This window comes from Capsicum annuum, chromosome 9 (genome assembly GCF_002878395.1).
Source record: "Capsicum annuum cultivar UCD-10X-F1 chromosome 9, UCD10Xv1.1, whole genome shotgun sequence".
Classification (NCBI taxonomy): Eukaryota; Viridiplantae; Streptophyta; class Magnoliopsida; order Solanales; family Solanaceae; genus Capsicum; species Capsicum annuum.
Window position 1 is genome coordinate 18,045,333 of NC_061119.1, and position 72,089 is coordinate 18,117,421.

General features: G+C 35.2%; 1 pseudogene; it reads right to left on the reverse strand.

Annotated features, from left to right (window-relative positions):
* Nucleotides 1–18,472: 18,472 nt before the first annotated feature.
* Nucleotides 18,473–36,987, reverse strand: LOC124887037 (annotated as a pseudogene).
* Between the last annotated feature and the right edge of the window lie 35,102 nt (nt 36,988–72,089).

Consider the following 72,089-nt stretch of genomic DNA (forward strand, 5'->3'; position numbering starts at 1 on the left):
GTGAAACAGACCACCTCCCGAGATTGCTAAATCGAAGAGAAGAAGGAACGGCATCAGAGAGGAGCAAATTCCCTTATTTGACTAGAGTAAAAGATTAGCTGTTAAATGTGAGACCAAGAAAGGATTTAGTGACCTGGAGATGGCTTTAATGGTATCTAGAAATGTTACTATTGCACTGAAGATTCATGATACTGATGACCACTCTGTTCGACATGTTGATAATGATACAGGGCAACTGTCTCAGTGTAGAATAAGTGATGCTTTTCAAATAATTCTTAAAAGGGAAACTGTTGATGATCCTTCATACCATTCATGATCCTTACTTCATGTCATGGAACATAAGAGGGATGAACTAGCTCTTTAAACAAAGGAAGATGAGATCCTTTTCCGGAAATAAAGCTTGGCCTGATTGGAATGGAATAGTTGGAACTAGAGTGAAAAAGCCAAAAACATAAAAAAAAATACAAAAACAGTTTGGAGGGAATCATGCTTTTGCTGATAACGATGACCATGCCCCAAATGAAAGACTGTGGATTTACTATAAACACACTCAAGTGAAGATAACGGTGAGGTTTACATCACAAGTGATGCGCTGTTATATGGAGGACAAGAATTCAACTTTTAGCTGCTGGACCACTTTTGTTTATGAACTTACACTATTCCAGCCAGACATGACTTATGGAGGAAGCTAAGTGATATTGTACTAAATGTAAACTTTCACTAATTGATTCCCGGAGATTTTAACTCCATGCTTCATGTGGAAGATAGAATCAAATAGAACACCTGTTCATACATATGCCATTTAAGATTTTCAACAATGTGTTGAGGACCTGGGACTTGGTTTGCTTAAAGGGAGGGGTAACACTTATTCATGGTGTAACAATAGAGAATCTGGAAGCAAAATATACAATACTATTGATTGGGAACTTAGAAATTTAGTGTGGTTCATAGTTAATGGATATATTAAGACTGACTTTATATTGCCCGACTGTAGTGACTATTCCCCTATGTTGCTTACTACGCCAGAACAAAGATTTTTTAAACTGTTAAATGCTCTTCTACATCAACACTCTTTTAGAAATGTTGTACATGAAGTGTGGAGGCAGTAGATACATGGCTTTTATATATATGTGGTTTGGAGCAATCTAAAAAAACTCAAGAATAGGACTAGAGGTTTGAATAAGGAGTTCAACTCACACGAAACAAATGTAACAGGACTCAGAGCTGAGTTGGTACAAGTGCAAGAGAGCTTGAAAGCTGATTTGTTCAACTTACAGCTGTAAAATTAATAAAATGGTGCTTAGCCAAAAATGAAGGGTAACACGAATTACTGTCGGAGATTCTAACTCTAAATTTTTCCATGTTCATATAAAGCTAGTCAAGAAAGAAATAGAGTCTCTAGCATATATACTGACAAGTAATGAAGTTCACTGATTCGGGTCAGCTCGAAATGAATTTATTTCTTTTTTAAAAAGCTTCAAAGAGATGCAACAACTACACTTCAATGTATTGATTTGAGTATTGCAAGGAATGGCTCATGTCTTAATATGCACTAACAACAACAACAACCTATGAGGCCAGTGACTAAGAAAGATGTTCTCAAGGCCTTAATGGACATGCCTAATAATAAAGCCCTTGGTTTTTATGGTTTTCCAATAGAGTTCTTCAAGGAGTTATGGACATTTGTAGGGGATGATGTTGGTTCTGCTACATATATTGCAATTTCTCAATACTGATAAGTTTCTTAGAGCAGTGAATCATACCACTGTAACCTTGGTGTCAAAGGTAACTATTGCTAACTTATGAGAAGGAATTTAGGCCCATAGCTTGTTGTACCACTTTATACAAGTTAATTGTAAAAGCTCTCACTACAACAACAACAACAAACCCAGTGTATTCCCACCTAGTGGGGTCTGGGGGGGGTAAGATGTATACAGTCCATACCTCTACCTCTGATGAAGTAGAAAGGCTGTTTCCGATAGACCCCCGGCTCAAGGCACGAGATACCACACAAACACATAGTCAAGCACAGAAGCAGATTACATAACATAAATACAGCACCCATAAGTAATATAAAACAGAGGAAAGTAATATAAAAGCTCTCACTACTAAGTTAAAATCAGTGATAGATTACTTAGTAGGTCCATCACCATATGTCTTTATTATAGGGAAAATATCTTGGATAATGTCACTGTTGCTCCTGAACTTGTTAAAGGTTATAACTTGCAAGGTGTTTCTCGTAGACGCGGTATAAAAGTGGAACACGAAAGCATGTGATTCTTCAAAGTGGCAAATTTTTAAAATGCTATTATTGGAATTTGGGATACCCAACAGAATGATGGAGTTGAGTATGCATCGTACCACTATAGTGAGCTATATACTCTAAAAAGGGGTTCTGACTAAGAATTTTCAGGCTAAAAAGGGACTGAGACAAGGAGATTCTATGTCTCATTATCTCCTTGTTCTGGACCTGGAATATCTTAACCGATCTCTAAAGAGTTTGATAGCATAAACTGAGTTCAATTTCCATTCCAGATGTGAGACGATGAAGTTTATGCATATTTGCTTTGTCGTTGACTTATTATTATGTTGCACGGGATACAAGGTGTCCATACAATTGTTGCTGAATTATTTGAATATTATTTAAAGTTTTAGGGCTTGAGCAAGCATGAAAAAAATTGTATTTACATTGCTGAAGTATCACATGCACTGCAATCAAAACTTGCGGAACATTTCAAGTTCACAGTGGGAACTTTACCTTTCAGATAACTGGGTGTCCCTTTGTCCTCCAAGAAACTGACCATCAGTCAGTATATGTCTTTAGTGGACAAGATTGCTGCAAGAGTGAAGTATTGGACTTCAAAATTTCTTTCATATGGTGGCAAACTTCAACTCATTAGGAGCATATTATTTATTACCAAAGAAAATCCATTCTACGATCATTAGTATTTGTAGAAATTTTATGTGGAATAGGACCAAGGAGAATTCTAGGAGAGAAGTGATAGCATGGAATACATTATGCAAGCCTAAGTCGGCAAAGGGACTAAACATCTTGGACTTTAGTACATCGAACAAGACAACTTTGAGTAAATTATCTGGGTATTAGCTTTGAAAAGGATAGACTATGAGTTCTTGGGGTGCATAGCTACTATATTAAAGATCAATCTATAGAAGACATTATTATCTCTAAGAGATCCAACTAGATAGTCAGAAAGACTATAGATGCTAGAGCTTGGATAATCATACAAGAAGCATTTTTGCAGTTTTACAAGATTGTAGCAAATTGGGCTAGCATAGTATAAAACAACCTATTAAGACATGATGCCTCAACATTCAAAGGCTGGATGGAAGATACTGGTGTTGTTCCCTGATATGATCCCCAGACAATAATTTAATTTATGGCTAGCCTACACAAGCGACTGTTTACTCAGATAAAGTGCTTAAATGGGGTATCCAAATATCTATTGATTGTGTCTTGGAGACAATATTTGAAACACATGATCACTTGTTTTTTGAATGTGACTACTCTAAACTCATCTAGCAAGGATTGTTGTCATGACTGGACTAGTAAGGCAAAATTCTAGCTGGGATATGGAAGTTCAGTGATTGTCCAGTAGAGGTGCCAAGACAAAGACTGTTATCCTAAATTTTCTATTTACATCTTTTATCTATCATATAAGGAGAGAGAGAGGAATAATTTCAATTCAACGTGTTAAAGAAGGCATCTAATACTCTCATCATAGATATCATACTATAATTGCATATTAGAGAACAAGATAATCGTAAATGGGCAACATGTCGGACTAGTCTTAATTAGTTCCCTGACTGACTAAGCATGCAGGATAGTTTTCTATATTTTGTTTGCTTATGATTTTGATATGTGTCTGTTTTTTTTGTTCTTGTAGAGGTCTTTGTAGATAAAAACTAGTTGAGTTCAATACTAGTTGTACATATTTGTTACTGGTTGACCCCAAAAAATAATACAGTAATACTTTAGTAGCATTGTAAGTGCAATGACAATAGTTGAGTGACTTGTTTTTGGTTACAAACAAAATTGCGTGACTTTTTATGAAATAATTACTATCATTTGAGTAATTTTTTGAAATAAAACTATTAGCTTATACACCATAGGAGAATATAACTGTCACTAGGGTTCATATTTGCTTGAAGATCATCAAATAAGAAGCTTTCCTTAATATTACGAGTCCTACAACAATAATTCATCAGTCCACTTAGCATAGAAAAGAAGATGAATTTTTATATGAGCAGTTATTAATTTGAACGGAAGTTAATTATCATCGCAATATATTACTCCTACTAATAAGGTGATTAATCAATATATTGATTAATTAATGAAATCTGCTCTTATATCTCTCTAATTTTTGTCTATGATAAAAGTGTCTGTCATATGGAAACAATTTTCAATTTTTTTTTGGAAATAAACTGTGAAATATTATCATAACAAACAAAACAAACAAAGGGAGCCGCTAGTGTTCATGACCACCTACTAGAAAGGGCGACTCAAAAAACTAGACCTCATTAAAGGAAAAATCAATCTAGTTACAAGTATGTTGTATTAGTCTTGGACATTTCAGTGCTCTCTTTGAGCCTTTCATCATCTCAGTCCTCATCCGCACCTCCTTTTGAATATGTAAACTTACAAACTCTATATTTATATTTATATTTATATTTAAAGGGTTCAGGGTGAGCAGAAGCAAAACAGAGTATGTGGAATGCAAGTTTAATGACGTGAGGCGGGAGAATGAGGTAGTAGTGAAGCTGGAATCACAGGAGGTAGGTAAGAGGGAGAGTTTCAAGTATCTCGGGTCCGTGATCCAGAGTAACGGTGAGATTGATGAGGATGTCTCGCACCGTATTGGGGCGGGATGGATGAAGTGGAAGCTCGCGTCGGGGGTGCTGTGTGATAAGAAGGTGCCGCCTAAGCTTAAAGGCAAATTCTACAGGGCGGTAGTCCGGCCGGCCATGTTGTATGGAGCGGAGTGTTGGCCAGTTAAGAACTCCCACATCCAAAAGATGAGGGTGGCAGAAATGCGGATGTTGCGCTGGATGTGTGGGCTGACTAGAGGGGATAGAGTTCGGAATGAGAACATCCGGGAGAAGGTTGATGTGACTTCAGTGGAGTGCAAGATGCGGGAAGCCCGATTGAGATGGTTCGGACACGTGAAGAGGAGGGGCGTGGATGCCCCGGTCCGTAGGTGTGAGAGGCTAGCGTTGGATGGTTTTAAGCGGGGTAGGGGTAGGCCGAAGAAGTACTGGGGTGAGGTGATTAGGCGAGACATGGAGCAGTTACAGCTCACCGAGGACATGACCCTAGATAGGAAGGTCTGGAGGACGCGAATCAGGGCAGTGGACTAGGGCCAGTCTGAGTCGCTAGTATAGGGAACTACTTGGTGGGGGTTTAGTCCTGTTAGGAGTCCGTGTCCCATGTTTTATTATGAAGCTGTGTGCTTTCCTCTGTTTTATATTACTTATGGGTGCCGTATTTATGTTATGTAATCTTGTAACCTTGTGCTGTGCTTTACTATGTGTTTGTGTGGTACCGCGTGTCTTGAGCCGGGGGTCTATCGGAAACAGCCTTTCTACTTCTTCAGAGGGAGAGGTATGGACTGCGTACATCCTACCCCCCCAGACCCCACCAGGTGGGAATACACTGGGTTTGTTGTTGTTGTTGTTGTTATATTTATTTTTGAAAAAATCTTTCTGTTTCTAGCCTACCAAGTATGGTAAACCAAAGCTCCACAAGCTGCTACAATAATTTCATTTTGAAACTGCTTCCATCTTTTTATCTTTATCCATTCGAAAATGTCACACTTCTTTCTTTTATATCTAGATGTCTAGCCATGCACTCAGCAAATTTCTTGCCCCAGAAATCCATGAGCATTCCGTAAATAAATGTTTTGAAGTGTTCAGTGCATTGTCATCATAAAGGCAGCAATGCATATCATCTACTGGAATGTTCAATTTCATCATTTTTTCCTTTGTTAATAGTCTACCTTTACATGCCAACAAAGTTATAAATCTTTGTCTTGGACGCATCACAGAATTCCAAATCATATCAGCTTTATGCAATCTTGGGATAGGTCCCAAGAGTGCTTGATAACTCTTAGATACAGAATATGAACCATTGGGAGTGAGAGTGTACCTATCACCTTGATACCGACCAGACATTTGAGACTTGTGGCCATTTAACTTCCTCCAATACCATCTGTTGTCCTCTGGTACGAGTGATCCCATACACTTATATTGTTCTTTGTATAGATACCATTAACATAGACTCTTGGTTATGGATTTGGGTATAAAGAAGAATAGAAAGAGGAGGAGTAAGGAGTGTAGACCGAGAATTAAGTGGGGCGGCTTGACGCCAGTGAATGCGTGGGAGATAGGGGAGAGGTTGGCGGGAATGGGGGTGTGGGAGTGTAGGGGGGACGTGGATAGTATGTGGGACAGGGCGGCAAGGTGTATCAGGGAGAATGCAAGTGAGGTGTTGGGTGTTTCTAGGGGCCGCGCCGGGCACCATCCGGGGGATTGGTGGTGGAATGAAGAGGTGGAGAAGAAAGTGGAGACCAAGAAAGGGGCGTATGCTAAGTTGGTGGAAAGTAAGGACGAAGAAGAGAAGCGGGTAAACAGGAAAGAGTACAAGCTAGCGAGGAAGGAGGCGAAGTCAGCGGTCACGGCAGCTAAGACGGCCGCTTTTGAGAGCTTGTATGCAGGGTTACAGGGGAAAGGAGGGGAGAAAAAGTTGTTTAGACTCGCTAAGGCTAGGGAGAGGAAGGGTCGTGACCTCGATCAGGTGAGGTGCATTAAGGGGGAGGACGGTAGAGTGTTGGTGGAGGACGGCCACATAAAGAAGAGATGGCAGTCGTACTTTCATAGGCTCTTGAATGACGAAGGGGATAGAGCTATTGTGTTCGGGGAACTGGAGCACTCAGAGGAGTGTCGGGATTGTAGCTATTGTAGACGTTTTAAGGTAGAAGAGGTTAGACGGGCTGTCCGCAGGATGCGAAGGGGTAGGGCGACGGGATCGGATGAGATACCGGTGGAGTTTTGGAAGTTCGTTGGAGAGACTGGTGTAAGGTGGTTGACTGGATTGTTTAATGAAATCTTCAGCACGGCAAAGATGCCCGAGGCGTGGAGGTGGAGTACCATGATCCCTCTCTATAAGAATAAGGGGAACATTCAGAGTTGCAATAACTATAGGGGAATTAAGTTATTGAGTCACTCTATGAAGATCTGGGAGAGAGTGGTCGAGGTAAGGCTGAGACGGATAGTGTCTATTTCGGAAAACCAGTTCGGATTTATGCCCGGCCGCTCGATGACGGAGGCAATCCACCTGGTACGGAGGTTGGTGGAGCAGTATAGGGAAAGGAAGAAGGATCTGCACATGGTGTTTATCGACCTGAAAAAGGCCTACGACAAAGTCCGCAGGGAGGTGCTTTGGAGGTGCTTGGAGGTGAGTGGAGTACCGCATGCATATATTAGAGTAATTAAGGATATGTATGAGGGAGCGAAAACCCAGGTGAGGACGGCGGGAGGAGACTCAGAGCATTTCACTGTCCTGACAGGATTGCATCAGGGATCTACTCTTAGTCCCTTTTTGTTTGCGTTGGTGATGGATGTGTTGACGTGGTGTATTCAAGGGGAGGTGCCGTGGTGTATGCTTTTTGCAGACGATGTAGTTCTGATAGATGAGACTCGAGGGGGTGTGAATGACAAATTAGAGGTGTGGAGGCAAACTCTTGAGTCTAAAGGGTTCAGGGTGAGCAGAAGCAAGACAGAGTATGTGGAATGCAAGTTTAATGACGTGAGGCGGGAGAATGAGGTAGTAGTGAAGCTGGAAGCACAGGAGGTATGTAAGAGGGATAAGATCAAGTATCTCGGATCCGTGATCCAGAGTAACGGTGAGATTGACGAGGATGTCTCGCACCGTATCGGGGCGGGATGGATGAAGTGGAAACTCGCATCGGGGGTGCTGTGTGATAAGAAGGTGCCGCCCAAGCTTAAAGGCAAATTCTACAGGGTGGTAGTCCGTCCGGCCTTGCTGTATGGAGCGGAGTGTTGGCCAGTTAAGAACTCCCACATCCAAAAAATGAAGGTGGCAGAAATGCGGATGTTGCGTTGGATGTGTGGACTGACTAGAGGGGATAAAGTTCGGAATGAGACTATCCGGGAGAAGGTTGGTGTGACTTCAGTGGAGTGCAAGATGCGGGAAGCACGATTGAGATGGTTCGGACACGTGAAGAGGAGGGGCATGGATGCCCTGGTCCGTAGGTGTGAGAGGCTAGCGTTGGATAGTTTTAGGCGGGGTAGGGGTAGGCCGAAGAAGTACTGGGCTGAGGTGATTAGGCGGGACATGGAACAGTTACAGCTCACCGAGGACATGACCCTAGATAGGAAGGTCTGGAAGACGCGAATTACGGCAGAGGATTAGGGCCAGTTTGGGTCGCTAGTGTAGGGATTTACTTGGTGGGGTTTTTTTTCCTGTTATGATTCCGTATTCCGTGTTCCATGTTTTATTACGAATCTGTGTGCTTTCCTCTGCTTTCCTCTGTTTTATATTCCTTATGGGTGCCGTATTTATGTTATGTAATCTGCTTCTGTGCTTTACTATGTGTTTGTGTGGTATCTCGTGCCTTGAGCCGGGGGTCTTTCGGAAACAGCCTTTCTACTTCATCAGAGGTAGAGGTATGGACTGCGTACATCTTACCCCCCCAGACCCCACTAGGTGGGAATACACTGGGTTTGTTGTTGTTGTTATTATAGATACCATTAACCCACTTCACACTTAACACATACTCCTTCATAGCTAATTGCCATAGTATTTTACCTACTGATGCTATATTTCAATTATAACATCCTTTGTCATTAAGCCCTTTATTTTTCTTTGGCATACATAATCTATCCTATGCCACTAATGCCACTTTCTTCTCTCCTTGGGTATTAATTCATTAAAAATCTCTGCATAATCTATCTATTTCCTTTATCACACTCTAAGGTAGTATAAAAATAGTGCACCAAAAATTATAAATCGAGAATAGGACTGCATGACAAGCTGCAATCTACCAGCATAAGACAAATGTTTGGCATATGCAGTCGTTACTCTACCCGTTATTTTATCTACTAAATATATGCAGTCCACCTTTGTCTATTTTTTAGAGGTAAGTGGGAATCCAAAATACCTGATAGGAAGAGAACCTAGAGAAAAACCAGTACTGCTAAGAATCTGCTGTTGAATAGCATCCTCAACCCCAGCTATGAATATACTCGACTTGTCTAGATTTGCAGTCAACCCTATCACTTTACTAAAATGATCAAAAGCCTCTTTAACTCTAGTAACTGATCTCACATCACTTTTACACATTGATTGAAACTAAAAGTCATGCAGTTCACTCATCTTACTCGGCATCCTGGACAGGTATTTCATCACCAACACAAATAAAAGAGGTGAAACTGGGTCCCCCTACCTTTGCCCTCTCATTCCTTCAAAATACCCATATCCCTTTCCATTCAACTTGATTGAGAATTTTGTTATGGTTACACAGGTCATCTCCAAATGAATAAATGCATCTGGAAAATCATAACTTTTCAGAGCTTCCTTAATAAACTGCCAATTCAATTAGTCATACGTTGTCCTGAGGTTTATTTTCATCAAGCTTTTAGTTGTTGTTTTCCTATTTTAATGTCTTAAAAGGTGATGACAAATTAAAATATTGTGAATCAGGGATCCCCCTCCACAAAAGCTGCTTGAGTATTAGCTACCAAACTAAGGGGAACTCTATTAAGCCTCACACATATCACCTTAGAAATGTATTTATATGAAATATTATAAAAAGAAATTGGTCTAAATTGACCAACAAATTAAGGTACATGTTCCTTAGGGATCAAAGATATAATGGTGGCATTAATCTGTTTGAGCAATTTTCCATTCTCCAAAAACTGCAGTACTGCTTGTGTAATATTATCTCCAATCACATTCAACGTTTCTTTGAAAAAAATACTTTCATATACATCTAGCCCTGGACTTTGATTTATATTAATACTAAACATGACAGTCTTAACTTCTTTACTTGTATATGTTTTTACCAGTTCCATCTGTTGTGTCAAATCCAGCAGATGCCTATTTTTCAACACTTAATCAACTGTTTTTAATCTGTTTTCAGTCTTCTTCCCAATATTAGCTCAAAATAATCCACAAACACTTGTGCTATCTCCTTATTATCAGTAAGTTTCACTCCATAATCATTTGTTACCTGAGTAATAGCTTGTTGCACTCTCCTGAACTTGATCATTAAGTAAAAATACTTAGTACTATCATCCCCTAGCTTTATCGAATTAGCCTTACTTCTCTGTTGTAGAAACATTTCTGCCAAATAGAAAGATTCCCTGAACTTTAAGTAATGTTGCTTTTCCACTTGATGGAGATTAGTATTAAAAGGATCTTGATGTAGTTCACTCTGTGCTTGATCCAGCATTGCCCGATCCACCTGAGTCTCATACAATAGATTACTAAAATAAGCTCTGTTTAGAATTTTCAGCCTTTTTTTAAGCATTTTCAGCTTCCTTACTACCTGCAACATTTTGCACCCCTCAACATAAGTTAACCGTACCTCCTTAACCACCTCTATAAATTGAGGGTGTTATGCACACATTGCAGTACTTGAACACCTTTTTTTTTATATACTACTACTAGCCTCTTTAGCTACTTTTAAGGGATAATGATCACTAATTCCCTCTACTAAAAATTGTACTTTGATCACATGCATAATATCCAACCAATCCTTTTTAACAAAGGCCTAATCCAATTTAGAAAATATTCTACTATCATAGTGTCTATCATTTCATGTGTATCTACTCCCACTATATGGGAGCTCTATTTACTCACAAACATCCACGCATTTTTAAAAGTCCCTTATCTCTCGATGCTGATTGAATTCCCTCCTATTCCATCATTAACATTTAATACAGAGTTAAAATCACTCACAATAAACCAAGGTGCGGTAGTCCCCCACTTAACAACCTCCAGATGACTCCACAGTTCTTGTCTTGCCGTCATTAAAAGCATAAACTGTTTTCATATGAAATGTAACTTGTGCTAGTACATCCCCCACCACACATGTAATGTGACATGAAAATAATCAAGCCTCCAGAACATCATTACTCTCTCATTATAGTCATGATCATGATTTGTGAAGTAACTTCACCCTCGAAACATTGTATTAGCAATTTGGATTACTCTATCTGCTTTGATTTTTATCTCCAGTAATGCAACTAAACCAACATTTTCCTTTGTACAAAGGAGGATAACCACCTTCTACTTGTTAGGGGCATTCATACCCCTAACATTCCAACAAAGAATGTTATCCAGCTTCTGAAAGGGTCACTCTTGTGCCACCCCCACGTGTAACTTGACTAGTCAGAACAATACTAGTGTTTCCTTCACACAAAACATTAAACAGATTCAAACCTGCCTTCATTTGGTTATCCTTTCTCACATGAGATCTACTGGTTTGAATTGGTGTTACCCAACCAGTAGGCTTACTCTATTTTTCAGCACCTTTACCATCATCTTTCAGTTGTTTACTACCATTTCCTTGTTGAAACTCTACAATCTGCATATGTTTTCCTATTTCCTTTCATTTTCAGTTGATTTAGGAACATTGTTTGTTTGTACATCGTTTCTTTTTTGAGTATCTATTGGATCTTTAGGATCCATCTTTCTTCTACAATCCTCCTCCGCATGACCATATTTCTGACAAAATTTGCATAACATGGGTTTTCAATTATATTGAATTTTTTGTTGAATAAGCATATCTTACTCATTCCTGAAAAAAATTTATCAGGTAAAGAGGTATCAACATCCACTTCTATGAGTAATCTTGCAAAATTCAGACTAATTTTCTTCTCTGTATTCCTGTCTGTCGTCAGTGGTTTAACAATTAAACTCCTAATCTTCTCAACCCTTTAGGCCCCCAATGTTAAAGTCAAAACCTGATAATTTTACCCAAATAGGGGTTGTGTACAACTCCTTCCTTGTAAACTTCATGTCTTCACTCCAAGCTTTCACAATGAAAGACTTGTTATCAAAATGGAATATACCTCCTTGTAACACTTCATTTTTCCCCTATGGAAAATTAAATCTTACCAACAGTATACAATTTTTTAGCATCGAGACTTTGTTTATGCCATGTTTACCCCCATTGTCGTTGCACATAACCATTCAAAATTGAGAAAGGGGGATGCGCTCCCAACACATAACACGCAACAACATTTCGTCAATATGCAATCTCAGAAGATATATCCTCGAGTTCAATATACAGTAGACTAACCTTACTAGTTTGGAGTTACAAATTCCAGTTTGAAACCGACATTTGAAACCCTAGAGATATCAAAATTGTTCGAAATCGAAGGTTTCCTTCTTATAACAGATGCTTCTTCATCTTCCACTTCATCCGCCCATGATCTTTTGCCCGATATTGCACGGTGTTGAGCTATCTTCTCCCACTCTTGTAGCACACTCGGTGATCGTACCAGAGGTTTTTCCTAAATAGGTGCCATAATTTGCTCCATTCTCACTGTTCCATGCAAATTTCCAGTAATTGCAGTATCAATTTTCTGTTGCGTTGGTAATATCCCTCGAGTAGCACTCTGTAATCCCTTCCGCTGCTGGAAATTTGATGATTTTGGTGATATTCTCACTTTTGTTTGTGGCGTTTTCACATTCTTACGATCCTCCTTTCGAGCTCCCAATTGACCTTGGTTCCCTTGATTTCCTTTCTTCTTCATAGACTGCACAACATCCTGAGCTTCAATGGCTTTCGGAGTAGGGAATCGTTTCCTCCTCCCCATGAACACATATTAAGCTAACATGCGCTAAGAGAGAAATGAGCCCCACAGTTAATTAGTACTATTATTTTCTTTTTGATTACTAACTTTAGTTGAGTTGGTAAGAAGTTTAACAAATGATTGCTTGATAATTAATTATAAATCAATAAAATGTAGACAAAATTTGTGTGATTTTGGTTTAGTCTAAGCATGATTACTAATATTAACTACGACCAATCAAAGCTGCCCATTAATTGATTTCCACAAAGTATTGGTTCATTCCTTCTGGCTAATAAGTTCAAACTAATGGAGTTAACTATATGCATATTAAGTAAATAATTTCAGTATGTATGTTGGAGGATCCCATTTGCTAGTTTATTATCCAATTAATATTTCCTATAAAAACGTGTTGAAAGGAATTCATGAACTTCAAGCTAGTGCGTTAGCACGCATTACCCAAGATCCAATATAGAGTACTATAATAATATTCTCAGTATAATTTCATAAAATAAGTTTAGAAAGAGTAGAATATATACAGGTCATATCTCTATCTCTAAGATATCGTAAAGAGACTGTTTTTGATAAACTTTTCGACGCAAAACAAAAACAATCGCAAAAAAAAAATAAAAACATGAAAGACAATAGATAATATCGAAAAACAACAAATAGTAAAAGATCAGTACTACAACAAAATAATACGTCACTCGAATTACACGAAAATGTACGATAGATAGTAACAAAAATTAAAGAACAAGAAACAACAATAGTAGTCTCATGACTACTAGAGAGGGTAGTAAGACAATACACTCCTATTTATTTACTACTATATATAACATACTTCTACCTACTAACATTCTACCTTAACCGTATTCTCCACAGGTTTTTATTTAAAGTTATGTTCTCGATAAACGGTAACTACATCATGTCATATCTAATTGCCCTCAACTTTAAATGATGTTGTAATTATATTTGTTAGGTATTTGTAAATTTATGATTATTTGTGGTTCAATATAAAACTGAACAAAATAAAGTCATACGTTTCTGACTATGCATTTAACCACAGAGCAAATTCTCTAATTGTTTGTCAATAGGGGAAAGGTCAACTACATGTGTAATGGTCTACATATGCACCACATGTTTTCTGTCATTGACTAAGAACTAAATTCCCTTTCTAGGCAAGAATTTATTAGAAATTCTAATATATTGTAGGAGGTTAAATTCTATATACTAACATAATGAAAAATATTTATACAATTAGAATATTTAAAAGGTAATTATATTTAAAGTGTATATGACTTATTGTGTGTATGACTTATTTATCTCACTAGTTAGTGAATCAAAAGTGTAAGATTTGAAATTCATTTACATGTGACACAATAAATAGCTCACACAATTGACGTGAATTACATCATAACGTTTTCCAATTCTTCATGATAAAAATCTGAGTACTGCTAGGACATGCATGAAAATGATGAACATTAATATGATCAATAACAAATTAAAGTCAAAACATTTCTGACATAATGTGTTAGGATAGCCACATGAGTGTTTGTCTACAATAATTTGCACCATAGTGGAAAGATCAATTATCTAAGAATGATATAAAACACTTGTTTTCTGTCTTTTGACTTTAAACCAAAATCCATTTTAGGTAAGCGGAGTAACATTTATTAGGAATTTAAGATCAATTGAGTTATCAACCCACTCTGAATACCAATATAAGTTCCTTTTTACTAAGCTAGTTTTTATTTTCTTTACAAATCGAATCGCCATAAAGAGTTGAATTTCAGTGGATCGTGGCAGTAAAACTTTGCTATTTACAATGTCTCGTCACATATTTAAGTCTCCTACAAAGGATTCTACCCATCTCTCGATGAGAACGATAAGCTAGTTGACCATTTGAATTATCATCATCTTCTTGCTTTTTAAATTGATTGGTATATTTTTGTTTTAAAGCAAATCTTTGTGTAAAGATTATATATATATATAATATCAATAATAGCATAGTTTTATTTTTCTTGTTTTATGATGTGAATAATCCAAGTTTTTCCCCTTCTATAAGCACATAATAGATTAATTAAGGTATGGTCCTTCTAGGTCTCGGTATGCACGAATTTGTTCCTTAGAAAGTTGGCATTTAGCCCCAAAAGCATCTCAATAGTTGATTTTGAACTCAATAATATCATTAACTTTCTTCTCCCATTTTGATGTGGAATATACCTAAATATGTAATGTGCATGCTGTTAACCCCACATTTACGTAATCTATATCTATAATCAATAATATATTAAAAGTTTGAAGGACCTTAGAAATATTGTTTGAACTTTTTGCCCTTCATTAAAAGTTTGCTTTAGACAAAATTATCTTTTTACTATTTTTTTTTCTAATATTTAAGTGTTAAAAATGAATTAAATATACTTATGACAAAACTTTTCCTTATTAGAAGTCATTAGAATTAGTGACAACTAATACTTTTTTCATTAGTTTAAGGATTCTAAATCAACTAAATTCGATTTTCAGAAGATTTGAAAAATCTAAAAATAAATATAAAAACGTTAGAATAAGAAAAATTTAAGAAGTACCAAATTTTAAAAGTTTCAAGTATTTAATAAGAATGTAATCAATGATTTGAAAAGTAAAAGACTACAACTAATATATTACAAACTAAACACTTTGTAGTAGTAGGAGTCCGAATATTTCTAGGAATCATATTTTTTGGCAAAAAAAATTGTTTTACTTTTTGCAAAGCAAAAACTGTTATAGGAGTATATATTTATTTTGGCAAAATAAATAATTGTCGTGAGTCCTTCTTTTACTATAATACAAGAGACCTATAGGATGCCAAAAGATCTTTTTTTTTTTCTCGATTTGTTAATACTCCTATAAAAGAAGTTGCTTTGTGTGGTGATTGAATTGTTATCGAAAATAATACACGAGTCCTCTTTTATTCTAATAATACAAATCATATAGGATTTCAAAAAATCAAATTCTTTTTGATTTATTAATACTCCTATAGAAAGAGTTGTTTTGTGTGATGTTGACTTACTACCCGGAATAGAAGACACAGGCGGTTAATATTTCCTTTAATTAGATCATCTCTTTACTTTAATTTTCCTTACAAATCGATAACCAATAATTGCTCGACAATTTTTGCGGGAATGTAGTTTTTGATTTATCATCTTGATAAAGAGACGTTAAATGAAATACGACTTTAAATGAGTTTGACAACACTATAGGAACGATTTTCAAAATAGATAGTTGCACAAGAAATGCTTCTAGAGGAAGATATGTTATACTGTGTATCGTGACGCCTTTAAACAAATTATTACCTCCAGATATTTTTATTGGGTCACACCTACAAAAAATTCACTTTGAAAGCACTACTCCTTTATGTCAGTTATGTGGATGTTTAGGTCATAACATTTATTATTGTGCAAAAAATAATAGAGATAAGAGTACTGAGAATTCAGGTGATTCTAACACTGATAACACTCAAGGAAAAAAAGAAGGAAAAATTGATGGGAAAAAATAGCAAAAACTGAGGAAAAAAAATTGATTCCAAAGAAAAAATTGAAAAAAAAAAAAAAGAAGAAGAAAATAGCGAAAAATAAGAAAAAAATAAAAATATAGATAAATAAGAAAAAAATAGAAAAATAGAAAAAGAAGAAGAAAAAAAAGAGTAAAGTCATAAAATCCCCCCTAAACTTGTCTATTCAACTTACCTTAGCCCTCTAACGTCACTGAAAATTATTTATCCCCTTAACAATTTTATAGTGAATTAAATACAATCCTAAAGATATAATACCACTCTCACAACGTAAAGTGTAATACACGCATCGACACATCAGTGCTACCTCCAAGCCACGCAAGCAAAATATTTTTCAAATATTATATATTGATATAATAAAAAAAAAAAATACCTCCCACCCTAATTTCCTTTCTTCTTCAAACCACCCTTCTCCCTCCTCCATCAAACCCATCTGCCCCCACCCCTACCTCTGTAAACACTACCGTCTCTCCCGCCTCGTTCTCTCTTTCTCATTCTCCGTCAAATAAATCCGTCCACCCACCACCCCTGCAAACACCAAGCCCATCTCTTTATTCTTCAGTATTACCCCCTCCTCCCCCCACCCCCCACCCCCTCTTTTTTTAAAAACATCTCACTCACACTTCTTTCTTCTTTGATCTCCATAGCTCCTCTTTACAAAACCTTCGCTTTTTTTCTTTCTACAATTTAAAAATCTGCACATAAATTACAACTCAAAAAATCTTAATAAAGAAAAGTCAATTGATAAATTCATTGATTGATTGCAACTACAAATAAAGCAAACAAAACCATCAAATTTGAAGAAATAATTCTAGCAAAAAATTATTTGAGTATCTTCAAGACAAAAAGGAATGTAATTGTGTTTTCTTGTGGTTATGTGTGAAGAAAATTAAGCATATCTTAATTTTCAGATTTGTTATTAGAATATTAAGGTCTCCCCGATTATATTTTGTTACTTGAAATTTCATAAATTTTACAAGTCTATAGAAAAATAAGGTCTGCCCATAGTTTTCTCCAATAAAAAACTAAGTTTTTGGAGATTGTAAAAGTTCAAAAAATTATTATTCTTGTAAAAATTGAATTCGATATTAGAAAGAAAAGAAATGATTATTTCTTTTAAAAAATGAAGTTCATGAAAAAAGGTGTTAAAATTCGCCACTTCTTCGTACATATTTTTTTCATTCTTAGAGAAATTTATGAAGTATACAGGTGGGGGTTGGGGGCTAGAAGATAGATGACGAATTTGAAGAAAGAAAAATGGAGATGGTTTGCATAAGGATTAAGAGAGAAGGAGGGTTGAAGAAGAAAGGAACTGGAGTAGGGTTAATTTTCCAATTTTTTTAACTTTTATTATTTAATAAATAATTTAGTGGGATCATTTCGTCACAAAAAACGGGCTTGTATTTCTGTTTTTTTTTTAAATGTCACATTAGCATTAAGGGAGTATTTATTCACTTCAAAAAGATTTGGGGGGTAAATAATTATAGTAAAGTTAAAGGACTAAAGTGAATTGAGCGGACAAGTTCAAGGAGAATTTTATACTTTTCTAAAAAAAAAATGACGATGAGTTTAGTTGGACCACAGTCACTTATAAAAAAATAAAAAAAATAAGTTTCTTTCCAATTCCAATCTAGATATAAGAAAATCCTAAGAATAATAGAAATTTTAATAGATTTCAAAACTTATCAATAATCGAAAATCATAAAGAAAAAAATAAAGGATTTTATGTCTCCTACGTGTACTAACAAACTCCAGCAAAGGGACATGGACATTACAATGCCCACATCATCCAAAAGGACACTCCAACATGTGAATTCCCAAGCTTTCACGTCTCTTGTGAAACAAAACTTTCATAATAACATATGCATCTCTTCTCAACCAACACCAACCACTCAATCCCAATTACCAATAAAAAGAGATATAAATATTAATAGTACAAAAAAATATGACATCGATCCCATCAAATTCCCCCACTTTATTGCCTAGTACTACTACAAATAGTATACCCTACTATCCTAGTGACGGGCGTAACTTTTTCTCTCTTTCGCTCCTTCTTTCTAACTAACGTATCTTTCAACGCCTTCTTTAACTTGACCGTGCCGTCGCCGTCGAAGCAGATGCCGACGACAAGTAAGTACGTTGCTCCTTCTCTCTCCCTTGGTCTCTCTCTTCCCCTACGTTCTCTTTGACGTGACTGGTCAGTCTCTGTGAAGTAGACGCCGGCAGCGAAATAACATTGGCGACAGGTAGGCACATTTCTCTCTCCTTCTCTTTCTTGGTCTCCCTCTCTTTCCCCCTCTCTTCCTTTCCCCCCCTCTCCCTCTCTCCCCTCTCCACTGTCAGTAGATTTATGGAGGCAGCAACTTGCTGGTTACCGGTCCGCGATCGAATTCGGTGAACTAGTTTGACGGACGTCGGTGGTGAAGGCAGCGGAGCTAGAAAATCCAGGTGGGGGTCTCTACCGAATATTGCAACTACTGTCCAGATTTGAGCCGGCGACTTTCTAGCGAAGTGATTCCTGTGACCTAATTTGTTGGGTTCCAACACAACAAGCAAGAGCAGATTACATAATATACGTATTTCGGTGACTTCTAACCCTTGAACTTTATTTTATCACTTGATTTTTTGATATTTTCGATATTTTCATTGCCTATAATTTGCATGGGATTTCCTATCAGTTATTTGGATTTTTAGTAGTTGTTGTTCTTAAAATTTGGATATAGTGTGTGCTTTGAGGGTGTCTTTATTGTCTTGCTGTTTTTGAACCTTTTATGCTGCTTCATATTATTTATCATACTATCTCCTGTATCTTGACTTGCGTGTCTGTTGTAGTTTATTCGTGACTTGCACCACTCCTTATTATTTATTTGGCTGTCCTTGGTGCCAGGCCATTAGTGTGCTCTATTTTTCTTACTGTTAGTTTTGTCCTTTCCTTGGTTTTATTTTTTCTCCCTATTTGAGTTTAGTTTTGTTTCTTGATTATTTCTTCTAATTTGTGTGAGCCTTGTATTTACTGCTGCTGCTTTGTTATGACCAATGTTTATATTTTCTTATATTTTCTTGTAGTAATGGTTGTAGGCGTTGATGGCTGGATAGGGTCATGTCCGAGGGGGTTGGGGCGGGGGGCTGTTGTGGGGATAGGGGAAGAGGAACGGATGGGGGTGGGAGGGAGGCTAAGGTTTGGCCTCAGGGGAGGTAGAGGAAGACGTGTTGATAGAGTTGGTAGGATAAGGGTTGGGTCTTGGAATATAGGGATTCTTCAGGGTAAGTCCATAGAGCTTGTGAAGATTCTTAGAAAGAGGAGGATTAATATTGCATGTGCTCAAGAGACCAAGTGGGTGGGGTCTAAGGCTAGGGATGTGGATGGTTACAAGAATTGATACTCTGGGAGTGAGAGGCATAGGAATGAAGTTGGCATCTTAGTATATGAAGAGCTTAGAGGTCAGGTAGTAGAGGTAAAGAGGATCAGTGATAGGTTGATGACTATTAAGTTGGTCATTGAAGGGTTTACCCTGAATGTGTGTAGTGCTTATGCGCCACAAGTGGGCTTGGATGGGGAGGAGAAGCTGCGGTTTTGGGAGGTTTTGGATGAGGTAGTAAGAGGCGTGCCTAGCTCGGAGAAGATTGTTGTAGCAGGAGATTTCAATGGGTACATCGGGGCATTACAGGAAGGCTTTAGTGATGTACATGGTGGTTTTGGTTTTGGGGAAAGAAATGAAGAAGGGGCTACTCTATTGGATTTTACGAGGTCCTTTGGGCTGGTGGTGGTGAACTCAGGATTCCCGAAGAAGGACAATCACCTGATCACCTTTCGAAGAGCGATAGCCAAGACCCAAATTGACTTTTTGTTGCTTAGGAAAGGGGATAGGGTGTTTTGTAAGGACTGTAAGGTCATCCCGAGTGAAAATCTTTCGACCCAGCATAGGCTCTTGGTTATGGATTTGGGTATAAAGAAGGATAGAAAGAGAAGGGGTGAGGAGTGTAGACTTAGAATTAAGTGGGACGGCTTGATGCCAGTGAATGTGTGGGAGATAGGGGAGAAGTTGGCGGGAATAAGGGTGTGGGAGTGTAGGGAGACGTGTATAGTATGTGGGATAGGGTGACTAGGTACATCAGGGAGAATGCTACTGAGGTGTTGGGGGTTTCTAGGGTCCGGGCCGGGCATCATCGGGGGGATTGGTGGAGGAATGAAAAGGTTAAGAAGAAAGTGGAGATCGAGAAAGGGGCGTATGCTAAGTTGATTGAGAGTACGGACGAAGAAGAGAAGTGGGTAAAAAGGAAAGAGTACAAGTTAGTTAGGAAGGAGGCTAAGTTAGCAGTTATGGTGGCTAAGACGGCAGCATTTGAGAGCTTGTATGCGGGGTTACAAAAGAAAAGAGGGGAAAAAAGTTGTTTAGACTCGCTAAGGCTACGAGAGGAAGGGTCATGACCTCGATCAGGTGAAGTGCATTAAGGGGGAGGACGGTACATTGTTGGTAGAGGACGGCCACATTAAGAATAGATGGCAGTCGTATTTTCATAGGCTCTTGAATGACGAAGGGGATAGAACTATTGTGTTAGGAGAGCTGGAGCACTCAGGGGAGTGTCGGGATTTTAGTTATTATAGACGTTTTAAGGTAGAGGAGGTTAGAGAGGCTGTTCGCAGGATGCGAAGGGGTAGGGCGATGGGGCCTGATGAGAGACCTGTGCATTTTTGGAAGTTTTTGGCGAGGCTGATTTTAGGTGGTTGACTGGATTATTTAACGGAATTTTCAAGACGGCAAAAATGCCCGAGGCTTGGAGGTGGAGTACTATGATCCCTCTTTATAAGAATAAGGGTGACATTCAGAGTTGGAATAACTATAGGGGTATTAAGTTATTGAGTCACTCTATGAAGATTTGGGAGAGAGTGGTCGAGGTGAGGTTGAGACGGATAGTGTCTATTTTGGAGAACCAGTTTGGATTTATGCCTGGCCGCTCGACGACAGAGGCAATTCACCTGGTACGTAGGCTGGTGGAACAGTATAGGGAAAGGAAGAAAGACCTGCACATGGTGTTTATCGACTTGGAGAAGGCATACGACAAAGTCCCTAGGGAGGTGCTTTGGAGATGCTTGGAGGTGAGTGAAGTCCCGGTGGCATATATCAGAGCAATTAAGGATATGTATGATGGAGCTAGAACTTAGATGAGGACGGCGGGAGGAGACTCAGAGCATTTCACTATCTTGACAGGATTGCATCAGGGATCTACTCTTAGTCCCTTTTTGTTTGCTTTGGTGATGGATGTGTTGACATGGTGTATTCAAGGAGAGGTGCCTTGGTGTATGCTTTTTGCAGATGATGTAGTTTTGATTGATGAGACGCGGGGGGAGGGGGGGTATGAATGATAAATTAGAGGTGTGGAGACAAACTCTTGAGTCTAAAGGAATCAGGTTGAGTAGGAGCAAGACAGAGTATTTGGAATGCAAGTTTAATGATGTGAGATTGGAGAATGAGGTGGTAGTGAAGTTGGAATCACAAGTGGTATGTAAGAGGGATAGTTTCAAGTATCTCGGATCCGTGATTTAGGGTAACAGTGAGATTGACGAGGATGTCTCGCACCGTATTGGGGCGGGATGGATGAAGTGGAAGCTCACTTCGGGGGTGTTGTATGATAAGAAGGTGCCGCCCAAGCTTAAAGGCAAATTCTATAGGGTGGCAGTCCGTCCGGCCATGTTGTATGGAGCGTAGTGTTAGCCAGTTAAGAACTCCCACATTCAAAAAATGAAGGTGGCGGAAATACGGATGTTGTGTTGGATGTGTGCTTCTGACTAGAGGGGTAGAGTTCAAAATGAGACTATCAGGGAGAAGGTTGGTGTGACTGTAGTGGAGAATAAGATGCGGGAAGTACGATTGAGATGGTTCGGACACGTGATGAGAGGAGGATGGATGCCCCGGTTCGTAGGTGTGAAAGGCCAGCTTTGGATGGTTTTAGGTGGGGTAGGGTAGGCCGAAGAAGTACTGGGTAGAGGTGGTTAGGTGGGACATGGAGTAGTTACAGCTCACTGAGGACATGACCCTAGATAGGAAGATATGGAGGACGCGAATTAGGGCAGAAGGCTAGGGTCAGTTTGGGTCGCTAGTGTTGGGAATTACTTGGTGGGGGTATTATCCTTGTTATGATACCTTCTTTCATGCTTTATTACGAATCTGCTTACTTTTCTCTGTTTACTATTACTTGTCGGTGTCGTATTTATGTTATGCCATCTTGCTCCATGCTTTACTATGAATTTTTTTAGCATTCCGTGTCTCGAGCCGGGGGTCTATCGGAAACAACCTTTCTACTTCTGTAGAGGTAGAGGTATGGACTGCGTACATCTTACCCTCCCCAGACCTCACTATGTGGGAATACACTGGGTTTGTTGTTGTTACTATCCTAGTGACAAAACACTTCCCATTGTAGTAAATAAATTAACCCCAACTACTACACAACTTTCACATGCACAGAAAAGTACTTCCACATCCACATCAACAAAAACCAGTCACACTCCAAATACTACTATGCCGAAATTTTGCTGTACAAGCTTTTGTTTCCAACAAAACTCTAAAAAAGATACACCAAATGAAGGGAGGGTACGACAACATATCTCCTCCTTAAATGAACAATTTAAGAACTCTTATGCTCAACCTGCAGCAAGTACTCCTTCTACTTCTACTTCTATCATGAACCCTAGTCCTACTTTCAACCCTAAGACTCTATTGCCAATTATCTCCACTACAAAAAATGATCCCCCATATATAAAAGAAAATATTGTCTCCCCAAACTCCATCATCAACTAACAAAATCCACTCAAACAAAAAATGCCTCGAAAACCTCTCCACTACAGACGTTAAAACTCCAACAGCAATCACTCCTTGTCTCTAATGCAATACAACTAAGAAAATTGGAACCCCCAGACTGCCCCAGATTTACAGAATGAGAACCAACCACAAAATTGGAATCCTCAAAATTTTCCAATACTAGAGGATAACCTCCTTCCTTACCAAAACAATTGGATAACAAGTTGGATGCCGCCACTAGTGAATGGAACGACTCACAACAATGTTATATTGATGGAACTCTTCCCTTCTTTATCACTCTTTCGGAGTTAATTCAAAATTATCAAAATCTAGTGATATCCCACTACATGCAGAACCAACACATAATAGACCTAGGAGCGACGATGTTACACATGCAAATGAATGTAATGACGAAACACACAACGAGCATGAGTAGGGAATCATGCCAATAGATGAACTATACAAATTGGTCCACTCCTCACATGCAAACTATGTCACCAACATGGGAAGTAATGACTCACAACCAAGAAGTGCCACAGATACAGGAAATTACTTTCCAACGCCATAACTTAAATCGTCCAATTTCGACAACAATGTGCAATACCAGACGTAGGAACCAGGGGAAATACTACCAAACGGCATCACACGGGTAATAACTCTGATCACACTAGATGATTTACTAATGTTTACTTTAAAAAAATGCAAAATAACCTATTCTGGTAAATCCCACCGCCAGTTCCAGTCAACATAAAATCCTACCCGGTGGATCATATGTACTAATATGTCATTTTGTTGGCAGCAACGAAGAAGGAAAGTAGAGACTTGTCCTTATTTTAGAATCAAATAGCGATCAACCTTGAGATGTCCCTTGCATCGGGAGGGGTTTCCTCACTCCGGACACAATAAACCATGAAGATTATCACCTGGAACTGTAGGAGCGCAAATAACCCAGCCTTTAGAAGGAATGTACTGAAAATTATCCCTACTTTTAACCCTACAATCCTTTCTCTTACTGAAACTAGATTATCAGACCAGGAGCCACTTATGCAGTTACTATCATTTTTGGATGTCATGCATATACCAACTTCAGGATACTCAGGTGGTATCGCAATTTTCTGGAACAGCAATGAGTTTATTATGAATCCATTGATTCTTATGGAACAAGAAATCCAGGCGAGTCTACAAGTTAGTCCTAACACTTCTCCATGGACTCTCTCTATTATATATGCTAGAAATAGTTATCACTATAAAAAGTCTTATGGAAAAATTTGAATTAAATCTCTACTAAAATAAAGGGCCCTTGGCCAATGGGTGGGGACTTCAACGAAGTAACTAATACTTCTAAAAAACTTGGTGGGAATGAGGTTGACAGTAGAAGAATCACCAATTTCATGGACTGCATAAATTATCTAAATATGATAGACCTACGTTTTGTTGGTCCGAAATTTACTTGGAAAAATATGAACAAGAATCAATCTAGTATAATAATGGAAAGACTAGATCGATTTCTTTGTAATCCGTTATGGATCAACTTGTTTTCAGACTCTAAGGTTACGCATCTTCCTAGAGTCCATTTAGATAACTGTCCCCTATTACTAAATCTTATTAAAAGTGACAAGATCAATATTTCAAAATTCAGATTTGAAACTATGCGATTGTACCATCGGATTTTAAAATCATAGTTAAAACATATTGGCACTATAACTACAACTATCAAAATGCTTCCATTAGTTTCTCACATGTTGCTACTACTTGGGGTAAAGATAATTTGGGCAACATTTTTAAAAATAAGAGAAAGATTTTAGCAAGAATGAATGGCCTCTAGAAAAAGGATCCGGCTAGAAAAATGAATTTCCATTATAATCTAGAGACAACTCTCCTACAAGATTTTAGGAATATCCTAAAACAGGAAGAGGAATTTTAGAAACTGAAATCAAGAATTTAATGGACGCTAGATGGTGATGCTAATACCAAGTTCTTTCACATTTCTACTATAAAAAAAATAGACGTAGAAATAGAATTTTGGGCTTGGTTGATTTTGTTGGAAATTGGTCATTCCAATCAAAAGATATTAAAAACACTATTAAAAATCACTTTAAAAGTGTGTATACCACTGAACTAATTAGTTTCCCCATTCTTTTGGTTTAAAGAATGGCTAATAGTCTCTAGAAGATGATCATCAAATTCTTAATACTCATTTAACAATCGATGAGATTCCCAGGGCTATTAATTCTTTTAAACCCTTAAAAGCTCCTGGTCCTGATGGTTTACATCCCATATTCTTCCAAAAATTCTGGGATGACACTAACTTCTCTATCATTGAAACATGTATGGACGTCTTCTATTCAAAAAGTATTAGTCCGGATATCATTAAAACTCATCTAGTGCTTATTCCGAAAATTAATATATGGGAACAACTCTCACATACAGACCTATAAGTTTATGCAACACCAATTACAAAATAATTACCAAAATTTTGGTAAACAGGATCCAATAATGCCGAACTCTATATTGTCCATTCTTAAAAGCTTTAGCGAGATGTCTGGACAAAAAATAATTTTTTTAAAATCAAGAGTATATTTCTCAAAAAATATTAGCCAATCAAATGTCATTTCAATTTCTTCTCTTCTACAAATAAAAGAAACTAAAGAATTTGGGAAGTACCTTGGACTCCTACTGACTAACCTTAATACCAAACGAAAATACTATCAGTTTATAATTGATAAAATTAACAATAAATTAAGTGGTTGGAAAACTAAATTCCTTTCTATTGCAGGGAGAACCACATTAATTAACTCAGTTCTTAACTCCATACCAACTTATTCTATGTAAATTAATTTATTACCCAAAAATATTACTTATAGCATGGATACAATTAAAAGGAATTTTATAGGGATCTTCAGATGAAAAAAGGAAAATCCATCTCGTTAACTGGGACGCTGTCACAATGCCTAAAAACAAAGGAGGATTGGGAGTTCATAAAACTGAAGGGAAAAACTCAACTTTAATTTTGAGCCTCAACTGGAGACTCATGAAAAATACATCTCACCTGTGGGTAAAACTCCTACAAAAAGTATAAAACTAGAATAGCCAACAATATCATCACCCATAAATCCAGGACTCCTACATATGGAAAAGCATTAGCAAAAACAATCATATATTTTGCAAGGGTTTGTCCTGGAATGTGGGAGACGAGAAAAATATTAACCTTTGGCAAGATAGATGGCTCTACTCAAACAATAATTTACAAGAATCCTTCAAGATTTTCTCTCATTAGATGATTTAAATTAAAAAGTAAATAAAATTTTAGTTAATGGAGCTTGAAATTTCTCAAATATGTCTGCTATAATTCCTCAAAAATCACAGACATTATAAAAAATAACTATATAAAGCAATTTAATTCAAAATCTGACTTTTTCTTTTGAAATACATCTTCAAAATGAAAATTTTCCTCAAAAGATGATTAGAATATATTCCTCCAATCATTAGATAATATGTACTATAAAAGTACAGATTATGGAATGGAAATACTAGTAATAAAATAAAATATTTTATCTGGCTCCTTACTCTAAATAAACTTTCTACGGATGCCAACCTTTTTGCAAGACACATTAAAAACTCTAACTCATCTTGCTCATGTTCAAACACATCTGAAAATACAGAGCACACATTTCTCTCATGTCCAAATGCAATAAAAAATTGGGATCACTTCAATTTCAAACCTACCACAAATTACTTGATTAGGGATATAAAGAACTATTACTGTAATACTCCATAAGATCCTAAGCTTGGTTCTGTTGTAGTTGCATGCTTAAGGGGTCCAAGTCTTGAAATTTTCAGTAAGTGTTTAGGGTTTATTTATTTTCAAGACCCCTAAACTTCACACATTTTTATTTTGGCCTTTCCAACATTGAGACTTTGGTTTTTGAGTTGATTCATGTATAGGGAGGTTAAAAGTATGTCTCGGGAGAGTTCTGGGAATTTCAGATGGGGTTCAGGACATGTTTGGATTGCTAAAATAGTGAGCCCACACGATAAGCTTGCGGCGCGTTGGTTGCTCCCATGGTGATGTGGTCTACAACGCATTTCTCTCTCCTTAGAAGCAAGTGGCGCGACTCGTTGCTGTCTTCCTTAGAGCAAGTGGCGTGACACGTTGGTGCCTTACACCCATCTTCTTCATTAAGAAAATCAAGGGGTAATTGAGTCTTTTTTTCTAACCCAAGTCGTCTATAACATAATTTGGGGCATTCATAGGGTCATTATTTTCCCTTTCCTCTTAAAATTTTTCATTACAAACCCTCCTCCTCCCCAAGAATAAAACCCAAGCTCTTTTCTTCAAGAATCCAAGAGTTCAAGCTTACAAAGTTCAAGCAATCTTCAAGAATCTAGCTATTAAGGTATGTGGGGTTTTGAACAAGGTTAATCTTTTAACCTTATGTTCAAATGTATGATTCCCAGATTAAATTTACATGTTTTAAGTTAGGGTTCATTCTCAAATCCTCATGTGTTGAAAGCATAGTATTATTATATGATTTAAAGGACTAAAGAGCATAAGAGTTGTACTTGTTCATGTTTCCAACTACAAGTTTGATGTTTTATCTTGAATTTTATTACTTTGATGAGAAATTACCATCCTCCTGAATTTAATATGTTTCCATGCATAAATTTATGTATTATACTCATGTATTATATTGTCCAATGTTATGGGTCTCTGAACTATGATCTCATATTACTACTTTTCTAAGAGTTTTATCGTATTTTCTTAAATATTCAGTGTTGGTAAGTTATGAACATCCTATACCTATGTGTGTACTTGCTATTTCATACTTTTCAAATGCTAGTCATTCATGACTTCATTATTATGTCAGATCATGATTTTATTATTATGTTTCAGTTCAAGTTGATCCTAATCAGTACAATACCATGTTATGTTAAATCATGAATAATACTAGTTTTATCTGATTTGGAGTAGGATTTAGAACCGAGAGGAAGTGTGGGTTCAGTGCATCCTACTTTCCAAAAACTACGTGCCCCCATAAGATTTAGGGACTTTCCAAAGAACATTTTCCCCTTTGCCCAAATGGGCTTAGTATAGTGATCACTCCAGTTCAGGTTCCATTCCGATGGCAAGGATGGGACATCCCTCCTCAAAATGGGTTAGACGTTGAACTCCATGGTACTAACCATGGTTTATATCGGTTACATAATAGCTCCCACAGTTTCAGTCAGTATTGGCAGTCTCTTTCAGTTCAGTTTTACTAGACCAAGTAGTCAGTTTTAAGCATTTATTCAGTCAGTTATATAAATTGTACTAGTTACTCAGATAATGATAGTGTATTAAAATGCTTGGTATTGCATATTCAATTTTACATATTCATGTGAATTCATTCAGTTCTGCATGTATTTCAGTTAGTCCTTACTTTACATACTAGTACATTCAAAGTATTGACCGTATACTTTTCTATTGCACTATGTTATTTGATAACATAGGTTCGAACGCTCAGTTTCTCGGTTGTTCTTAGACAGTCCAGCATCACTCAACAGCAGTAGTAATGAGTCCTCTTCTATCGAGGATGTGATATATTTTACTATTATTTCAGTATTTATCTATATCTAGTTAGTCTGATTTAGTTTGGGGTTTGTCCCATCAACTCCCCATGATTCTTAGAGGCTTTCATACTGGTAGACAACCATTCAGTTTTCAGATGTTATCAGATGTTATAGACAGTTTTGGTCTTTAGTATTTTACCAGACACTTTTGATATATCTTTTATATATATATTTTAGTATTTAGACTGATCGTAAGTTGTTGGTTTATCTTATGCATATTAGAAGGTACCATATCATGAGTTATTTTGGTATCACTTGTGGCCTTAAACACCATGTAGCGACTAGGGGTTAGCCTTAGGTTGTGAAAAAACTTGGTATCAAAGCCTAATGTTTTAAAGTGTCCTAGGGAGTCTGGAAACTGCGTTGAGTAGATTCTTGTGCATGGGTGTGAAGCACGCTACACTTATGGGAAAGAGGCTATAAAATGTTTTAGGAAAGTTTCCCCTCTTTTAGTGTTTATGTCGTGCGAAGAGCATGAGCTCTATTGAATCTCTCTTTCTAACTTATCCTTTATTTTGTTTACAGACAATTCCTACCAGAAGAACTAATAGAAGAAGGAATGGGGATCATCCCGCACCACCTCATGTTCAGAAAGATCCCCTGAATGACCATGTTTCTCACGCTGATTTTCGATCCGCATTCAAAGCCTTATCCCATTCTGTAGCTATCAGAACAACCGATAAGTTATTTTCTCAGCCAATCTAGTGGCAAATATAGCTGCAGCAAGGATTAGGGATTTCACTCGGATGAATCCTCCTTTGTTTTTTGGATCCAAATCTGAGGAGGATCCGTAAGAGTTTTTAGATATTGTATAGAATGTGATAGACATAATGGGTGTCACTTCAAATAAGAGTGCAAAATTGGTTGCATATCAGTTGTAGGGAGTAGCTCACACCTGGTTTAAGCAGTGGAAGGACAAAGCTATTGAGGCAGGGCCTATGGAGTGGGAGGAGTTTTCCATGGCCTTTCTAGACAAGTTCTTCCCACTAGAGTTGAGGGAAGATAAGGTTCAAGATTTCATAAACTTGAAGCAGGAAAGTATGAGAATAAAGGAGTACTCGCTTAAATTCACTCAGTTGGCGAGGTATGCTCTTACTATGGTGGTGGGCAATAGTCCACGATGAGTAAGTTCATATCTGGTGTATCTGATTGTGTGGTTAAAGAGTGTAGGACTACTCTGTTAATTAAGGAGATGAACCTATCTCGACTTATGGTTCTTGCACAGTATATTGAGGAAGAGAAGCTCAAGGAAAAAGAGAAAAAAATAAGAGGGCCAGAAGGGGTAACTTCAACTTTTCTCAGCCAAGGTCGAAATATAATAACCGTTCCCAGTTCCGCCAAAAATTTTCAGTCCCAGCTCCATCTTCAGCCAGTGCGCCAGTACCTAAGTTCAAGTAGAATAGTCGGGATAGAGTGCCAGGCTCTAAGATCTAGGATAGTATACACAGTGGTCGTACAAACCTGTTCTGCAGGAAGTATGGTATAAACCATAAGGGTAAATATCGGGTAGGTAGTAATGTGTGTTTTGGGTGTGTTAATCCAGGCCACAGGATTAAGAAATATCAAGTAGTAGCCCTGAAGGAAGGTGATTTATGCCAACAAGGCCAGTCTCATTCTTCAGCAGCACCAGCAGGTCGCTCGACTCAGCAGGGTTCCATATCCAGTGCCACCAGTGGGAAACATCAGAATAGACTGTATGCTCTGCAGACTCGACATAATCAGAAAAGTTCTCCCATTGTAGTTAAGGTTACGTTAGAAGTCTTTCATCTTCATGTTTATGCACTGTTAATCCCCAGAGCTTTATTTTACTTTATGACCCCTTATGTATCTGCAGACTTTGGTATCAGTACAAAAATATTAGTACAGTCTTTTTTAGTGTCTACCCTAGTGGGTAACTCCATTGTAGCCAGACGGGTATACAGAAATTGCCCTGTCACAGTGTCTTAGAAAGTTACTTTAGTTGATCTTGTAGAGTTATAGATGAATGAGTTTGATGTAATTCTCAGCATGGACTGGCTCCACTCATGTTATGCCTCAGTTGATTGCAGAAATAGAATTGTAAAATTCCAATTTTTTAACAAGCTAGTTATCGAATTGAGGGTTAGTACTTCAATTCTTTGGGGTCAGATTATTTCATATCTTAAAGCAAGAAAGATGATATCTAAGGGTGCATTTACCACCTCTTCCGAGTCTCTGAGACACTGAACCTCGATTCAGTTTATATGGTAAGGGAATTTCCAGATGCATTGCGTGAAGTTCTTCTTAGGATCCTCCCAAAAGGGAAATTAATGTTGGAATAGATCTCATTCCAAATAGCCAGCCTATCTCTATTCCACCTTATAGAATGGCTTCACCTGAGCTAAATGAATTGAAAAAGCAATTAAAAGATCTCTTCGATAAGTGTTTCATCATGCCTAGTGTTTCCCCATGGGGTGCTCCAGTCCTATTCATGCGTAAGAAATATGATTCTATTAGAATGTGCATCAACTACCGTCAATTGAATAAAGACACCATAAAGAATAAGTATCCTCTCCCCAAAATAATTACTTGTTTGACCAGTTTTAGGGTGCATGTTGTTTCTCTAAGATAGACCTCAGGTCCGACTATCATCAGCTTTGAGTCAGAGAATGTGATATTCTAAAAACAACCTTCAGAACTCAGTATGGTCACTTTGAATTTCTAGTTATGTCTTTTGGACTAACAAATGCCCCTCCAACTTTTATGGATTTGATGAACAAGGTGTTCAAGCAGCACTTGGACATGTTTGTCATAGACTTCATTAATGATATCCATTTCTATTCTTGTAATGAGAATGATCATGCAACCCATCTGAGAGTTGTGTTACAAAATCTTAGAGATTGTCAATTATTCGCTAAGTTCACTAAGTACGAATTTTGGTTGAGATCAGTAGCTTTGGTCACATTATTTCTGGTGCTGGTATTTGAGTTGACCCCCAAAATTCTGAAGTAGTGAGAAACTAGCCTAGACCCATCTCTCCATCATATATCAGGAGTTTTTTGGGTTTGGTTGGCTATTACAAGCGATTTTTGAAGTTTTTTCTTGTACTTCTTGTCTCATGTCTAGACTAACCCAGAAGAAGATTACATTTTAGTGGTCAGATTCCTACGAGAAGAGTTTTTAAGAGTTAAGACTCGACTCACTTTTGCCTCAGTCTTAGCTTTGCCAAATGATATAGATGGGTTAATAGTTTATTATGATGATACTAGAGTTGGTCTGTATTGCGTATTGACGCAGAGAGGTAAGGTCATAGCCTACACCTCTAGACTGCTTAAACCTCATGAAAAGAATTATCCAACCTATGATCTTGAGTTGGTAGCCGTTATTTTTTCCTTGAAAATTTGGAGACACTATCTTTATGGGTTCACGTTGATGTGTTCACGGATCATAAGAGTTTACAGTACATGTTCAAGCAGAAAGACTTAAATCTTTTCTAGAGAAGATGTTTTGAGTTTTTGAAACATTATGATATGATTGTGTTATGTCATTTGGGCAAGGCCAATGTAGTGGCGGATTCCCTTAGTTGATTGTCTATGGGTAGTGTTTGCTATGTCGAAGATGATAAGAAGGAGTTATCTTGTGAGGTTCATCAACTTTCAAGGTTAGGAGTTTGGTTGGTTGATTCAGCCGAAGGTAGCATATGGGTTTAGAATAGAGTGGAATCTTAATTGATTACTGAGGTAAAAGAAAAGCAAGACAGGGATTCTAGTTTGGTTAGGTTGAAGGAGGTGGTTGGAGACCAGAAGGTGGAGCTTTTCTCCCAAGGGAAAGATAGTGTGCTTCATTATTAGGGAAGGTTATGTGTTCAGCATATTGGTGGTTTGAGATAATGAATATTATCAGAAGCGTATGGTGTGTGGTATTATATTTACCCCAAAGCCACTAAGATGTACTGTGACTTGCGGGGAATCTATTGGTGGAGTGGTATGAAGAAAGATAATTCAAAGTGTATGGCTAAGTGTTTGAACTGTCAGCAGGTTAAGATTAAGCACCAAAGGCCTAGTAGTAAGCTTCAGGAGTTTGGCATCCTCACTTGGAAGTGGGAGGTGGTGAATATGAATTTTATGATAGGACTACCTCGTATGCGTCGTCAGCATGATTTGATTTGGGTTATTGTAGATAGAATGACCAAGTCAGCCTATTTCTTAACAGTTCATACTTTATACTTAGCTGAGGATTATGCCAGGCATTATCTTAGGGAGTTTGTGAAATTACATTGGGTTCTGTTGTCTATCATTTCAGATAGAGGTACTTAATTTACCTCTCCCTTTTGGAAGGCTTTTCAGAAGGATCTTGGTACCCAAGTTCATCTCAGTATAGCTTTTCATCCTCAAATAGATGGTCAGGCAGAGAGGACCATTCATACTTTAGAGATCATGTTGAGGGAATGTGTTATTGACTTTAAAGGTAGTTGGATGACCACTAACCTGTGATTGAGTTTTCCTAAAACAGTTGTTATCACTCCAGTATTCATATGGCTCCATTTGAGGCTCTCTATGAAAGGTGATTTAGATATCATATTGGTTGGTTTGAAGTGGGTGAGACCACTTTGCTATGGCTAGATTCAGTGTTTGAGGCGATGGAGAAAATTCACTTAATTCGAGAGAGGCTGAAGACCGTCCAAAGTCATTAGGAATCTTATACAGATATAAGAAGAAGAAATCTTGAATTTGAGTGAAGAGATTTGGAAAGAAGGGGAAACTCAGTCCCCACAATGATGTTCCATATAGAATTTTGAGTTGTTTTAGGAAGGTAGCTTATGAACTTGAGTTGCCTGCAGATTTGGCATCGGTACACCCTGTGTTTCATGTTTCTTTAATAAATAAATGCATTGGTGATTCAATTTTTGTTATTCCTTTAGAAAGAGTGGAAGTTAAGGATAGCCTTTCCTATGAAGAAGTCCCAGTTGAGATTGTTGATCGTCAGATTCATAGACTAAGGAATGCAGAAGTTTTCTTGGTTAAAGTTCTATGACGGAATCAGTCTATTGAGGGAGATAATTGGGAAGCAGAAGCAGATATGCGAGACAAGTACCCTCATCTTTTCTCCGTAAACTCATATTCAACTTGAGGTAATAAGTTTTCTTAGATCGACTCTTTTTCGTTCTCTATTTCAGCTATGTAACCATTCTCATGTCATTGCATGCATTCACGAAATCAATTCAGTTTATGTATCATGCTTCAGACTCAGTTACGTAACCATATTCCAAGTCATGCATGTTCAGTATATGATCTCAGTTGCCTTAGTATTCTCAGTCTAACCAGTCTTATTTGAGGATGAATATTCCCAAGGGGGAGATATTGTAATACCCCATAAGATTCTAAGCTCGGTTCAGTTGTAGTTGCATGTTTAAGGGGTCCAAGGCTTAAAATTTTCAATAAATGTTAAGGGCTTGGTCATTTTCAAGACCTCTAAACTTCACGGATTTTTATTTTGGATTTTTCGACATTGAGACATTGGTTTTTGAGTTGATTCATATTTAGGGAGGTTAAAAGTATGTCTCAGGATTTTTGGGTGGGGTTCGGGACGTGTTTGATTACTAAAATAGTGAGTCCTCGCGTTAAGACCGCGATGCATTGGTTGCTCCCATGGTGATGTGGTCCATGGTACGTTACTCCCTCCCTCAGAGCAAGTGGCGTGGTGTATTGCTCTCTCCCCCAAAGCAAATGGCGTGGTGCATTGGTACCTTATGGCCAGCTCCTTCATTAAGGAAATCAAGGGTAGTTGAGTCCTTTTCCCCAACTGAAGTCATCTATAACACGATTTGGGGTATCTATAGGGGCATTATTTACGCCTTCCTCTAAAAATTTCTCATTATAAACCGTCCTTCTTCCCAAAAACAAAACCTAAGCTCTTTTCCTCAAGAATCCAAGTGTTCAAGCTTCCAAAGTTCAAGCAATCTTCAAGAATCTAGCTATTAAGGTATGTGGGGTTTTGAACAAGGTTAACCTTTGAACCTTGTGCCCAAATATATGATTTTAAAGTTAAATTTACATGTTTTAAGTTAGGATTCATTCCCAAATCAAGGACTAAAGATCATAAGAGTTGTACTTGTTCATGTTTCCAATGACAAGTTTGATGTTTTATCTTGAATGTTGTTGTTTTGATGAGAAATTACCATCCTCCTGAGTTTAATATGCTTCCATGCTTAAATTCATGTATTATACTCATGTATTAAAAGTCCAATGTTATGGATCTCTGAAATATGATCTCATATTACTGTTTTTTTTTTAGAGTTTTTATCATATTTTTAAAAATATTCAGTGTTGGCACCACAAAAGCATGAATAGTAGTTAGAGCCGAGCATGTGATAGTTTTGTGTTGAGGAGTGAGAAAACGAATATTGGAAGTGTTTGGATAGTTTTGCCCTAGAGTAGACCCTGATGCATGTTGTGGCATGTCAAGCAAAATGGGATATTGTGCATGTGACACTGGAGGCAAGCTAGAAAGATATTTCATATTATCAGTGGGAAATGGAGGAAGTGGAAACTCGGTAGCCCAAGATCGATGCATTTCTATCATTTGCTACCTTAATTTTTGAATTTATTTATTAGCTCCTAATATCTAATTCCCGAAACTCCCTATCTGATTAGTGACAGCGACCTCAATATCCTTGTTAGCCATAACTTTCTCTTCGACTTGGTGCAAATGGAGGACCAACCTAAATGCCACAAACCAACCGCTTTAAACTAATTGAACAAGAGATAGCAAATTCTCAAAAGATCACTGAACCCAAGAAGGGGGCCTACGTATCTCACTTCTGAGAGAGAAGAATCAAGTGTGCGTAGTTCGTGAAGTTTTGGCACAACATGGCCGATCAAACTCTATTTCTTTTTCTTTTTCTTTTTTCTTGAAACTTTAAGAAGAAAAGAAAATAAGAACTAACTAAAACGACCCTATACATAATGAAACCTATGATTACAAAAGAAAAATATTTTTGGATTTTCAATTTTTAATTTCATATGACAATGAAACTTAAAGCTATTAAAGAAAAATATTTTTGTGGTTTTCTTTTAAAGATATATATGAAACACCTACTCTAAATGAAGAGAAGAAAGTTTTTTTGGATAAATATCCAAAACCCCCCAACCTTTACCCCAAATCCCAACTACACACTTATACTTTGTAGGGGCCTATGACCCCCCTGAACATTTTAAAAATGAAATTATTACACCCCTAAAGGCTTATGTGGCAAAGAAAGTGTATCTCACTCTCTCTGAGAGAGTGAGTCGTCCAAAAATCTTAAAAAAAGTATTTTTGCATATCTTTTTAATATAAAAGTATATATTGTTTACCAAAAAAAAGTACATATAATATATATATTATTTTTATTTCATTTTATTTTCTTTTTTCTTCATCACCATCACTCTCTCTCATAAAAAGCTTCAACAACCCTTCAATGGCTATAGAACTATCTTCATAAAAAGAAGTATATTTACTTAATTAAATTGAATGTCCATTAATTAAAGAAGTAAATATGACAGAATTTATGCTTTTCGTTTATCTCTTGCAACGTATGTAGTGAAACAATTAAAAGGATGGCCATAACGTATAGGGTATAGAACTATAACTAAAACAATCCCCATTGTTTCCTTAGCTGTTGCTGCTGTCATTCTCTCATTTTCAAGTTCCAAACAAGCAGCACTTGCTCTCCTTCTTTCCATCTTTACCATTTTTCTCAGTGACAAAACATCAAACACTTTGTCCTCATCATTACACTCTTCTTCAAACTCTTCCTTCTCATCATCCAATTCCAATAAACCATCATTTTTTTCATCTTCTAAGTCCGAATTCATCAACAACCCAGTCTTACAAGACTTCATTTTTTCACTTTATTTCCCATCAAAATCATTTTTGGAACCACACCCATTTCTCAATTCACTTGATTTCCCACAAAAATAACAAAAAGAATGGTTCCAACCCTTACAATACCAACTAAATTGTAAAATCCTCAATCCCAAACCAAACAATAACAACAACAACCCCAAAACTTTATACAATTGTCCAAACCACCCAAACACCAAAAACCCAAATCCCAAATCCCAAATCCATATTCAAACTCAAAGACGTCAGGGATTCAACATAATCCATGAAAATAAAATCCAAGAATCTCTTATTGAATTCAAAAACTGAACACAAAATGAACAAGAAATATAAAAGACGAATAATCTACATGTGGGTTTCAATGTTTTATATGTGACTATTCCAAAATACAAAAATTTAAGCAAAAAAAAACTAACAATGAATAATACTTCATTTTTAGTTTCTAAAAAATGGAAATTGTTGATTTTTCGTTGTATCCATTGGAGCTTCGCCGATCGGAGCTCCGAGAGACAACTGTTGTCAGTCTAAGTCGTTGTAAAGTTAAGAAAAGTTAGAGAGAAGCTAGAGAGAAGAGAAAAGGTATATTAGCTTATTAAAGATGTTGACAAAGAGAATATATATATATATATATATATATATATATATATATATATATATTAAAGAATAATTATTAATTTTTTTAATATAAAAATATAATATTATGTTGAAATTACATGGCATGACATGGCAAGTGCGTGTTGCTCACCTTTCATTACACATCTGGGTGCGAGTTGTTTTTGGGGGTGGGGGGTAATAATTCCATTTTAAAAATGTTCAGGGGGGTCATAGGACCCCCGCAAAGTATAAGAGTGTAGTTGGTATTTGGGGTAAAGGTTGAGGGAGTTTTTGGCTATTTTTTCTTTTTTAAATAAAATCACCGAACCCTGAAAGGGCTGCCCACGTATCTCACTCCCGATAGAGGAGAATCAGGTGTGCGTAGTTCGTGAAGTTTTGGCACAACATGACTGATCAAACTCTCTTTCTTTTTCTTGAAACTTTAAGAAGAAAAGAAAATAACAAATTGTCAAAAGAATTGATGAAAATATTTTTTGATTTTTATCAAATTTAAAATTCCTACACAAAATGAAACCTAGGATTACCAAAGAAAATCTTTTTGAGTTTTCGATTTTGAATTTCATATGAAAATGAAACTTGAAGCTATTAAAGTAAAATCTTTTTATAGTTTTCTTTTAAAAGATGTATAAGATACCTACTCAAAATGAAGAGTGAAAATATTTTTGGATTTTTTAAATAACATCACCGAACCCATGAAGGGTTGCCTACGTATCTCCTTTCCAAAAGAGGAGAATCAGGTGTGCGTAGTTCGTCCAGATTGGACAATTAAGGACTAAATAACAAACTGAATCTTGACTTAAGAGACAGATGATGAAAACGTCAATAAAATCTCTTCTGGGTATTTCGATTTGACACTTCACATAAATTGACATCAACAACTATGAAAGAAATTTTTTTTTGGTATTTTTGTTATATGGAATGTGCAAAACTTTTATCATTTTTTTTTTTGAATTTTTCTTTTATAAGAAGCTACTATTGAAAAAAATCTTTTTTCAAATTTTCAAATTATGAATGCTTGCTAATGAGAACAAAAGAAAAATCTTTTTGATTTTTTTTTTGAGAAGATGAGCGCAAAAGGTAAAAAAAAGAATCTTTTTGAATTTTTGGATTTTGGAAAACAAAATTCATAAATAACTCTAAAAACTACGAAACTCTTCTTTTTTTACTCATTTTTTTCTTTTTCCTTTTTTTTTAAACTTTTCATAAACAAACTCTCCTTTAATTTAGCACATGCTTTCCGCAAACCAGTCTATTAAATGACCCTATTTTCCTCAAAGATGCAACAATTAGCACGTAAGGATGTTTTAGGAGTGAGTCTCCTACAAAGGATCAGGTGGGTCCCGCTAGGTCTCAATATGATGCAGATAAGCATGACCTAAAGGTTGACCTAAGCTGGAGTCCACTAACAAGGCTGTTCGGAGGCGCATATGGTCGATAGTGGCTGTGATTGCTTTCCACGTACTTTATACATCCAACGGCTCCCTCTCCTAAAATAAGGGTGACTTAACTAGAGTTCGTGTATGCAACGTGTACTCCTGGACTTGTTGTAGAAAAAATTAACTCGGTATATGCAAATGATGCCAGATATAAAGCAGTCACACGTAAGAAAAAATTGTAAACACGAAGCATGTAGGTGCACAACAATGATAAAACAATAACACAAATGATAACACAAATAATGTTTATAAACCCATAATGTAAAATTAAGCCGATACAACTCAAAAAAATAAGCTCAAATTATGAAAAATCCTCGGCAGAGTTGCTAGATCTGTCACACCATTTTCTTTTAACCAAAAAGATATCGATTGTAAGTTCGAAAAGGGTTTTTATTATTAAAGCAACAAAATAAAGATTTGTTTCGAAAAAAGAATTATTTTTACAATTAAATTCAGAGTCGCCACTTGACATAAATTGGGTATGCCAAGTCACCTTTCAAAATTCTTTTCAAAACAGTTTGACTCTAGAAACTGATTCGCGAATAGAGATTTCAATTAAGAATTTTGTTGACCGAGGGGAAGGTGTTAGGCACCCCTCGATATCATGGTTCGACCACGGTCGCTTTGTGGAGTATATCAGCTAGAAGACACTATAAGATGTATAAACCAAACAAACATACAAAACAAACAATCACACCAAAACAAAACAAGTCCCAAAAATAATGTCCAGTCCAATTATTATAGTTCGAAATAAAAGGTACTGAAATGTAAACCAACGCTAACCTACGCTAATCCTAATCTACTCTCCACTCGGTGCCTTGGGACTTGATCACGCGCCATCTTCGAGTAAACGTTCTCGGGGCATTCCTCGAATAAAATAATATAGATACCTCAGGGCATTCCCCAATCAAATAGTACAATTGATCCAAGTGTGATAAGACTAAACCATTCAACACACATTTTTTAACATTGAACAATCACAATCCCTATGTTTTGCCTACCCCGAACCTAAAATTTGTCGAACGATTCTCGACCTAAAACATGATATTATTAGGTGAAAATTAATAGCAAACGACCAATTAATTAAACTATATGCATTATGAATCAAAATTATCAATATACACCTTCATCAATTTTTAATTCCCCTAATTTCATTCTCAAAATAATTGCCTACTTCTTCGACTATCAATTCAATTTCTCACATCCAAATCCAACATCAACCAACACACAACAAAGATTCAAGCATGCTAAACATACAAATAATTCATAATCACATAAAAATTAAAGTAAGAGAATATAGAATTTGACCTCAATGTTACTTTTATTCAATAAACTTGAACCAATTTTAACAGCGACGGGAGCCTTGAGAACCAATAAACCTCGAGCTGAACCTCAACAACGAACAAAACCCAACTACGGCAGAACCTTTACTATTTTTCACCAACAGTAACCAGTAATTATGGAAAGAGACGAAACCAACACCTACTTATACAATTTCATCGTCGGGTTTTATGGTTTTTTGGCGAGGGTTTGACCAGAGCAGTCAATGGGGAAGTTGTGGTTACCTCATCGAAGCTTCGATAAGCTCAGGAAGAGTGATGTACGGGCTGGTATCTATCAAATTTCAGGCTGGCGACAAGGTTTTGGGTCCAACTGGTGATAGGTTAACAGCTGAAATAGTGAACCATGACCCTTTTTCTTTCTTACTCATTTCCTTTATTTTACTCATTTCTTATCTTCCTTTCCTCTCTCGATATCATTGTGTGTTAATGAACTATGATTGTTTTTCCAGTAAGAGATATGTAAATTCTGATCTGTAAGTGTGCGCGCGTGTTTCCAATATGTGTGTGAGTTTTTTAGCTTGTGTATGTGTTTTTCCTGTGTATTAATGAATCTATATATATGCTCTTCTTCAATTTTCTAGTGAGTGAATATGTGTAGTATATATGGTGAGAATTAGTGATTTTGTGTGGGGTATATGTGTGTGAATGTGTAGAAAAGATGAAGTCTGGTGTCTTTTTTCTATGTGTGTATATCTGGGTATTGTGAAGAAGAACCAGGAAGAATGGAGTCTGTGTGAAAAATGGAAATTGTGAGAATGATGGTGTGTTCCTCCCTAGTCCATAGAAATTGGGGGAGTATTTCTATATGGCTTGTGTGTCCCGTAGGATAAAGGGGGTATGGGGTGGGATAGTAGTTAGGATGAGGTGTAAAATTTAGTTAGGATAAGGGAATATTAGGGATGAAAGTTTTAATTTATTAGAATTTTTTGTATTTGTTTCCTTGTAGGGAAAGTGTAGAATGGGTGAGGGTGTATGATAAGGTGAGGCAAAAAAATGAATAAATTGGGTTTCCGGGAGGGACAAAATTATGTGTCTACATATACCCCTCTTTGGATGTAATCACAAAGTGTTTTCATACAAGGAAGTAGACAACGAGGCCGAATTTCGACTCGAACATTATTCAAAGGAAGAAATAGAAGGAAGAAGGACAATTGAGTTGGAGAGCCGAGTGAGGTCTTGTCGAGGTTTCGATCAGCGGTTCTATAATTACATCAAAAATAAAAATTACAAGTTAAAACATAAATAAATTACAAAAATCCTATCTATGTAGCTTTTTTTGGACTCTTGACTTGAGTTTCATAGCCCTATTCTCCAGGAGGACTCCTGACTTGCAATTTCTTCAACTTGTTGCTTGGCTTTCAATTTCTTCACTCTGTTCTCTAGGTGTATTCCTTACTTGCTATTTTTCAATCTACCGACTTTAAATTTCTTTACCTTGTTGGTTGAATTTCAAATTCCTTACCTTGTTGCTTGACTTTTCATTTATTCGCTCAATTCTTTAGGCGGGCTCCTGAAATCACATCAAAGCTAAAAAGAAAATTATCCCAAATAGAGATTATTATAAAAAGATTCCATTTTCCAGAAAAGTAAAGTTCCAAACAACAAGAATTAAATTTTCCCCCAGTTTATCATTAGAGGACCTTTGTGAAAGTTGCATCATAATTACTTGAAAAACCTAAACAAGGAAATGCATCTTCTATAGGTTACTTGGAATGATTCGACTAGAAAGTGCATTTTCTAGGAATCAAAAGGAATGACACGACTGGAAAGTACATCTTCTAGGAATCAAGGGGAATGATCCGACTAGAAAGTACATCTTCTAAGAATCAAGGGGAATGACTTGACTAGGAGGTACATCATTTGGGATTCAAAGGGAATGACTCGACTACAGAGTACGTCTGTACATCATTTGGGATTCAAAGGGAATGACTCGACTACAGAGTACGTCTTCTAAGAATCAAGGGAATGACTCGACTAGGAGGTATATATTCATGGCGTCAAAAGGAATGACTCGACTAGAAAGTACATCTTCTAAGAATCAAGGGGAATAACTCGACTAGGAGGTACGTCTTCTGGGAGTCAAAAGGAATGACTTGACTAGAGAGATCATCTTTTAAGAATCAAGGGGAATGACTCGACTAGGAGGTACATCTTCTGGAAGTCAAAGGGAATAACTCGACTAGAGAGTATATCTTCTAAGAGTCAAGGGGAATAACTCAACTAGGAGGTTCATCTTCTGGGAGTCAAAGGGAATGACTCGACTAGAGAGTATATCTTCTAAGAATCAAGGGGAATGACTCGACTAGGAGGTACATCTTTTGGGAGTCAAAGGGAATAACCCGACTAGAGAGTATATCTTCTAAGAATCAAGAGGAATGACTCGACTAGGAGGTAAATCTTTTAGGAGTCAAAGGGAATGACTTGACTAGAGAATACATCTTCTAAGAATCAAGGGGAATGACTCGACTAAGAGGTATATCTTCTGAGAGTCAAGGGGAATGACTCAACCAGAAGGTACATCTTCTCAAAATATAGGGGGATGACTAGACCAGAAGGTACGTCTTCTAATAGTCAAGGGGAATGACTCAACTAGAAGGTACGTCTTCTAGGATTAAAGGTTCAATTTAAGAAGTGTATCACCTAGCAAATGAAAATTAAAATACCTGGACAAGAAAGTGTGTCTCAGAGGGTTATAGGATGATGAATTTTTACCATGGTTTGATTGTCAAACCTATGCAACAAAATTTCTTCTTGAATTTCTAGAAGTGAGGCATTGTAGCCCTTGATATTTATGCTCTGAAGTCCTTGATTTGAAGGTAACATATTTCCTGTTTCATCAAAGAAAACTTGTGAGTTTAAAATAAGGTGGCTTATTTGTGGCTTCGAATTTTGCAGCAAATGCTCTTTCCCTCATCGCATTTAACCTTGATTCCAACCATTAGAATATATCATTGATTTTCTGCTTCATTAATCCAACTAAGATTATTAAGAGTGACTCTGAAACAAACACAGTATCTCTATTTTGTCATGCTCCTTAGATAAACCCTTTGAACGTTGGTATTTCCATGAGCTCCCAGGCTTGTGTATTGACAACACTTTCTGCATGCCTTATTTCATCTCACAATTATGCCTCTTTCATGTGCTGGCTTTTTACTTTTCTTTGTGCAATTGAAGAAGTTGGTAGCCAGTTTTAAAATCTTTTCTCACTTGTTTTGACATGGATTTGACTCAAAGATAAGAGAAAAATGACAATGATTTTTAATTTGGATAACTGACTCAAGAAAATAAAACTAAACTATAGAGAAGAAAGAAAAGACAATGAATGTCCCCGTTGAAAAAGATACAAGAAAAGCTTATCTAAAAGTGACAATCAACTCTAAGGATTAAGACATGCATTTTGGATTAAACTGCCAGATCTTTCCATCCAAACTCTCACAAATTGTTTTTGAGTTAATGACGCTTAAACTGAGTTACTTTCTTGGGCCAATTGCATTTAGAGACCTCATTTGTCTAGTGAAGTGTAACGCACCGAAAATGGGTCCTGAGACGTCACACGATGCTTAGGGTCACAAATGACCCCAAGATGACCCTTCTACTGGAATAACTCGTAAGCAACTGAATAAAATGCATAAATCTGTACAAAATCAGCGGAAGGTAACTCTTTTCTAAATATGATCAATACAAAACTAAATCCACTTGATTACAACTCTTCTTTTACAAAGAAAACTTAAATCAAATACATTAACTCTACTGATTGTCTATGAAGCCTCTACTAATACTGACTATAGATAGCTGGGAAGCTACTCTAACTATCGCTAATCAATACCTATGAATAAGAAAGTAAAGAATATAAATAAGTATAACTGAAGTCCCCGAAGTAGGAGGACTCATCATCTCACAGGCTCGAATCTGCATGTCTGAATATGAATGTGCATACTGAAACTTGTATCTATATTATGAGATAATGTAGCACATAGATATATATGTGGATCAGTACTTTGAGGATGTACTGAGTATATGGGGTTAATGCATAAGTAAAAACATATCTCATAATCATCACTTATAAAACAATGCATGCTAAATGTAAGTGACTTACATAAACTGGAATATCTGAAATGCTGAAATAAGTAGTAATAAGAAGCAAAACATGCTTTATAAATTTCATGAGCCACAACATTTAGTTCCAAAAGCTATGCTTGTACTCTCTATTTAAATCATATTGTCTAAGTATAGAAAAGACCAACTCGTAAATCTGAAATCTGAAAGCTGATCTCTGTAACTATAATCTTTCTATAAACTTTAAAACTTTAAGGGAAATACTTTAAAACAACTTTTTGTAAAACTCTTTTATTAGGAAAAACATTTTATTTGAAGATAAAATAATTTTAAGAACAACTTTCTATAAGGGAAAATACTTTATCTTAAGGCTTTAGGAATCTTAAAAATCATAGCTTCCAGAACATATGCTTTTATCTTAAGGCTTTAAACTAAAATACTGTTTTAAGAGTAGGGGACTTCTTTTGGGAGGTTCTTCTAACCGACATAAACCATGTGAGCTGACATGTAATCCAACGTCTTGCCCACGTTGGGGAGAGCTCTTCTTCCCTTGCCATCGGAATAGAGCCTTAACTTAAGTGATCACTATCTTAGCCCACTATGGGCAAATTCAGAAACCTACGGTGGCACGTAGTTCTGGGTCATGAGACCTTAGAATCATACCCAACTCGGTTCTAAATACTACCCCCATACTTATTGCTTAGAACTTTCAGAAAATCCACCTTAAAATAGCATAAGAGTTTATAATCAAGACAAATTATGCTTCTCTTCTTTAAATCTCAAACTATGTGAATAATGTGGATTCGTTGGTCTTAGCTTAGGATCAAAAGATCAATTTCTTTCTTGAGACGTGGTAAACAATCATCAAAGAGGCTTAAAATTATAATCTTCTGAAAATATCAAGACTAAATCTTAGGGCTTAAAGCCCGTGCTTCAAACTTCTGTTAAAACACCAAAAGGTTCATACTTGATAATGTAATAATTGATAAATCAACTCAAAATCTGGAATTTTCAGCAATAAGCATGAAAATATAAACATACTCATGTAATATCATCACTACTAAAAAATTCACAAAAACCGACCACAAAAATGTAGTTGGAAAAAACCGACCACATGTGGTCGGTTTTTTAATTATTTTTTGAAATGTTTTTCTTTTTTGTAAAAAAGCGACCACATGTGGTCGTTTTTATATTTTAAAATATCAAAATAATCATTTCAATAATTTTTATAATAATTATTATTTCTTTTACAAATAAAAGTTAATAAAAAATAACAAAACCGACCACTTGTTGTCGATTTTCTTTAAAAAATTATAATTAAAAATATTTTTAAAAACCGACCACATGTGGTCGGTCTTGAAAAGAAGTTAATTAATTTTTTAAAAAGACCAACCACGAGTGGTCAGTTTTTAATTTATTTTTTTAAATATATATTTAAAAAAATCACCACATGGGGTCGATTTTTAACAAAAATAAAGAATTGTTTTTTAAAAAAAAACGACTACTTGTGGTTGGTTTTTAATGAAATTAAAAAAAGAAATTACTTTTAAAAAACAGATCACATGTGGTTGATTTTTAAATAAAATAAAAAGAAAAATAATTTTTAAAAACCGACTACTTGTGGTTGGTTTTTAATGAAAAATAAAAAATAATTAATTTTAAAAAACCGACCACATGTTGTTGGTTTTTAATTAACATAAAAAATAATTATTAAAAACCGACCACATGTGGTCGGTTTTTCATTAAAATAAAAAAATTTTTTTTTAAAAACTGACCACTTGTGGTCGATTTTGGAATTAAAAAAAAAAAGAAAAAAAGTAAATAATTATTGTTAAAAATAATAATATAATCTAATATTTTCTTTATGTAATCTAATTATTATTAGTAGTAAAAACAATATATTAGATTATTTATATAATCTAATATATTATTTTTTAAAATTATATTAATTACACGTAGTCAATAACCAATATAATAAAAATAAAAATCAATAAATCTTAGATTTTGTGAAAAACTTTACACTAAAAAATATATCAAATATAATATAGAAATTACGTCAAACGTAATCTTTATCTTTTACTTATGTTTCAATATATAAAATAAATATTTTCCTTTATATATACATTAAATGACGTTAAACATGCATAATCTTTATACAATGAATATGTGTATATATATCATACCGTTGACAGATAATTGAAAAATGATGTTTATAGTACGTATTTGAAAGCTGAAAACTGATGTTTATATAGTACGTATTTTAAAGTTGATGTTTATAGTACGTATTTGTAGTCATAGTAATATAATATATAACCAATAATTCACCAGAATATAATGAACATATTCTATTATAAGGTAATATATTTGTGGATGTGATGTATATTGTACGCATTCAAGAGTTCATATATATATATATATATATATATATATATATATATATATAGTGATGGATTGATGAACAATGTAGTAAAAACCTATTAGAATCTATCCAAATATATTGAATACCTTGATTTGAAATAACATAAGTAATAATATAATATATACTTATGTTGAAGTTATATTAATGTAAGATAATCAAATTAATCGATCACTTATCAGAGTATGTACATGAAATACGTCGCACTATATTATTGGATCATATATTCGTGTATGTATGTGATGTATATAATACGTATTTAGAACTTAATATAGTCTATGGTGTGTATATGGTGTGTATGTATAGGTATATAAATATTATATAGTGAAGGTATATTAATGACATAAGATAATCTAACGATAATTCATCTGATTATATGTGAAATATGTTGTATATTATTATGGGATCATAAAATCGTATATGCATGTGATGTTTATAGTACGTATTTGACATCCAATTTTGACTGCCAGATACTCCTTTTAGGTTGTTGTTTTGTAGAAATTATTAATTTCAAATATTAATATTTTTTACACATTATTCTTGTATCAAAAAGATATTGACGTGTCACATTCATGATTTAAAAAATATGCAAAATATTTTTATGAATTATTCTTGTATCATATAAATAACGACACGCCGCATTCATGATTTAAAAAAAATGTGCAAATTATTTTATTTCCTTTTAGTATTATTTTTACAATTTACTAACTCAAATACGATATTTTACATAATTTTATTAACATTTATTACATTATTATTTTCGTAAATAGGCACACTTACAATTTACAAATAAATTATTATTATTATTATTATTGTTGTTGTTATTATTAGTATTTTACATAACATTAATCTTTACATCAATGCCTCATTATTATTTTTCTTTCGTCATTATTACAATAGCAGCCGATTTCTATTTATTCTCTTATGTGTTTAAATTATAGCCAATTTATATTCAATTAATGTCAATTTCATCCAATTTGACGCTAATTTTAATTTTTAAGCCATTTTTAAATTATTCTAATCTCAGTCGTCGATCAAAATTAATCCGACGACCAAGATCACATTTCTATTTTCTTTCCTTTTAAATCAAACCTAACCCCAATTTCCCACAGCAGCCGTATTTTCCATCTCCTTCCCCTTTCTATTTCTTTCCTCCACTCTTTCTCCAACAAGAACTACCAGTTACCCGCCCGCCGCCGCCGTCCTTTTCTTCTCCGGCGAACAACCAATAATGTAGCCACCACGTCCCTCACTCTTCCATCTCCACCACCTCTTCTCCATCGACACCGACGAGAACAACCACCCAACGCCGCTGACCGGCGAAATCCCTCAAGTCGCCGCCACCAGCTCCCTTTATTCACGCTGGTAATGACAAGCACCTGTGAGAAAGGTTGTTAGACATCATATTTTTTGATTGCTTGTTAGACATCATATTTGTTGTTGGATTTCAAAACTTGTTTGATTAATTGTTGGCTCTCTGTTAGCCTAGATAATCTTTACTGTTGTTATATGGGTATTATGTATAGTTGGGTTATGTGTTAATGGAGGGCTAAGATAATTTCGACCAAGGTCTAACTATCTATGTTGTATCTTATTGTATTCATCGGATTCTTGTTGTTGTTAATGTACTCGTGACTGTCTTGTTGTTGTTATAATGTTGTTTTTGTCTTATGTTGATAATCTAGTTTGGATTGTTTGCTGGAAAATAGGTGTTAAACACCTCACTACTTATGTTCTTGTTATTGTTTGTGAATCTGAGAGTGGTCATCTATAGGGTCCTTGGTTCTTTTGAACTTATGGACTGTTTTGGATGTATGTTCTGGTATGTTCTTGGTCATTGGTTGTTCTTGTATCAAAATGTGTACTAGTGACTTCAAAATGGTTAAGTTTAGTTACTTGAATATGAATTAGTTATTTAAGAATAGTTAGTGTAGTGACATGAAATGTGTACTAGTGACTTGAAAATGGTTAAGTGTAGTTATTTGAAAATGGTTAAGTATACTGACTTGAAAATGTGAATTAGTTAATTGAAAATAGTTTAGTGACTTGAAATGCTAGTACATGACTTGAAAATAGTTAAGTGTAGGGACTTTAAAGGGGATTTTATATTTTGAATGTGGTTTGGTTAGTGACTTAGTCACTTGAAAATGGTTAAGTGTGGGAACTTTAAAGGGATTTTTTTTGTTTTAAGGTACTTGAAATGTGGACTTGTATTTTGAATTTAGTTAAGTGTGGTCACTTGAGAAGTGAATAAGTACTTGAAAATGTTTAAGTGTAGGTACTTGAAATTTGGACTTGTATTTTGAATTTAGTTGAGTGTGGTCACTTGAAAAGTAGTTAGTGACTTGAAAATGCATAAGTGTAGGTACTTGAAACGTGGACCTGTGTTTTGAATTTAGTTAAGTTTGGTCACTTGTGAAGTGAATTAGTGACTTAAAATGTTTGCGTGTAGTTACTTGAATTATGAACTTGTGTGTTGAATTTAGTTAAGTGTGATCACTTGAGAAGTGAGTTAGTGACTTAAAAATGCATAAGTGTAGGTACTTGAAACGTGGACTTGTGTTTTGAATTTAGTTAAGTTTGGTCACTTGTGAAGTGAATTAGTGACTTGAAATGTTTAGCTGTAGTTACTTGAATTATGAACTTGTGTTTTAAATTTAGTTAAGTGTGATCCCTTGAGAAGTGAGTTAGTGACTTGAAAATGCATAAGTGTAGGTACTTGAACTGTGGATTTGTGTTTTGAATTTAGTTAAGTGTGGTCACTTGAGAAGTGAATAAGTACTTGAAAATGTTTAAGTGTAGGTACTTGAAATGTGGACCTGTGTTTTGAATTTAGTTAAGTGTGGTCACTTGAGAAGTGAGTTAGTGACTTGAAAATGCATAAGTGTAGGTACTTGAAATGTGGACTTGTTTTTTGAATTTAGATAAGTGTGGTCACTTGAGAAGTGAGTTAGTGACTTGAAAATGCATAAGTGTAGGTACTTGAAATGTGGTCTTGTGTTTTGAATTTAGTTAAGTGTGGTCACTTAAGAAGTGAATAAGTACTTGAAAATGTTTAAGTGTTGGTACTTGAAATGTGGACTTGTGTTTTGAATTTAGTTAAGTGTGGTCACTTGAGAAGTGCATTAGTGAGTCGAAAATGTTTAAGTGTAGTTACTTGAAAGTTGGACTTGTGTTTTGAATATAGTTAAGTGTGGTCACTTGAGAAGTGACTTAGTAACTTGAAAATGTTTAGGTGTAGGTACTTGAAATGCGAACTCTTCATTTTGAATTTAGTTTAATTTGGTAACTTGTGAAGTGAACCAGTGACTTGAAATGTTTAAGTGTAATTACTTGAATTATGATATAGTGACTTTTGTTTTGAATTTAGGTAGTTGAAATGTGAACTTGCATTTTGATTTTAGTAAAGTGTGGTCACTTGAGAAGTGTATTAGTGACTCCAAAATGTTTAAGTGTAGGTACTTGAAACGTGAACCTTTCATTTTGAATTTAGTTTAGTTTGGTAACTTGGGAAGTGAATTAATGACATGAAAATATTTTGGTGTAGGTATTTGAAATGTGAACTTTTGTGACTTGAACTAATTACTTGAATGTGATTGATTGTGTAGATGGAACCTGATTATAGATGGATATATCAACAAAATATTGATAATAGAACGGGTGAGGCTGGGAATGAAGATGTGGATGATGAGTTGTAGTTTTTTATCTTTTGTATATTTTATAGTTTGGATTTGGAACCTCAATAAATTTTGTAAATAATTTGATTTTTAATGTTTGTATTTTTATGGTGGTTGGTTGATTGTATAGTAAATGATTGGTGGGTTGTATTGTAAATAATTTGATTTGATTTTTAATGTTTGAAAATGATTAGTGGGTTGTATTGTAAATAATTTGATCTTTAATTTTGTAAATAATTTAATTTTTAATGTCTGTATTTTGGAAATTTTCAATATTTTTTTTTACAAAATTATCAGAAAAACCGACCATATGTGGTAGGTTTTTCTGAAAATTTTTACAAAAAACTGACCACATGTGGTCAGTTTTTTAAAATATTTTCTGAAAAATCAACCACAGTGGTTGATTTTTATGGTATTTCTTTTTAAAAACCGACCACATGTGGTCGGTTTATTATAATTAATTATAAAATATTTTATTAAATACATTATTAAATAAAAAAAAACAACCACAAGTGGTCGATTTTTTATTTAAATTAAATAATTAATTTATAAAAAATCGACCACAAGTGATTGGTTTTATTTAAATTAATTATTTAATTTAAATACAAAATCGACCACATGTAGTCGGTTTTCTTATAAATTAATTAATTAATTCAAACAAAAAAAAGACCACATGTGGTCGTTTTTTTTTAAATTAATAAATTAATTTTAATAAAACTGACCACTTGTGGTCAGTTTTTATAAAATTAATTAATTAATTAATTTTAAAATAAAACCGACCACTTGTAGTCGGTTTATTTTGAATTTTTTAATTTTTAAACTCATTTTTTCTATTTTAATAAAATAATAATGTATTTTAAATATATATATATATATATATATATATATTTTTTTTTTTTTTTTAAAAAAAAAAAAGTTGACCACTCGTGGTCGTTTTTTAAAAAGCTACCACTACTTTACCGACCATGCACCTTGGTCGGTTTTGTGGTCGGAATTTGAGGAAAATCAATCACTTGTAGTTGGTTTTCCTTTTTTTTTTTGGTAGTGCATAGAAAAACATCATACTCAATGTGCTTCTTGAAAATACTTCAACAATATCAAAATAATGAAATCAAGAATCTCAATATCATGCTTAAACTCAATTGGGAAAATCTGGAAAATCGCATTACTTGCATAAATATATGAAAATAGTCATGTAATTCAATATTCAATCACTTGAAATCTCATAATCTTCAAACAATAAAAATTGACCATAAACCCTAACTTCAATTTCATGAGAAATCACCTAAAATCATATAACTTTTGTAATTAAAATAGGTTTTGGGCACAAGGATGAAAGATTTATCCTTGTTCAAACTCCACATACCTTAATTGACGATCTTAGATGAGAAAGCTTGAATCTTGGATTCCTATGATGCTTTTGAAGATGAGTTCTTGGAGTTCTTGTATTGGGAAACCTTAATCTTAAGTTATCTTGGAGAATTAATGGAGGAATTTTGGGTTTCTTGGAGAGAAAGTATGAGCCTTAGGGTTTTGCTATTTGAGATGAAAAGATGAATAATGAGGCATCTTTGCTTCTTTAGGGGTGAAATTATGTGTTTTGGACGGATTTGGGTGAGGGAAATTGACTAAAGTGGCCCTAGGCCCTTTTGGAATTGAATTAGCATGTAAAATAGCTTTAGATCCGCATCAGCTTTTCGTGATAAGGTGAAGTCGACGCGACTCGTCAAGATCGCATCGGCTTACTGTCTCACACGGAAAACGACATAACTTTTTATTAGGTTATCAGATTTTTGCAAAATTTGTATCATTGGAAAGATAATTCAATTATCTACAATTTGGTGGGTCTTGAGCTGAAAAATTCCACGTATATACAAAGTTATATATGTTTAAAGTAGATCCTTGTAGAATCAAACACCAAATGTTGGACGAATCAAATGATCTTGGCTCAACTTTGTTCTAAGTCATTTCTATAAAAAAAATTTCACCTCTAAACCACTTTGTAGACTATGATAATGATTGTTAAACTTATATTTGGAAATCATTTGGATTAGAGCTTAGATGTGTAGGAGCGACAGTTAGAATTCTTGCACGAAAATATGGGGTATTACATGACGCCTTTAAGGGTTTTCGACAACAAGCCTCTCGCATTTTCTTTCTCTCAATTGACCATTGCCTTATGGTGTCCATGAGCGTTTTTCACTAATAAGACTAATTTTCATATTTCTCAACTCACAGGTGTCTTACAGTGTCCGTGGGGATTTTCACCGATAAGACTCTCTTATTTTTATCTCTCTCAACTTACCATTGTCTTACGATGCTCATGACAGTTTTCACTAATAAGACTCTTATTTTTTATTTCTCTCCTGATTCCTTATGCTGAGGAAGACAAGTAGTACTCAAAAATGCATTATCATATGCATTGCAGGCTTAGCCTTAACATTCTCAAAGATTGATCTAGAAGTCTTTGTTTGGTGGCTTTTGGATAAGGTTAGAAAGAAAGGATGGCAGGAGGCCTAAACGACCTTGAAGTGGGGTAGGACTTATAACTTTTGGAATCGACTCAAACAATGAGGATTAACTCATGCCCCAATTTTTGGGTTGGTCGAGCCCAGAATAGGGCAACCTACCTATCTCACCCCCGAGAGAGGAGAATCAGGTCACAGTAGTTCCGACAATTTGTTCTTTTGCATGATTCAAATTTCTTTTTTTTTTCTCTTTTATTGACTTTTTTCTCTTTGAAATTTTTTCTGACTCTATTTTTCTTGACACTCTTCTCTTTTCTTTCTTTTGGGACACATTTTTTCTCTCTTCTTTTTTTTTTGAAACTTTTCTTACTCTATTTTTGCTCGAACCTTTTTTTTTTTAACTTTGGTGACTCTATCTTGATTCCAAAAGAGGGGTATGAAAGAAGGTTGAAATAAAGCTTAAATGGGGTAAACAAAGGATGATGCAATATTTGGATAGTAGAATGAAATGTCTCTATCATATCAATCCTTGAAAATACAAGTACATATCATGCAATATGAAGTGAAAGATGAAGATCATTCATGGCATTTTCTTTTTAGCACTAACTTTAACTAAGCCTGTGCGCCGCTACTTCTTCTGCAAACTCCACCTTTGTTGTACATTCCTCACATCAAATGACTCATGCTTTTGTGGAGTTGATTTTCTTTCTATTCTTCTTGATATAGGATCATACATCCAATGTTCGACCTAATTGAGACATGCCTTTCAATTGATGACCGAGTTATTCTTGTGATTCTCAAAATAATTGCCATAATTTTTAAAGAAGGCTTCAACTTATCACCAAATGTCTCAGCACTCTACCTATTTTCTCATATGATTTTTCTAAATTTAGCCCTCTAATTCAAAGTTTAAGCTTAAACTAGATTTTGAGATCTAGCTGAAAATTCCGCTAGCATATCATATCACTAAAATCAACATAAAATGTACTATGTAAAGAAAACAAACAAACAACACATTTAAAACACAAAGGGAAAGGGACACTTTATTTAGTTGAAATAAAAGATAGAAGGGTTTGAACATAAACAACAAAGGGACAAAACACGATAGATCTCGAACTACAACCCCGAAATAATTTGGATAATAGAAAATAAAACAAAACAAACTACCAAATATCCATCCTAGAAGGGAGAGGAGTGACTTTCCAATTGCTAAGCTTGACATCTTAGCCACTAATTTGTATATCAACATGACTAGAGTTTTCCTCACTGTCAATGTTTTGCACCATAATTGATCCATCTTGAATCATCTTTTCAATTTCTCTTTTCAAATCCTGACAATCTTTAATACTATAACCCTAAACATCAGAATGATACACACATCCTACATTAGGATAAAAAATTCTCAAACGCGGATTAAGAGTGTGCCAAAGGAGAGGAGTGATCATGCCCCACTGTACCAACTCTAAAATAAACTGACATATGAATCTTTTATTTGTCTGAAGCTATTTCTCGACCTCTACCTCCTTTATTGTTTGTCTTGGATTGAAAATCAGGCCTAGAAGAGCTTTGATATGTTTGTGGAGTTAGAGGATGACTCTGGGGAGTTGATGTGTGCCATTGTGGGTAAGATGAGAGTTGAACATATGGTTGTACATTATACACTAGATATGGAGGTAGGGGAATGGAGTATAGTGGATTTTGGGAGTGATTATGTGAAGCTTGGGCATGAACTTGGGCTTGAGCCTGAGAGACACGACGACGTGGTTTTCTTGACCGTGCCTGCTGTCCAACTACAATAACATATGCATCTTCCTCATTCTTCTTCTTTGTAACACTTCCTGAACCCTTTTGAATTGCTTGAGTAGTTGCTTTCAATGTTGTAAAACTCATAATGCGATCGGTCTTAATTCCATCCTCTATCATATCTCCTATTTTGAGGACCTCAATAAATGGCTTACCTAATGCATGTAACAAATGTTGATAATATGTTTCATCCTGTGCTTGAATAAACACCTCCTTTATCTTGCTTTATTTTATTGGCGGTTTCACCCTAGCAGCTTGTTCACGCCATTTGATCGCATACTCCCTGAAACTCTCAGTATTCTTCTTCTTCGTACTGGTTAGAGATTTTTCGTCAAGGATCAATTCCACATTAAATTGAAATTGTTGCATAAATTCGTTAGCTAAATTATCTCAACTATTCCACCTATCAATATCCTGATCAACAAACCACTCTGAGGCTAGATTTGAAAGACTCTCACCAAAGTAAGCCATGGGCAGTTTTTTTTACTTCTAGCATTTCTTAATCAGTTATAATAACGTCTCAAATGATCCACCGAATCCCCGTGTCCATCGTACTTCTCAAACTTTGGCATTTTAAAGCCAAAAGGGAGATTAATTACTGGAAACATACACAGATCTTTATATGAGACACTTTTGTAATCCCTGAGTCCTTGGAAGTTCTTCATAGCTAGTTTTAAACTTCTCAATTATGTAGTCATTCCCTCTTGTTCTTCTGTCACAACAAGTTTCTCAGTGTTAAGAGAAAATACAGGCTGGTGAGTGTAGCGGTAAAGACCAGTCAACTTTAATGTGGGATCAATACCATGATGCTGATCACCAGAAATATTCAATACTGGCTCACTTTTAGAGCGAGGAACCACAATCGTTGGATGGACATTAAAAATAGGAGCTTCAAGCGGGGGTGACACCACAAAAGCATGAATAGTAGGTAGAGCCGAGCATGTGGTAGTTTTGTGTTGAGGAGTGAGGAAATGAATATTGAAAATATTTGGATAGTGTTTCCCTAGAGTAGACCCTAATGCATATTGTGGCGTGTCAAGAAAAATGGGAAATTGTGCATATGACACGAGAGGCAAGCTAGAAAGATATTCTAAATTATAGGTGGGAAATGGAGGAGGTGGCAACCCATTATCCCAAGATCGATGCATTTCTATCATTTGTTGCCTTAATTTCTGAATTTATTTATTAGCTCTTAATATCTCATTCCCCGAACTCCCTATCTGATTAGTGACAATGATCTCGGTATCCTTGTTGACCATAACTTTCTCTTCGACTTGGTGCAATATGGAGGACCAACCAAAATGCCACAAACCAACCACCTTAAACTAACTAAACAAGAGATAGGAAATGCATTAGAGTTCAACACTTTTTTCAAAATATTTATTTTCCTTTCTAAAGAGATCACCGAACCCACGAAGGGCGCCTATGTATCTCACTCGTGAGAGAGGAGAATCGGGTGTGCATAGTTCGTGAAGTTTTGGCACAACATGGCAAGATCAAACTCTCTTTCTTTCTTTTTGTCTTTTTTCTTAAAACTTTAAGAAGAAAAGAAAATAACAAATTGTCAAAAGAATTGACGAAAATGTCCCTATATAAAATGAAACCTATGATTACCAAAGAAAATTTGAATTTTCAATTTTTAATTTCATACGACAATGAAACTTGAAGCTATTAAAGAAAAATCTTTTTGTAGTTTTCTTTTAAAGATATATATGAAACACCTACTCTAAATGAAGAGAAGAAAATCTTTTTTAGATTTTTTAAATAAGATCACCGAACCCTGAAAGGGTTGCCTATGTATCTCACTTCCGATAGAGGAGAATCAGGTGTGCGTAGTTCATGAAGTTTTGGCACAACATGACCGATCAAACTTTCTTTTTTTTCTTAAAACTTTAAGAAGAAAAAAAAATAACAAATTGTCAAAAGAATTGATGAAAATCTTTTTTGAATTTTTAAAATTTAAAATTCCTATACAAAAGGAAACCTATGATTACCAAAGAAAATTTTTTTGAGTTTCGATTTTGAATTTCATACGAAAATGAAACTAGAAGCTATTAAAGAAAAATCTTTCTGTAGTTTTCTTTTAAAAGATGTATATGACACCTATTCTAAGTGAAGAGTGAAGAAAATATTTTTGGATTTTTTAAATAAGATCACTGAACTCATGAAGGGCTGCCTACATATTTCACTCCCGAAAGAAGAGAATCAGGTGTGCGTAGTTCGTCCAGATTGGACAATTAAGGACTAAATAACAAACTGAACCTTGACTTAAGAGACAAACTATGAAAAACGTCAATAAAATCTTTTTTGGGTTTTTCGATTTGACACTTCACATAAAAGTGACATCAACAACTATAAAGGAAATTTTTTTGGTATTTTCGTTATATGCAATGTACAAAAATTCTACCATTTTTTTTTTTTGAATTTTTCTGTTATAAAAAGCTACTATTAAAAAAAAATCTTTTTTGAAATTTTCAAATTATGAATGCTTGCTAATGAGAACAAAACAAAAATCTTTTTGATGTTTTTTTTAGAAGATGACTGCAAAAGGTAAAAAAAAAATCTTTTTGAATTTTTGGATTTTGGAAAACAAAAGTCATAAAGAACTCTAAAAACTACAGCACCATTTTTTTTACTCACTTTTTTTCTTTTTCCTTATTTTTCGAACTTTTCCTAAACAAACTCTCCTTTAATTCTAGCACATGCTTTCCGCAAACTAGTCCATTAAATGACCATGTTATCCTCAAAGATGCAACAATTAGCATGTAAGGATGTTTTAGGAGTGAGTCCCCTATAAAGGACCATGTGGATCCTGCTAGGTCTCAATATGATGCAGATAAGCATGACCTAAAGGTTGACCTAGGCTGGAGTCCACTAACCAGGTTGTTCGGGGGTGCATATGGTCAATAGTGGCTGCGATTGCTTTCCACCTACTTCATACATCAAATGGCTACCTCTCCTAAAATAAGAGTGACTCAACTAGAGTTTGTGTACACGACGTGTAGTCCGGGACTTGTTGAAGAAAAAATTAACTTGGCGTATGCAAATGATGCCAGATATAAAGCAGTAACACATAAGATAAAGTGCAAACACGTAGCATGTAGGCGCACAACAATGATAAAATGATAACACAAACAATGTTTATACACCCATAATGTCAAACTAGCCGATACAACTCCAAAAAATAAGCTCGAATTCTGAAAAATCCTCAGCAGAGTCGTCATAGCTATCAAACCCCTTTATTTTAACCAAAAAGATATCGATTTTAAGTTCGAAGAGGGTTTTTATTATTAAAGCGACAAAATAAAAATTTGTTTCGAAAAGGATTATTTTTACAATTAAATTCAGATTCGCCACTTTACATAAATTGGGCATGCCAAGTCACCTTTCAAAATCCTTTTTAAAACAGCTTGACTCTAGAAACTGATCCGCGAACAGAGATTTGGATTAAGAATTTTGTTGACCGAGGGGAAGGTGTTAGGCACCCCTTAATCCCATGGTTCAACCATGGTCGATTTGTGGAGTATATCGGCTAGTAGACATTATAAGATGTATAAACCAAATAACATACAAAACAATCAATCACACCAAAACAAAACAAGTCCAAAAAATAATGTACAGTCTAATTATTATAGTTCGAAGTAAAAGGTACTAAAATATAAACCTACGCTAACCTACACTAATCCTAATCTACGCTCTACCCGGTGCCTCGCGCCTTGATCACGTGCCATCTTCGAGTACAACTTTCTCGGGGCATTCTCTGAATAAACTAATACAAATACCTCGGGGCATTCCTCAGCCAAATAGTACAATTGATCTAAGTACAACAAGACTAAACCATTCAACACACATTTTTTAACATTCAACAATCACAATCCCTATGTTTTGCCTACCCGAACCTAAAATTTGCCTAATAATTCTCGGCTTAAAACATGATACTATCAGGTGAAAATTAATAGAAAATGACCAATTTAACAAACTATATGCATTATGAATCAAAATTATCAACATACACCTTTATTAATTTTCAATTCCCCTAATTTCATTCTCAAAATAATTGCCTAATTCTTCAACTATCAATTCAATTTCTCATATCCAAATCCAACATCAACCAACACACAACAAAGATTTGAACATGCTAAACACACGAATCATTCATAATCACATAAAATTTAAAGTGAGAGAAGATAGAATTGGATCTCAATGTTACTTTTATTATGTCAACTTGGACCGATTTCAACAGTAACGGGAGCCTTGGGAACCAATGAGCCTTGAGCCGAACCTGAATAATGAAAAAAACTCAATTACGATAGAACCTTTACTATTGTTCACCAGCACAAACCAGTAATTACAAAAAGAGATGAAACCAGCCCCTGCTTATGTGATCTGATCGCTGGGTTTTATGGTTTTTCAGTGGGGGTTTGATCGGAGTAGTCAACGGGGATGTTGTGGTTGCCTCATCGGAGCTCTGATAAGCTCAGAGAAAGCAATGTACCGGCTGGTATCTATCAAAATTTAGGCTGACGACGTGGTTTTAGGTCGAACCGACAATAGGTTGACTGCCAAAATAGTGAACCACGAGCAACCCTTTTTCTTTCTCGCTCGTTCCCTTTGTTCTGCTCATTTCTTCTCTTCTTCACCTCTCTCGATCTCAGTGTGTGTTAATGAACTGTGATTGTTTTTCCGGCAAGATATTTCTGAATTCTGATCTGTGAGTTTATACGCATGTTTTTGCTGTGTATGTGAGTTTTCTGGCGTGTGCATGTGTTTTTCCTTTGTATTAATGGAATCTGTATATGTGCTCTTCTTAAATTTTCTAGTGTGAGAGAATGTGTAGTATATATAGTAAGGAACAGTGATTGTGTGTGTGGTATATGTGTGTGAGTGTGTAAAAAAGATGAAGTCTGGTATCTTTTTTCGATGTATGTATATCTGGGTATTGTGAAGAAGAACCAGGAAGAATGAAGTATGTGTCAAAAATAGAAATTGTGAGTTATATGTGTATATGTGTTGTGTGAAATTGTGAGATTGATGGTGAGTTCCCCCTAGTCCATGGAAATTGGGAGAGTATTTCTATATGGCTTGTGTGTCCCATGGGGTAAAGGGGGTATGGGGTGGGATAGTGGTTAGGATAAGGTATAAAATTAGTTAGGATAAGGAAATATTAGGGATTAGAGATTTAATTTGTTAGGTTTTGTTGTATTTGTTTTCTTGTGGGGAAAGTGTAGAATGGGTGAGGGTGTATGATAAGGTGAGGCAAAAAAATGAATAAATTAGATTTTCGGGAGGGACAAAATTATGTGTCTACACCAAGTAGTCAATTTTTAGCATTTATTGTCAGTTATACTAATTGTACCCATTACTCAGATAATGACAGTGTATTAAAATGCTTGGTCTTGTATATTCAGTTTTACATGTTCACGTGATTTCACTCAGTTCTGCATATATTTTAGTTAGTCCTTACCTCACATACCAGTATATTCAAAGTACAGACCGCATACTTTTCTATTGCGCTATGTTTTCTTATAACATAGGTTTGGATGCTCAGTTTCCCGATAGTTCTTAATAGTCCAGCATCACTTAGTAGCAGTAGTAGTGAGTCCTCTTCCATCAAGAACGTGGCATGTTATACTATTATTTCAGTATCTATCTATATCTAGTCAATCAAAGTTAGTTGGGGGTTTGTCCCATCAACTCCCTATGATTCTTAGAGGCTCTCAGACAGTTAGACAGTCATTCAATTTTCAGTTGCTATCAGATGTTATAGATAGTTTTGGTTTACAATATTTACCCGACTTTTTGGATATGTCTTTTATATATTTTGGTATTTAGACTGATCGTATCTTATTGGTTTATCTTCCGCATAAGTTGCTTTACTTTAATTTCATTCAGTGCTCGTAGAAGGTAGCAGACCATGTATTAGTTTGGGGTTACTTATGGTCTTAAAAACCATGTCACAACTAGGGGATAGCCTCTGGTCGTGACAATTATGCTTCAGACAATCTAATCAAATTAACCAACAATAGCTTTGTACCCTTATAAATTCTCACCTCGGTCATCCTTTGGACCATTTGGAGAAACCAAAACTCCATAACTTTCAATAACTAAGCCTCTATAATCTCTCTAATAATGGTTGAAACTAATGCTATAGAATACTTCCACTTGGGTCCTTGCAAAACTCATCGTAGCCCTAGAAGAACTTCTATAATTATTAAATAGGAACCGTTGCCATTAGGCTTCTATAATAAATATAAATGGCACATTTGACCATGTGAACAATAATAGTGGATCAAGAGGATTCATACAAAACCATACTGAGGGTTGGATTTCAGGATTCACTCATTTCCAATAAGAAAAAACTGCTATACAGATGAAAATGACAACTCTTCTGTATGGACTGAAATTAATTACAGAAAAGAACCTATTACCTATAATTGTGGATACGGACTCTCAGGTACTTATCAATATGATAAAAGAAAATAATCAGACTTTCTCACACATTTTATCGGATTGCAGGTCGCTCATCAAGGAGATGAATGAACCATAACTCATCTATGTCTGCAGAGAAGGAAATGTGATGGCAAATGAAATGGTTGTGTTTGCAAGGCATAACATGATGGTCATTGACAGTCAACAAAACCAAAGAGTGGGAAGCAATGTCCTAACATTTGATTCCCTTCCCCCTTTTATCTTCCATGCTCTTTTAGAAGACAATCAATCAAATGGAACTACACGTGTAGTTCCTTATCTGTAATGAACTCTTTGTTGTTTAGAATAAATTATCTCTTCTCAACCAAAAAAAATTCTTTTAAGTATTCTATTAGCACCTTTAAATTTAATACATAAAATTTCTCCGGGATGATGCTTGAGTTACATTAGTACACAGAGTCGCGACATAGCCAGACCAATGTTGGGTCAAACTTGGTAAGTGTAGTCTAAATTTTGTATTAAAAATTTCTTTATCTAAATAATAAAACTTATCAGTTATTTTTTATAATAGATTTAATATTATTTTATTTTTTTTGCTTTATTTTTTGTATTATATATTTTTTTAATTAATATCTAATATTAACTCTAATTGACTTTGTAGTTAAGGACTTTACAAGAAACCTTGCTAATGTGGTCTTTATGCATGAAGTTATTTTGTGAAGTATATGTTATGATTGAAGAAAAGAATTTTCTTGTGATTTGAGGTAAGTTTTTTTGACAATTTATTCTAATGTCAATTACTATTTTCTGATAATGTTACTTTTTCATATATACTTTTATTGATTGACGAGAGACACACGTGCAAAGATCGTGTATTAAACTAGTATATTATAATAATGAAAAATTAATAAATAAATATATGCAGGATACACTGAAGATATTGTCACATCATGGAAGATCTTCCAGGAGCCATCTATGGAAGAGTATCTCGGGTGATCCACCTTACAAGAAAGTCGATCCCCATCTACAAGGAGCAGGCGCAGGATTTGAAATCACACCAATCAAAGATCTTATTAGATCCCAAAGTATAAGGAAGGCGATTGATAATCAATCACACCAATATCTCTCATGGAAAGGCAAAAGAAAGGAAGATCACACCCTTTACATAGACATATATGATATAAACATGTATGGTTGTTAGCCTATGTTCAAGAAAAGAAGGTTGCGCCACACGTACGGATATATCTGATATGGGCATACAATATGGTGAAATTCCTCAATCGAGGAATCAATTCAAATCCTTGGTTGAGAAGAAATCACTTGGGTTTTCTTTACAGAGCAAAAAAGCTTAATTAACTGAAGGCTATAAAATAGAAGATTGAAGACCAAAGACAATATGCAACTTCACAAGAAATACATAGTATGTCTCAATCTTAGTTTCAATAAATCTTTGTATCTTTTAATTTATAATTGTTACAAAAGATAAAGATCGAGTCAACTTAGTCATATCAATTGAGAAATTTTTCAATACATATGTACTCCAACTCTACTTTGACAGCTATAAGAAAACCCTCGTAACCCAAGGGGACTGGAAGTAGTCAACACATTGGTGTTTCGAGCCAGTTTAAATCTCTGTGTTATTATCTTACTTATCTATTTGTTTTGTTTACGCATTTGAATTCCAATCTATTTTGGTCAGTATATCTACTTGCAGGTGAGTCGACTGCCACGACTGATCAGTCGACTCAAGAAAAGTTTTCAATTTACCCCTCCCCCTCTTGAATTTCAATTAGTGTCAGAGTAGGTCTCACTAATAGTGTTGCTTAATCAGACGTGAGCAAAGATCCAATGGAAAACTATCTGATTTCAGGAGCTCTTTTTCAAGTCGATCACTCGTCCAAAAGACCACTATACTTCAATAGACAACACTCTCTCATTGGAAGAACAGATTCAAAATTTTTGTTTAGTCAAATAACTTCCAAGCCTGGGTTGTCATTAAGAAGGGATCAATGCCCATTCCAGGAATTAAAGAAAAACAGAAAGATAAGGAATCAAGCAGTGTTAACATGGATGTTTTTGAAAACTTTGAAATCACTAAGGAACAACAAGAGTTAATTCAAACTAACACAAGGGCTATAGTTTACTCTACTATGCAGTTAGCAGAGCAGAATATGACAAGATATAAACCTATGAAACCGCAAAAAAAATATGGTATAAATTAGAAGTAACCTACTAAGGAACCACCAAAGTCAAAAAGGCGAGAATAAGTGCTCTGGTCAATAAATATCGGCTCTTCATAATGAAAGAAAATGAAAGCACGGAATCAATGTTTGCTCAATTTAGCAAAAATTGAATGCGAATTAAAGTCCTCGAAAATGATCTATCCAAACAGTCTGAAAGTTCAAAGCTTATAAGAAGTCTTCCAAAAGCATGGAAAACTAAAGTTGTCATTCTAGAAGATGGGAATCTTCACAATATGACCAACGATGAATTAATAGGTAACCTCATTACCTATGAATAAAATCATATTAAGAAACAAAGAAAGAAACCAGTGGCCTTCAATGTTGTAACAATCGAAGAAGAGAAATCCCTAGAAGAAGACACAACGAAGGAATAACTCTTATAAACCATAGAGTAAGGCAAATCTTAAAACAATGGCAGCAGAGACCATAAGGATTCAAGAACAATGAATTCATAAAGATCGATAATTGTTGTTGTTACTGTGGGAAGTCGGAACACATTAAACAGAATTATCTAGAATTAAGGAAAATATCATCCAGGAAAAATAAAAACTTTGGGGCATGAAGTGATAAAGATGAAATTAAAGAGGAGAGAAAAACGACAAACATGTGCTTTATGGCCAAAGGTGAACCAAGTGAGGAACTTATCCACAAACTATAGGAAAGGAATGTGGGTCATCGACAACGGATATTCCAAATACATGACCGTAAAAAAAGAAAATTTTTTGTCTTTACAAAAAATAGAAGGAGGATCAGTCGATTTGGTGATTAGGCCAAAGATGATGTCATTGAAGTTGGCTCAGTAAAGCTGAACTCCTCCTGCAAACTTATTAAAGTATATCTCGTGGATGGACTCAAACACAACCTACTGAGTATCAGTCAACTATGTGATGCAAGATTCAGAGTATTCATTAAAGCTGAGAGTTTCTCCATCAAACATGAAAAGAGAAATATTTGTCTTATCGGTGAATGTGTTGATGATATTTATGTTCTTAATAATCCTGATTTTGCCACCTTGACTTGTCTCTCTGTGCAAATAAATGTTACATAGTTGTCATACAAAAAATTGGGCATGCCAGCATGCATGCCATCGAAAAACTCTCTATACTTGAACTGGTAAAAGGTCCGCTAAAGCTAAAGTTTGAGAAGGATAATATCTATAATGCTTGTCAACTTGGAAAAAAAGACTCGGACATCATTTAAAGTCAAAGACATTGTCACTACCACCAAACCTCTTCAAACAAACCACATGGATTTGTTTGACCCCACCAAGACCGCAAGTATTGATGGAAAAAGATACGTATCTGTTATTGTTGATGATTATTCTTGTTTTACGTGGGTAATGCTTCTTGATCACAAGCATGAAGCGTTTACCTATTTTAAGATCTTTTGTAGAAGAGTACAAAAAGAAGCAGGGCATTTTATAACTTATGTTCATAGTGATCATGGTCGAGAATTCGAAAACAAATCTTTCAAAGAATACTGGGCTCAAAATGGATGCTCACAAAAATTTTCATCGCCTTGATCTCCCCAATTAAAAGGTGTGGTGGAATGAAAGAATATATATCTTTAAGAGATTGCAAGAACTATGCTCTTGGAACATAATCTACCAAATCATTTTTGGGAAGATGCGGTAAGCACAACATGTCATATTCTAAATAGATGTCTCATCATACCAATTCGAAAGAAAATTCACTATAAGATGCGAAGAGAGAAAAAACCTAATATAAATTATTTTCATCCTTTTGGATGTAAATACTTCATCCACAACAATAGTAAGAATAACTTAGAAAATTTTGACCCACGATGTAATGAAGGTATTTTTCTTGGGTACTCTCCCATCAATCGTGCTTATCGAGATTTTAATAAATAGACTCTATGTGCTGAATAATCTATGCACATTGTATTTGATGAAACTAATCACTCTCTTATAAGCTTAAGTTTTGATAAAGAGTAGGTTAGAGATCTAAAGCCAGGAGCCAAAGCAGATATAACTCCTGAACCATCAATTATTGAGTTGACTACAGTCCATCCAAAGTCGGCTCCCATTGATGAAACAATGAAAACAAATGTTCCAAGAGAATGGAGACATAATACAAGTTTTCCAAATGAATTTACCATTGGAAACCCAGATGACAAGGTGAAAATAAGAGCTTCATTAAGAAAATAGGCATTTGTTGCTCCTGTATCATAAATTGGCCCCAAGAAGGTTAATAAGGCCCTTAAATATGAGTCTTAGATCGAATACATGAAGGAAGAATTAGAATAGTTTGAACAAAATCAAGTCTGGAACCTAGTAGATAGACATAAGAACTATTTAGTTTTTAGAACCAAATGGGTCTACTGGAATAAATTGAACGAGGAAGGTAAGATTATCAGAAATAAGGCTAGACCTGTAGCTCAAGGCAACTCCCAACAAGAAAGTATTGATTACGCTGAAACCTTTGTCCCTGTAGTAAGTTTAGAGTCGGTTAAAATTTTGTTAGCTTTTGCGGCCTTCAAATATTTTAAATTATATCAAATAGATGTTAAGATTTCTTTTCTAAATAGGTTTATTCATGAGGAACTTTATATAAAACAACCTCCCGATTTTGAAAATCCATCCTATACAAATCATATTTTCAAACTATCAAAAGCACTCAATGGTCTCAAACAAGATCCAAAAGCTTGGTATGAGAGGTTGAGTACTTTTCTATTAAACAATAATTTTTAAAGAGGTAAAATTAATACTACTCTTTTTGCTCAGAAGCTAGACTCTAATCTACTCGTTGCGCAAAGTTATTTTGATGATATTATCTTTGGTATCCCTAATGTTTTCTTGTGTGAGAATTTTGCAAATTTGATGAAAGGATAATTTGAAATGAGTCTCATGGGAGAACTCACATTCTTTTTGGGATTACAAATCAAGCAAACTTTCAAAGGTAAATTTATCAGTCAAGTCAAATATACCAATGAACTCATCAAAAAGTCTGGTATGAAAAAAGGAAAGGCATATGGAACTCCAATGAGTCCCTCTACAAATCTTGACTCAGACACATCCAAAAAAGATGTTGATGAAAATACCTACAAAGGAATGATTGGATCTCTCCTTTACTTGACTATAGGTAGACCAGATATTATGTTCAATGTATGTAAGTGTGCAAGGTTCTATTCAGCTCCTAACGAGTCCCATTTGACTGTCGTCAAAAAAATTATTCAATTATCTCATAGGGATATAAAATATTGAACTACGGTACCCTCGTTCCTTATATTTTGATTCAATCGGATATTAGATGCTGAATTTGAAGGTTATAAGAGTGATAGAAAAAACACAAGTGGAATATGTTAAATTCTTGGTGATGCACTGATTTTATGGCATAACAAGAAACAAACTTCAATTGCTCTATCAACTACTAAAGTTGAATACATAGTCGTTGAAAGTTATGGTACCCAAATTTTATGGATTTATGCATCTGTTACTTGATTTTAATTTGTCTTTTGAATCTATGCCTATAATGTGTGACAACACCAGTATAATTAGTTTATCAAAAGATAGTGTGCATCATTCTAGAGCTAAGCATATAAACATTAAGCATCATTTTATTCGAGATCATGTAGAACATGGAAATTTTTCTCTAAAATTTATTGATTCTGAAAATCAGTTGGCTGATACTTTTATAAAATCCATGTTAGAAGAAAGATTTTGTTCCTTAAGAAAAAAAGGTTGGTACTGCATTAATGATATTTGATTGTACCCTTTTTTCAACTTATTTTTATTTTATTTTTGGTAAATTTCCTTTCTGACTCAGCATCATCATCGCTCTTTAATCATCCTTTCATGCCTTCTTTTTCTCTCTGTCCTTAGTTACCGCCACTTTAACCTTTTGTTTTCCCAACAAGTCTATTATCCTTTGACTTCACCAGTCACCTCAATTCACTTCACCCATTTTTATCTCCCCCCTAGTTCACCTCTTTCCTTTTTATATTTTCACCCTTTCATCCCCCTTCCCACCTTTTTAAACTTTTTCCAAGCACTTTTCTCCCAAATGACTAGAACCTGATCAATGGATAATCTCACTAAAACACCTCCAGATTGCCACACTGACAATCATGATACTGTTCTTATATCTGACACCTCTGAGGATGCCTCATCACATTCCTTCCTCTCATATGCTCCTAAAAAAATGCTCAGCCCCAAGCACAAATTCTTCTATCAATAAATCACATCCATCCTCTCTAGAATCTCTTCCCCTAGAGGACATACATAAATTTTGGACTTATTCTCAAAGGAAGAAGTTTTCCGCTACAAAAATCATTCTGTTGTGCCCGATCGAATAGTCAATCTCTCTCAGTTGAAGGAATCTCACTGCAATGTAAGTTCCTTCTTTAAATCTCAAGATTTATCTTTTGTGTTTTGTCTCTATGGAATGGAGGTTTATGAGAACTCTGTGCATATGTTCTATGTGAATCTTTGTATTTCTCAATATAGCGGCGAATTGGAAGCTCTTGTGCTTGGAACAAAAATTATTTTAAACGACTTCTTATTTGAAATGGTCTGTGACACTAAGTTCTTCGGGGTAATTCCTTCCATAAGTGGTACATGGCCTGAGAATTTTGAGGTTAGCTTTGAAGAAGCAAAAAAAGTTGTGTTTGACCCAGCATAAATTTGTCCTCCTTTATCCCTTGTTTCTCAGCTTCAAGTACTGGATCATGGCTCATATATTTCCACCACACTTATTTCTCTAAATGGATCTCTTAGCAATGTTACATAACATGATGTGTTTGTACAATACTGCATGATGAATAAGTACAAAATAAATTCAGCTCTTTGGTTTCGAGAGTACATGCTGGAAAGTATTGCAGATGCCCATGCCTCCACCAGTGTGCCTTATAGACTATTGATCACAAGAATCCTCATCTATTACTCTATTGACCTATCTACATACCCTGTTGTGGAAGTATCAGCAGCCTATGAATCCGTGCTTTTTGCCAGCATAGGCTATGTCTTATTGGACAATAAATGATGCAAGAAGGATTCTGCAAAAGCAAAATTGTATCTTTATAAGGTAAGCAAGTCTGTGTCTAACCCCGTGCTTCCTATGTTGAAGGAGTTAGAGGAGCTCAAGAATCAGCTCAAAGAAATCGAAGAAGGGTTGATGCTTCTTCAGGAGTAGATTTTCAGATTGTTATAGTTGGATAAGGATACCAGTTCTGATGTATGAAAGGTGCGACTGACTATCGATGAATCCAAGAAGGAAGGTGTCAAGCTATCCAACAAAATGTTTACATGTGTGGAATCCATCAAATTCGAAACCAACTCCTCTAATAACTAGCTTGCCGTACCAGTCCAAAATTCCTATTCTAGCTTCTCTAGAAATATCAAAAAATACTATGAACATTTGTATCACAACATGCACAATACTCTTACCTACTTTCTTTCTGGACAATCATTGAGATGATAACTGTTATTCAAAGGGGGGTTTCTATCCCTTTTTTTGTTGTAATTAATATTTTAACTCGTCCTGAAACATTTTTGCTTTCTGCATGACACATTGACTGCTTATCTACTTTGTGCCTATTTTTTCTGCTTGACTATGTGTTATTTTCTTTTGTATTTTGTTCTTTTTTATTATGTCAAAAGGGGGAGAAAATGAAATATTAGATAAGCCTCCGAGTTAGGGGGAGCAAGTAGACTACATGAACTCGGAGCATAAACTCAGAAGTCAATGACAACAAAGGCAAAGGAGTCGGCAAAGTGAGGGGGAGAAAGTCGACTACAAGAACATGGAAGTCACCTGATATTTATAATTTGTCATTATAAAAAAGGGGGAGCTTGTTAGACCCATATTTACATAATATATTTTAATAATGACAAACTAATAAATAAATATATGCAGGATACACTGAAGATACGATCACCTTATGGAAGATCTTCCAGGAGCCACATATGGAGAAGTATCTTGGGTGATCTGCACTTAAAAGAAAGTCGATCCCTATCTACAAGGAGCGGGCGCCGAATTTGAAATGAGTTTAATCAAAGATCTCATTAGATTCCAAAGTACAAGGAAGGTGATTGATAATCAATCACAACATCTCACACGGAAGGGCAGAAAAAGGAAGATCACACCCTCTACATGGACATATCTGATATGGACATGTATGGTTTGAGTCTATGTTTGAGAAAATATGGTTGCACCATACGTATGGATATATCTGATATGGGCGTACCATATGGTGCAATTCCTCAATCAAGGAATCAATTCAAATCCTTAATTGAGAAGAAATCACTTGAGTTTTTCTTATAGAGAAAATAAGCCGAATTAGCTAAAGGCTATAAAATAAAAGACTGAGGACCAAAGACAACATGCAACTTCACAGAAAATTCTTAGTGTGTCTCAATCTTAGTCTTAATAAAGTTTTGTATCTTTTAAAGTTACAACTGTTAAAAAAGAGAAAGACCGAGTCAACTTAGTCATACTAGTTAAGGCTGTTTCATAAGACCTGAATAGCAAAATAAGATTCAGAACTTGTTCACTACATCTGTACTCCGACTCAACTTTGAAAGCTTTAATAAAACCCTTGTAATCCAAGGGGATTGGAAGTAGGTACCACATTGGTGTTTCAGACCAGTATAAACCTTTGTGTTATTATCTTACTTATCTATTTGTTTGTTTACGCGTACGCATTCGAAGTATAATCTGTCGGTCAGTATATCTACTTGCAGGTGAGTCGACTGTCACGACTAATCAGTCGACTTAAGAAAAGTTTTTAATTCATCCCCCCTATTGAATTTTACATGCAACCCTTCTTCATAGGATTGCCTTGTATCATGGGCGTCATATACGCCTGGTCCCCTGTCCCCTGAGACATGACATCTTCGTTGAGGTTTACCCAACCACCATATTGAGAGAGAGAAAGATTATTGTCCATTTTGGGCCCGTCTAGACATGCACGAATTTGTCCCTTGGGATCAAACCCAAAAGATGCCTTAATGATTTATTCTAAACTCATGCTTATAAGTTTTCTAAACTTTCTTCTCATATTCTAGTGATTCGCCTAAGGTGTAATGTAGATTTCTTCTTCAGAAGCTTGCCCTCCTTCACAACGCGCCACATGAGATTAATATTTTCTTCTTTTGAGTATTTTTGTAAGTTTAGGTTGTTCAGAAAAATTAAAGGAAAACTTACCTAAATATACCATATTTAGAAGATATCTATCATTTACAGCTATATAATTAATTTTAATACATGCATAGTTCACTTATAACATATAGTGTAAATTTTTTTTACCAAAACAAACATAATATGTTTTAGACACTTATAATAAATCTATATTGCATGCATAATTCGTTTTTCATATATGGTGTATTTTCTTTACCAAAATAAATATAATACATTTTAATAAACTTTTAATACATTTATATTGCAAACCTAATACACATTTAAAATATAATACAATTGCTATTGATAGTAAATATTTTTTAAAATATGGTATATCTAGATAATAAATAAATAAAATATTTAAAAACACGAAATATCTTATAAAAAGTACTAAATAGGCAATTTTTCAAATTTAAACTATGTTAATTATTATTTATGAACCTAATCTCTTACTTTTAACAAAGAACTCAAAAGTTATCGTTTTTAAAGCTCCTTTTTTAAAAGTCAATGGTTCGAAGAGGAAGGTATATTTCAACTTCATTACTAAATAGTATACATATTTTCAGGCAAAGAGATAATACTACCAAAAATAATGATGAAAATAAAAAGCATCAACGTATTAGAAAATCCAAAGACTGGTTTAAAAAAAAATTGTTGGCCTAATCAAGTTACGGGAAAGCATGATAATTATATAAAGGAAAATGTATGAATATATCCGTGAATTTTGATAAATGGTATAGATATATCCCCGTCATACTTTAGGTACTAATATACCCTTGTCGTTAGTGAAAAGGTACATATATACCCCTGAACTTTGATAAACGGTACAAATATACCCTCCATCATACTTTAGGTACAAATATACCCCCTGAACTTTGATAAATGGTGCAGATATACCCTCCGTTATACTTTAGGTACAAATATACACTTGCTGCTAATGAAAAGGTATATATATACCCTTCTCACTAACGGCAGGACACGTGTCATAATCCTATTCATTTGACCTTTTTAAATTTAATTTATCCCAACTCCACCCCAAAAAAAATTCTAATTTAATCCATAACACAATTCAAATAATAACTCAAACCCAATCCGATCTAATAGAAAAAAAAAGAGAAAATGAACATGCGTGAATAGAGATGCGTCTTGAAGGTTTTATTAGATCAGCTCGGGTTTAGGTTATTATATGGATTGCTTTGTGTGTTAAATTAGAATTATTTTCGGATAGAATAGGGATAAATTAAATTAAAAAGGTCAAATGAATAAGATTGTGACACGTGTCCTGACATTAGTAAGAAAGGTATATATATATACTTTTTCATTAACGACAAGGGTATATTTGTACCTAAAGTATGGCGGAGGATATATTTGTTCCATTTAACAAAGTTCAAGGGTATATATGTACATTTTCATTGACGAAGGACATATCTGTATCATTTATTAAAGTTCAGGGGTATATATGTATCTTTTCATCAACGGTAAATGTATATTTGTACCTAGAGTATAACGGAGGGTATATCTGTATCATTTAAGCTAAGGAGTATATTCGTACCTTTTCCGATTACATAATAATATTATATAATATTGTTGTGAGATATCTGAAAACATTATTGTAATCCACCACAAAATTTTTATCTTTATTACTTGGCTTTTTCTTAATTTTTTGATGAATTGATGTAAGTAGAGGTGAATTCAAAATTTAAATTTAATGGATTCAACTTTTAAGATTCTCAATAATAAACTCATTGTGCGATTAAAATTATGAATTCACGCCTAAAGGTTATTGAGAATATGATAGGTTTTATATATATATAGGCTACCTTATCTGTAA